General features: G+C 46.7%; 1 protein-coding gene across 2 annotated transcripts; it reads right to left on the bottom strand.

The window, feature by feature from the left end:
* Positions 1 to 4229: 4229 nt before the first annotated feature.
* MAP3K2 (mitogen-activated protein kinase kinase kinase 2) lies at positions 4230 to 50345 on the bottom strand. Of its 2 annotated transcripts, XR_013217875.1 has the most exons (18): positions 49974 to 50345; positions 39820 to 39889; positions 32508 to 32626; positions 32007 to 32047; positions 26428 to 26527; positions 25984 to 26097; positions 24613 to 24712; positions 24405 to 24535; positions 17594 to 17673; positions 17208 to 17275; positions 16105 to 16197; positions 15242 to 15448; positions 14925 to 15073; positions 13987 to 14118; positions 13784 to 13913; positions 13310 to 13487; positions 6133 to 11718; positions 4230 to 6051 (listed from the first exon to the last, which is right to left on the bottom strand). XR_013217875.1 is itself a non-coding variant. In XM_077273246.1 (17 exons), the coding sequence occupies exons 2-17, from the start codon at positions 39821 to 39823 to the stop codon at positions 11493 to 11495; spliced, it is 1872 nt and encodes a 623-aa protein (XP_077129361.1). In that variant the 5' UTR covers positions 39824 to 39889; positions 49974 to 50345; the 3' UTR covers positions 4230 to 11492. The 2 variants fall into 2 exon arrangements, 1 of the variants encoding a protein (XP_077129361.1); XM_077273246.1 differs by having other exon boundaries at positions 4230 to 11718.
* Positions 50346 to 53694: the final 3349 nt, after the last annotated feature.

The following is a 53694-nucleotide window of genomic DNA, read 5'->3' as shown; positions in this document are numbered from 1 at the left end:
ACATGGCCCCATTCATTCTTTCATGTACCCGGATCAGTCGTCCTGGCCCCTTTGCAGAGAAACAGCCCCAAAGCATGATGTTTCCACCACCATGCTTTACAGTAGGTATGGTGTTGGATGGATGCAACTCAGTATTCTTTTTCCTCCAAACACGACAAGTTGTGTTTCTACCAAACAGTTCCAGTTTGGTTTCATCAGACCATAGGACATTCTCCCAAAACTCCTCTGGATCATCCAAATGCTCTCTAGCAAACTTCAGACGGGCCCGGACATGTACTGGCTTAAGCAGTGGGACACGTCTGGCACTGCAGGATCTGAGTCCATGGTAGTGTAGTGTGTTACTTATGGTAGGCCTTGTTACATTGGTCCCAGCTCTCTGCAGTTCATTCACTAGGTCCCCCCACGTGGTTCTGGGATTTTTGCTCACCGTTCTTGTGATCATTCTGACCCCACGGGGTGGGATTTTGCGTGGAGCCCCAGATCGAGGGAGATTATCAGTGGTCTTGAATGTCTTCCATTTTCTAATTATTGCTCCCACTGTTGATTTCTTCACTCCAAGCTGGTTGGCTATTGCAGATTCAGTCTTCCCAGCCTGGTGCAGGGCTACAATTTTGTTTCTGGTGTCCTTTGACAGCTCTTTGGTCTTCACCATAGTGGAGTTTGGAGTCAGACTGTTTGAGGGTGTGCACAGGTGTCTTTTTATACTGATAACAAGTTTAAACAGGTGCCATTACTACAGGTAATGAGTGGAGGAAAGAGGAGACTCTTAAAGAAGAAGTTACAGGTCTGTGAGCCAGAAATCTTGATTGTTTGTTTCTGACCAAATACTTATTTTCCACCATAATATGCAAATAAAATGATAAAAAAACAGACAATGTGATTTTCTGGATTTTTTTTCTCAGTTTGTCTCCCATAGTTGAGTTCTACCTTGATGTAAATTACAGACGCCTCTCATCTTTTTAAGTGGTGGAACTTGCACTATTGCTGACTGACTAAATACTTTTTTGCCCCACTGTATATTGGCGTACACCATACCATTGTGTGCTAGTATTGGTGTATTTTCATTAATACCATGGTGACATCATGAATATACAGCTTCGTGCCTGTGATTAGGATGTTTTTTACTAGGGTCTCCTTGCTGCCTTTGTATTTATTACCAAATTATGGTTTTTAAATATTTTCTGTAATAAAATATATTTATATTATAACAATTTTGTATGGAACTCCAATTTTTTGTTGTTTTGATTATCCGGAGTATACTTTACTGTCCTTATACTTACATGGGTAGAGTTAGATATTTATTTAAATCTACATATGTTTTATATGGGATCCATGTTCTCTGTGAGTGTGTTTTCATTATCTTTTATTAGTAGTAGCATTTTATGAGTCCAGCTAGAAATATATTCCTAAAATGCACATTTTAATATCAGCGCATTACAGTGATTTCAGCATGGATTTTCATGGTAATTACACCAGCCTCATCAGGATCAAAATCTTATTTAATGGTGTAAGTTGAATTTGTGAAATGTGACAGATCGGCTTTAAGCGTTTTTCAGAAGTGGCACGGTGGTCAGATTACTATGCACAACCATCAGCATCGCCATATAACTGTAGTATATACATCTGCATGTTGGACTCAAGACTCTGCACTGTACAGAGCTGCTGATTGGTGGGGTCCGGTTCTGCCGCCATCTATGGAGCGAGGGTGAAATGTACGGACTCAAGTCTGGGGGCTAAATAGTTTTCTAACAGGACGGCGCCAAGATGCGATTGTCCTGGCTGAAAACCACTGGTGAATGAGCTGCAGAAAGCGCAGCATCGTTCACCAGCAGTGACATAATCACTGGCTTTTTCCCACGGTCCAGGTCACCTCAGTTCAGGCCAGCCGTGATGATGTCACCACTGGTGAATGTTATTAGCAACAGCAGGTGTCGGATGATGGGGGTAACAGTCCCAAAATCCACCACCTGCTGTCGTTCGGACTTTAATATAACGCTCATCATTCTCCTCTGCTTGCCGACAGAGCAGGGGAGAATGATGAGAGCCTGCTTCAGCACCAGCCGCCGGGGAACAGCGCTTACTGTAGCGCTTCTTCCCCAGAAGCCGTCCGTGTGATACTGATGCATGACAAGGATGGCATCTGTGTGCTGTACGTGTTTACACAAACCCATTGACTTGTATGGGTCCATGTGATCCGTGCAGCTGCACAAAAACTGACATGTCTACGTGTGGTACACACGGTCCATGAAAAAAAAAAAAACAGTTATGGGCATAGACACATTCATTTGAATGGGTCTGTGTGTGTCAGTGTCTCCAGTACGTGTGAAAACGGTCACCACATGTACCGGACACACGGATGTGTGAAACCGACCTTAGGCTGTGTTAACATTGCATTTTTCTGCTATTTAACCTACATGGCGACAGGTTCCACACAAGCAAAAACATTGCATGCAACTGGCTGATGCACGACAAAGCCGACATTGTAATGAGATTGATATATATATATATATTTTATCAAATCACTAACACCTCACATACAACTTGCATAGGTCTCTGCCGAGCCTCAAGTGCTTTGTGATCAGCGACAATATGAAACACAGAAGCCTCCGTGACTATGTGCTGTAACCCATGTAGGTGGCAATGTGTCAGGATGCGATTTTGCCATGTCCCCCCAGCCTTACTAGTTTCACACCATCCTGTAAAACCGGAGAGCAGCATTATTAGATGAAACCGATCCCAGGGCCGCACTAAAAATCGCAAGGTTACCACCACCGTGAGAGACGTGTGTGTCCGATAGGCCATACATGTCAGACGGCTGAGATCATCTCCCCTTGATAAAGCAACTTAACATCGTGGGCGAAACGCGCGTCGGGGACTGTGCCTAAGGATCTGTCCGGGTGTGCGCCACTGTGGTGTTCAGCAGCGGTAAGAGTTTCCTTTATTATCGGTCATTTTCACGCCAGTTTGGCTCATAGATTCACATGCTACTATAGCAATAGGTCTCTTACCAAGTATGGTTTGCATGCTGGCCCCATAGGTGGTGCACACCTGGTGATCCCCACTCATTTTTTCTACCATCCTGGTTGTGTATTTTATTAATTATCCTTTTTTGTATGGATTAATTACTATGTATTTGTATCAATAAAGTATTTATTACCTATATACTCCAAAGTCTCTCCTTTCCTCCTATGGCCTATATAGAGTTGGTTTTTTTTATGGTGAGGGGTAGTTTGGCACTATTTAGCGCTATCTCTCCTCTCCTAGTATCTAGTATGTTGCCTTGTTTTGGTATTAATGTCAGACGGCTGATAGGTCGGAGCATTAGAGAGGGAACCGACGCTCACCCAGTGTATGGGGGTCAGTTTCAATCCAAAAAAACGACACCTTGCGCATGTATATAGTGCAGCCCATTATGGCTACCCCATAATCTACAAGAAAGATAGCCAAACTCATACATGGCCACCTTCACACCTAATGTACTCCTTTCTTAAGTGCCAGGAGGCCCCCATTATACTAACTTATAGGGGTCCTAGAGATGCCAACATGATTCACCATTAGAAGACACAAAAGAGCACAGTGAGGTCAAAAATACTCTGTTGTAAAAAAAAAAAAAAATCACAGTAATCAGCAAGTGCTAGTCAAAAGATGTAAAGAAAACAGGGTATTTAGTTGATACGTTTTTTTTGCAAAAAAATGTATACTAAGCTGCTCCACCAAATCGTCAAGGTATACCCTTATAGAGCAGTCCTAACTAATGTATGCAATCCCTATCTGATGTATTCAAAACCTGATCATCTGTATAGTACCTGTATAAGCAGGGTTCAGAGAAGGACTATCCATGTGGACATGCAGGATGGAACAGCTTAAATGCAAATGACCCACAGAGGAGTGGTGGACTCCCCAGTCTTGTAGAAACAAGAGAACAATTAGTTTCTGGTTCTCTATGATTCACCATTAGTAGCTTCTCACCCGTGCTTCAGAGCTGCGCTCTCAATTTAGTATTGGAAATACGTGAACAGACACCAAATTACCATGTCCGTGTCTGGATGGTTGGGGGCCACACAGCTGCATCACAGGACATATGTTGGCCCCAAGCCACAAGTCAGTTGTGCAAGTGTGAGGGTCTGCACCACCCCTATGGGATGTGAAGAAGCCAGGAGGCCCCGAATATCCTTACGAGTCCCAGATGATCAGAATCCCACCATTATCACCGCTGTCCACACATTGAAGAGGGTAAAACCGAATTTATTTAATGCTATAAACACAATTGGACAGGAGGTGCCTGCATGTCAGATTTCTAATTCTTAAGATATCGATTCAGACAAGCCATTTAATCAAGTGCAACCATTCCATCGGGAGTATATAAAAAAAAAAAAAAAAAAAAAAAAAAAGTCATAAAAAAAATTCATCAAAACATAAACTAGTGTTGGATCCAGCCTCAAACACGCGATACAATATGTATTCAAGTCCATTGTGTTTCTTTACTATGACGGGTCACTTAGAACGTATTGCTGGCACAGCGGCGAGCAGAGAACCTGTCTGATGAGGACTTCTCTGCCCTGCCACACGGGGCGCTATTCACCCCAGAGTCTACAGGGGAGGACAGAGTGGTCGCTCAGGACATAAGGGGTCTCATTAATGCCAGCGGCCGCCCCTGTGCCAGCAATGCCATAATAAGCTTCAGTACATAATAAAAAGGTACAGTATAAGAACACCCAGAAGCGATTAAGTAGCTCGGTATATTAAAATCTCCATGTTTGACAAGCACAGACAGTAGTACATCGCACGGACGCGTTCACACACTCACCACACATCTGCAGCTGCTCGCAGTTTTACAATCAATGTATCAATTAAAACAAAATCTTAAAAAAATGTGCAAAAAACATTTACAGACTAATAAAAAAATGCTGTACAGTAAGATATATTTATATAGCTATATATACTATGTATAGTGCCCGACCGCAGGCGCAGTCATAACTGTATAACGGCAGACTGGACGCCGTGTGGATGTCTGACATTATTGGGATGGGTGCACCGGGGTCCTTTAGGTAAAGCTTAGTCATTGGTTATGAAACGTTCTGCAGCTTTCTAATGGCCACTGATTGCTGTCAATGAATGGACACACTGGGGCAGATTTTTTTTTTTTTTACTATGTTTAGTTCACTCAACCGTATTAGATACTTTGCATCACATTCATGATGTGTTTTATACTCGCTCAATAGAAGGGGCATCAGAAAGAGGCAAGGCCTGCCCGGAAAAGAAACATGGCTGAAACCGCGATACATCGAGCAAAAAAGTGGTGAACATTACCGGACACAAGAGACGACAAGAAGGTGATGTAAACTCAGAACAGACAATATAACAATGTGCCAAATGTATCAACCAGAACTAGACGATGATCAATATGGCCTCCCTTCCACGTGCGGCCCCCGCAGCTGCCGTAAAGCTACACCCCACCCACAGGCGGCTGCGGCAATCATTTGTAACGAGTATCTCTCAGTCTTCACTTTGATACGATTTCTGCTCTACATGGAGGCGGCCCTGTCTGGAGTGGGCTCCCGATATCTCCAGACTGCGTGCCGCTTCTATAGAAATGTGGTGACTGCGGGGTCGGAGGTGAACGTTACACCGAATGTAATTCTGCAAGATGGAAACTGATGAAATAATGCACGCAGGAGGGAAGACACTGACTAAACACTGGTGCAACTCCAGTCATAGGTTCTAAAGAGGGTGTCCTACGATTTAGAGGGGGTCCGTCACCCCAAAAAATGCAAATACATCAACTTAAACATTTATATAGAGACCGACCCTAGCCCTCATAAAAAAAAATCATACCAGGAATATACTGCTTAGTCTTGTAGTTGCAGTTAAATACATTTATCATCCATATGTAATTTCGCACAAACTAGAGCCCCCTTGTTGTGGTCCATGGCTCGGTGCACCCTCGTTATGATCCATCCCTTGGAGCCTCTTGCTATGGTTCATGGCTTGGAGCCTCCTTGTTGTAGTCCATTGCTTGGAGCCTCCTTGTTGTGTTCCATTGCTTGGAGCCTCCTTGTTGTAGTCCATGGCTCAGAGCCCCCTTGTTGTGGTCCATGGCTTGAAACACCCTTGTGGTCCATGGCTTGGAGCCTCCTTGTTGTAGTCCATGGCTCAGAGCCCCCTTGTTGTGGTCCATGGCTTGAAACACCCTTGTTGTGGTCCATCGCTTGGAGCCTCCTTGTTGTAGTCCATGGCCCAGAGCCTCCTTGTTGTGGTCCATTGCTTGGAGCCTCCTTGTTGTGGTCCATTGCTTGGAGCCTCCTTGTTGTAGTCCATGGCTCAGAGCCCCCTTGTTGTGGTCCATTGCTTGGAGCCTCCTTGTTGTGGTCCATTGCTTGGAGCCTCCTTGTTGTAGTCCATGGCTTAGAGCCTCCTTGTTGTGGTCCATTGCTTGGAGCCTCCTTGTTGTAGTCCATGGCTCAGAGCCCCCTTGTTGTGGTCCATCGCTTGGAGCCTCCTTGTTGTAGTCCATGGCTCAGAGCCCCCTTGTTGTGGTCCATGGCTTGAAACACCCTTGTTGTGGTACATCGCTTGGAGCCTCCTTGTTGTGGTCAATGTCTCGGTGCACCATGACGCCCTGTGATTTGCATTTCCAGCAGTGACTCTGATGCTGATTGACAGGTTTCACCTTCTCATAGCAGGTGCTTCCGAAACTCAAATCACTCTTTTGCGTGTGCACCGACACCGGAGGAGCCTAGCGGCGCAGTCACACTGTCAAGGGCAGGCAGTCACTCCATGTGGATGCGCTCTGATCACCAGCTCATCTCTGAAGACGCTCGCCACACTTCTGGGTGTAGTGAGGGTGAATTCCACAGACTGGCAGGAGCCAGAGATCACAGCGGGCTCGCACCTGCACCGACAATGTGAGCACGCCGCTGGGCTCCTCCAGTGTCAGTGCGCATGCAATCAGAGTCTAGGGAGCGCTTGATGTGAGAATTTATCTGCAACTACAAGTCTATAGAAAATGTTTAAGTATCACAATATGCATTTGGGGGGGGGGGGGGTGGAAGACTGTAAATAGGATATTCATTGCACAGGTAAGAAATAAGCAATAATCCCCACATACATACAGATCCGACATTACTACATACTATAGCAGCATAGTGGAGGACATGCATACTCAGCCACCCTCACCTCCGCCAGGTCTCTGCAGTGACAGATCGTCTTCTGCCTGCTTGTCAGGGAAGGAACAGAGCCCCTGCAGTAAACCTGAGAAGACTCCAGCTGCAGGCTGGTAACATGGGAGCAATCAGCTGCCAGAGGGGGAAGGAGACATCCTGTTCACACTACTGTCATAGATTAGTAGCAGTACCAAAAATGAATAAAAAAAAAAAAAGTATGCTAGAAACTCTAATGTGTGCATTAGACTTTGTGTGAACCTTATTAGCATTCTCAAATTAGTCAGGGCTCCATATTCTTACCCATAGGGGGCAGTATTGTAATAGTGCACAGGTGAAAGCTCGAGGACAACCACTACATACAGTGAGTACGAGGCTCTCACCATGAAATGCTAAGTTTCCATCGATTGTGACGAATTGCACCGAGCCCCGGATCCCCCAATATCCAGAGTCCCTCTACGGTCTATGTCTTAGTCTGAACTATATAAACTTTTTCATCAGTTTAGGTTCCTGTCCAGCTACTACCACTCCGCTCAGGCACTAATGGTGGGAACAGCTGATTGTAGAGGGGCCATTAACGTGTGGCCCCTAATTTCCTGCATGTACAATGGTTATCGTAGTTTATCAGCCGTCATCTCCCAGAATCCGCGCCGCATTCCCTCGATCATTGTGTGCAATCTCAAGTTTAGTATGGCGGTCACTGCACGGCGACCGATGAGAAAACGCACACATCTCCTGCATTGTACGGGGGAGTCCACGGCATGGCCCCTGGGAGGGGAAGCATAGCCTTAACCCATGTGATCTGGACATACCGTGTAATGCCTACGGAGCAGGCACTGGGAAACACGACCCTGTATAATCATTAAGAATGTGAAACACCCACTAACGGCCACCTGAAGCGACTGGGACCACCCTCACTGTATGCCCTCCATTATCTGAGGACCTATGGATCACACGCCGCCCGAGTCATGGCAGCTGTAGTGCGGGGAGTACCTGAGGGGCCGGTGGCGTTTAATAAGATATGGCTGCAAGTAATTCCTGTAATATCACATCCACTGGGAAATCAAGGCTTCTCAGGAGACCAGAACTCCACAGAAGGGGAGAGGCAGGGAAGAAAGTAATCCTGGTCCATACATGACACATCTTTGGCATTTAAGGGTTAAAAAACAAACCGGCAAATAAAGTAAAATCCAAGAGTTTGGTCAGAACCGACCGTACCGTAATTCTGCATCTGCTCCGAGAAAAAGCATAAGAAAAGATAATGGAAAAGTTCTGCAACTTTCCTCATCTCTGCTTGCTGTCAGAAAATGGGAAAATTCTAGAGTCGAGCAAAACTATTTGCAGGAGTCTGGTCCAGCGGACACATCGGCAATCCATTGTCGCCAAACTACAGCCTTGCAAACCTCCTACCGGCCAACGCTCCTGGCTCCACTACGCATTAGTAGAGCTGGTGTGACGCGGACATGACGTCGTACCAGGACCACGATGAGAACGTCGGCTATAGGAGCAGGTTCACAGGGTTATAGTCTGCCAGAAACACATGACCGATATCCGGTATTACAAAACTTTCTGCTCATACTTGCACCTTTACTTTCTACAGCTGTGGGTTTGCTGCTGTTGCATCCCATATTAGCAGAAGCATATATCTCGGTGCCGTGCAGCTGAAACGTGTCTGCCTGGGGTTCATAGCTTTACGCTGAAAAGCATAGGCTGCACCAGATGCAGGTGTAAGCAACCCACAGACAAATGGTGTCTGTACATGTCTAATGAGAATGTCTCCATTCCCTGACAGCAAGCACAGAACGTGTAAATGGTAAAGACGTGAAACAGTATATTATACAAATACAGAAGTTATCACACCATGATTAAACTTCATTTACGTAATACCCCCTTTTAATTGACAGCAGTGATCCTGCCCTGGAAACGGACTGCAATACTCCACCGCTGAGCATCCATGCACCCCGAGCACGGCAGGAGTGTACAGAGCGGAGCAAACATTTGGCACTTTCTGCATACACGCAGCCCAAGAGTCGCACACATACACACACACATGCACTTAACACACACAACCCCCGACAAGGATACAAAACACAACCACACAGACGTGAGATAAAGGCACTGCGCACGACCAAGACGGTCAGTAATGGCTTTTGAGACAAACCCGCAGCCTGCACCCACATGAAGCAGCCGCAGTAATGAACGTGATACCGACACCTGCGCTGATGTGCCACCATGACCAACAGAATTTCTAAGGGGCGATTAAAGAAAAAAAAAATGCTGGACTCTGTATAAATTGCAGTTATAGGGCAAGAGAAAAAATTGCACCCCGGAATTATGGCTTCTGAAGATCTGAAAATCAGTGCTGCTGATAACGGCAGGAGAGCTTATAAGGAGGATGAGGCCCCAATATACGAGACAGGAGAGAGCTGCTGCAAAGAGCAGAAGCTGCGCAGTCTGGGCACCGCACCGAGCAGGAGCTGCGCAGTCTGGGCACCGCACCGAGCAGGAGCTGCGCAGTCTGGGCACCGCACCGAGCAGGAGCTGCGCAGTCTGGGCACCGCACCGAGCAGGAGCTGCGCAGTCTGGGCACCGCACCGAGCAGGAGCTGCGCAGTCTGGGCACCGCACCGAGCAGGAGCTGCGCAGTCTGGGCACCGCACCGAGCAGGAGCTGCGCAGTCTGGGCACCGCACCGAGCAGGAGCTGAGCAGTCTGGGCACCGCACCGAGCAGGAACTGCGCAGTCTGTGCACTGAACCGAGGAGGAGCTGTAGAGTTTGGGCACCGCATGGAGCAGGAGCTGCGCAGTCTGGGCACCACACCGAGCAGGAGCTGCGCAGTCTGGGCACCGCACGGAGCAGGAACTGCAGAGTTTGGTCACTGCACGGAGCAGGAGCTGCAGAGTTTGGGCACTGCATGGGATACACAGAGGAACAGTATGCCTCTTTTTACCAAGGGATGCCCAAACTAGGCATACCCTTGAAAAGCCACTTCCAGCCACATCCTCCGAAAAACCATATGCAATGTAGATGACCTGTGCAGGTTCGGATGGCAATCAGGCCAGCACAGGCATCACGGCTCTAATTCCCATCTACACCAGTTGTGGGGCACGTTGGCGTCTGTTTCCCAACATGTGGAGAGCTGCAGAAGGCAGACCAGTGATAAAGGGATGGATCATAGGCACTTGAGTGGAGCGGTGCCGCATTTCCCTAGCGCCATTGTGCAGGACAAAAACATGAAAATGATGCAGAGCTAAAAACTTCCTTCTCAGGAGCTGAATTGTCCCCCTTTCCTTGTAATAATAGCCCAGCCACGTGCCATCAGCCACGTGCCATTACAGGGACATGCGTGACTCTCGCTGCGACCCGCCTTCTGCACATGCGACCGCAGTGACATCCACAGATTAATAATTCATTAAATAGAAGACAAAACAAGATTCAAAAAGTGAAGCCCCTTAATGTGTGGCCATGGGGCCATCTACCTGCCTGAGAAGAATACTGAACCCTGTGGCAGCCCGTCCCACGACCCATGGGGCATCTAGGATTGATTGGCAGCGCGTCGGGGTTGCTCAAAAGCACAACTAAAACACGTGATGAAAGACACATGGCAGCCATGACGGCGTCCTCAGGACAGAGAAGGAGCCCACAATCCAGCAAACAGTTATTCAAGTTTCATTCAGACTTGTACCTACCGCTCCCAACACCTCTAAATTCTAGCTTAAATGGAAACCATCAGCAAGAATTGTCCAAACACCTAATAACTGTTGGGCAGTGATCCCACTTACTACAGAGATGCCCCAAATTGATAATCAAGCACTGGAAAGAAGCAAGTCTCATGTACCAAGGGTAAACGCCGCACTTCTTGGCACTCATGCCTTAGGTGATTACACATCACCACCTTGCTGATGGGTTCCTACATGTATGTATGACAAGCCAGACAGACAACATAAAACACAACGAAAAATTGAAAAGCAGCCGTGATCCCCAGCAGTGAAGACCCACGGGGCACATTATAAAGCTGCCACATGTCGGACGTCCGATGTCCTTCACACACATTACACTTCTGCTTGGTACCAAAAGGTTTTAGTCTCTGCCGGACGGGGAAGGAAAATCTTATAAAGTGCTTCCACTGGAGTAATGTCGCTGTACCGTGTCAGGGAAAAAAAAAAAAAAAAAACAATCTCCGAGTGGGGAAATCAACATCCATCACTAGACCATAAACATCCGGCCTCGGAGGAATCGAGAGGAATCACAGGACCTCTCTTGTCGTTCTGCGGAGGCTTCTAAAGTGCCATCAGCTTTGGAAGGAAAGAAAAGGAAGAGCTGAACGGAGCCGCTAGTGACACTGGGAGAACGTGTGCCTAAGGAGGTCCTCAGCCGACGGCCGGAGCTTAGCCTCCACAAAAATCCTTTTCAAGAAGTCCCGTGTGTGGTCCGAAACATTTGCTGGCAACTGTGGATTCGTGGCTTGAGTGGCGATTTTAAAAATGGCAGCCATGGCCTCAAACTCTGCCCACGGGGGCTTCTCCGTCAGCATTTCCACAACTGTACAACCGACACTCCTGGGAGAGAAAAATAATGAAAAATAAAAGAACTGCGGTATTATAATACAAAGTATGAGAGCATAGTGACTGCATCAGCAGAATAGTGAGTGCAGCTCTGGAGTATAATACAGGATGTAACTCAGGACAGTAATGTAATGTATGTACACAGTGACTGCACCAGCAGAATAGTGAGTGCAGCTCTGGGGTATATCACTCTGGGGTACAATACAGGATGTAACTCAGGATCAGTAATGTAATGTATGTACACAGTGACTGCACCAGCAGAATAGTGAGTGCAGCTCTGGGGTATAATACATGATGTAACTCAGGATCAGTAATGTAATGTATGTACACAGTGACTGCACCAGCAGAATAGTGAGTGCAGCTCTGGGGTATATTACAGGAGGTAACTCAGGATCAGTAATGTAATGTATGTACACAGCGACTGCACCAGCAGAATAGTGAGTGCAGCTCTGGGGTAAAATACAGGATGTAACTCAGGATCAGTAATGTAATGTATATACACAGTGACTGCACCAGCAGAATAGTGAGTGCAGCTCTGGAGTATAATACAGGATGTAACTCAGGATCAGTAATGTAATGTATGTACACAGTGACTGCACCAGCAGAATAGTGAGTGCAGCTCTGGTGTATGATACAGGAGGTAACTCAGGATCAGTAATGCAATGTATGTACACAGTGACTGCACCAGCAGAATAGTGAGTGCAGCTCTGGGGTATAATACAGGAGGTAACTCAGGATCAGTAATGTAATGTATGTACACAGTGACTGCACCAGCAGAATAGTGAGTGCAGCTCTGGAGTATAATACAGGATGTAACTCAGGATCAGTAATGTAATGTATGTACACAATGACTGCACCAGCAGAATAGTGAGTGCAGCTCTGGGGTATAATACAGGAGGTAACTCAGGATCAGTAACGTAATGTATGTACACAGTGGCTGCACCAGCAGAATAGTGAGTGCAGCTCTGGGGTATAATACAGGATGTAACTCAGGATCAGTAACGTAATGTATGTACACAGTGACTGCACCAGCAGAATAGTGAGTGCAGCTCTGGGGTATAATACAGGAGGTAACTCAGGATCAGTAATGTAATGTATGTACACAGTGACTGCACCAGCAGAATAGTGAGTGCAGCTCTGGGGTATAATACAGGAGGTAACTCAGGATCAGTAATGTAATGTATGTACACAGTGACTGCACCAGCAGAATAGTGAGTGCAGCTCTGGGGTATAATACAGGATGTAACTCAGGATCAGTAATGTAATGTATGTACACAGTGACTGCACCAGCAGAATAGTGAGTGCAGCTCTGGGGTATAATACAGGAGGTAACTCAGGATCAGTAATGTAATGTATGTACACAGTGACTGCACCAGCAGAATAGTGAGTGCAGCTCAGGGGTATAATACAGGATGTTACTCAGGATCAGTAATGTATGTACACAGTGACTGCACCAGCAGAATAGTGAGTGCAGCTCTGGGGTATAATACAGGATGTTACTCAGGATCAGTAATGTATGTACACAGTGACTGCACCAGCAGAATAGTGAGTGCAGCTCAGGTCAGAATATTAATTTTTCACTCACCAAATGTCTGCTTTTCTGCCATATCCTTCTCCACTGATGACTTCTGGGCTCATCCAGTAGGGGGTGCCTGTGACAGACTTCATCCCAGTACCAGAGAGGCAGATGGTCTGAAGGCGTTTGCTGGCACCAAAGTCGCCCAGTTTGACATTGCCTGAAGAGTCTCTCAGTATATTGGCTCCTGAGGGATGAACACAAGCCCATATTATCACAGGAGTTGCTCAGGATCCCACAACTTTATGATATAAGAAAATTAAATATGCAGCTAAAAACAAAATGCAGCGTGATCTGATGGTCATCACCGGTGATCTGATGGTGATCAGACACACGATCCCTTCAGCTTCTGTCACCACCAGGATGTTGCCGTTCTCACAGATTATCGCTGGTAATGGCCCCGTATTGGTGATCACAGCTGCTTGGCTGATCAATGTTCGGATCAATATGTAATTGTGGCTACTCGCAGAGCACAGAACCTACCTTTAATATCTCTATGTACAATCATATTACTGTGCAAATAGTGGACTCCCTCCAGGATCTGGCGGGTGTATTTCCTGGTCACAAACTCAGTAAGCGCTCCGTACGCTTTAAGTTGGTCCTTTATTGATCCCTAAGAAGAAGAAATCTAGTTTTAGATTCTCTGACCTTGGTTCTCTTGTGGCCCGACGTTCACCGACACTCACCCCTGGCATGTACTCCATGAATATAGAGAGGGTCTTCTCCAGGGAATCTCTCAAGCAGCCGTAATACTGAACGATGCGCTCGTGAAGGAGGTTTTTCAGCAGCTGAATTTCACACTCCAGCGCATTCACTTCCTGGGAGACATACAAATAAACTATAAGGAATACATTGTGGATCTACTCTACAGACATTTTATGTGCAGGCGTTCTTCCCGTGGTCTTGTCTATTCGGCTTTTAATAGCCTCCGAGCGGCCATGGCCCATGCTGAAGAAGGCTTATAACCGGGCAGAAGGAGAGCGTCCTGCTTCGTGCCGAGCCCCAACCTCCAGTACAATACACTGTGGAACCGCATTACATCCTGCAGTGATGGCCGCAGTACTGAATACGGGGGCTAGGAGATCACAGGACACGGCCATCCTGCAGCACAGTCCGTGGACGCTCTGTACTGCTATTAACAAGCCGGCAATGTGCATCAATCAGAAAAAGATAAACTTTAGTAGGATTGACAGACACTCGGATATAAGGTTTATTGTTTTTATCTGCAGTTTGTTTTATTAAATCCTTAAATATCAAAAGTCTGAGACAAATTTGTCCCCAATCAGCCTATCATATATTGTGTATTCTGATCCTGCAGTCATGCGGTTTCCACCCCCATCAGCCCTCATGACTGCATGAGAACTGCCGTAGCCAATAACCACAGAGACACATCGCTCTGCATTGGAGCTGCAGACACAAAATACGGAATTTTACAAATATATATCTACATGCAGAGATATCGACTGACTTTAAAATTGTAGATCAATTCAAGCAATAAAAATGATTGCAAAAATGACTGCCATATAAATACACAAAGGCTAAGAGTTAGTTTTGTCAGCCCTCTGAAGTCCTAGCAGAAGCGAGTGTCCGTGTGGACCGCATGCGTGGGTCGTGCACTGGTTACCTTACTGGTCTCTGGGCTGTCGGGATCAAACTGGACTTGTTTCACAGCCAGTTCTCTTCCAGTATCAGCATCGTAGCACAGGTACACCCTGCCGAAAGCCCCTTGTCCTAAGAGTTTCCCAAGCCTCCAGTTAGACGGGGCACGTGGCGCTAAAACAACATACAAAGCAATTAATTCAGGACTGTGATAAAGAAGACGATGTGCTATGCTCATCCTGACCGGATAATATGCAAGAAGTGGCTTTACTGCTGTTACAAAACTACAACTCCCAGCATCCAGTTGCCATTTCTGATAGCTGGAGAGCCACCGGCACTTACATCGGCTGGGGGGACTGATGTCCATCACTGTGAGGGTGGGGTTGTCTATGTCGCTCCCTCTCCTCCGCAGTCGGCTGTCCTCGTACTCAGGGGTGAAGACGCTGCTACCGCTGCTGGTGCTCAGGGAGTGATCCGTGGGGCTGAAGCTGACAGGAGAGCGGAAGCTGTTCCCTTGGGTTCTTCGGGCTCTTGGAAAAGTTTTGCGACCTAGAATTAAGCAGAAAATTGCTGATTCCAAGTTTGTGTCTCCAAACTCTCGGGGGCTTTTCTACACGTTTCAGTGTCATTTAACCACAACTGCTGCGCTAAGGATTTCTGGTGACAGCAGCCGTTTTATCAGTCAGTGAAGTCTCAGCTTAAAGAGGACAAGTCACTTGGCCAAAAGAAAATATGCGTGAAATATGTTGCCGATTCTGCTGCGCTATTTCAGAGAAATTCACATTTGTTGCTTTGGAGAGCAGTATGTGAAATCTCTTCTTTTAGTGCAACTGGGTGTGTCCAGTGTTCTCTGGGGGTGTTGTGCTCCTTCAACCCTTCTTCCAAGAAGCAGCCAATCTCAGTCCGGCAGCTGACCTAGCACATCCAGAGGCTGCCGACCTGTGATTGACAGTATGTGGGAGGAAAGACAAAGTGCAGCCCCCCAGAGAAGATTCTAAAAAAAGCAAAGTTGGCCTGCAAGCAGAGATTTCACATACTGCGCTCCAAGGCAACAAATGTGAATATTTCTGCAATGGAGTGACAAAGAGTAAAAAGGAAAAGAGCGGCAGAATAAGGGGAGCTCAGGTATTTTACAAGGTATTTCACTCAATATTTTGGGGAGCAAGTGACATGTCAGGCATTACACTGGGGTTATTTCCACTCACCATCGCTGTAATCCTGATGTAGGTATGATATGTGGTATCTCCGGGGGTATGTGCCACCTTTTCCGAATTTTTCAAACACTGGAATGTCGTATTCTGAAACAGGCAACAGAACAGATGAACGATGGAAACAAATTATGGACAGAAGTATTAGAATGAGAGAATACCAGGACGTGTGCAGTATCCACAGTGGGATGTGAAGGTACTTGTATAAAAATGGGAATATTTGGCATGCTAAGGTGACTTTTTTATATTTGCCCCCATTCAAAATCCTTCAGAAAATCATTAATGTCATAGGAAAAATGATTCCGTTTATGCCACAGCAGGACGTCCTACGGCGAGACGAGCAAATAAAATGTAATACATTCATTCATACATTAGAAGTCCTGAGCAACTGAAACAGCGCTCACAAAAAGCTAAAAACGCCATTCACGTCTATGTAAGGACGGCTCGCTGCTCATGTTCAGAATTTTAGGAATCTTTCAAATTGCTTATGTTTTACTAAGACGCCACATAGTTAAGAGACCGTTCCGTTCTGGAGTCTTCCACTGTAAAGATTCTCCATACTTAACAATACAAGTCAAGAGGAAGCTCAATAAAACGCCCGACATCTTTCTGAGAATTTTGTCAGCACTTTTAAAACTGAGCGTTTTCTGAAGCGTCTTGCACTTGAAAACAATAAGTTATTGGTTGCCTGAAAATAAAACCTGTAGTGTGCACAGTTTCACGATATTATGGGTTGTTTGTTAAAAGTGTTTTCCAGTGGCAAACTCTTCCGGAAATGCTCCTACTTTGGGGACTTTTTTTGTTTCCTGGAATGGATTTAAAAGAGTTTTTCGAAGGTCATTGAGTTTTTTCCATAATAATGTTTTGCAGCCGTGTGATTGGACAGAGCAGTTTCCATCAGGAGCCGCTTTAATAAGTGGCGCCATGCACCCGTTTCTCCCACCAGGAGAAAAGAGACTCCATGTGCACAGATCCTTACAATGAATCCTGCAGATTTCCTCTCAGCAAAACATTAACCCGACCTTTTGTTTATGATCTTGTCAATCGGTGCAAAGTGTGGTTTATCTGGAGAACAGAGGTAACGGGCGGGCGAACCTCACCTGAAAACTCCTGGTAGTTATCCGGGTAGCTCTGAGCTCTCGGCATTCTGGACTTGTGAAAACTTTCTCTGAGGATAGAAGATAAAAGTGTCTCATCATCATCCAGGGAACGACACGGGGACAGGCAGTGCGGATTCTCCACCAATGACAGTACAAAGGAAGGAAATGGAGTTCAGCAAAACATCTGCAGATTATCTGGTATGCAGCGGATTTAAAAATAAATAACATGAAAAAAAAAATTGTAAAAAAAAAAAAAAAATTAATAGTTTGAGATTCAAAGTGTGAAACCTGTGACAATTCTACTCCTCTTCTGTAGATTCTCAGAAAGGTTTCTGTAGATTCTGCCATCTGGAATTTTTCCCCAAGATTCAAACAAGACTACTTACCCGTCTAAAGGACTATCAAGTGATGGACAGCTCCCGGAGCCAGAGTTTTCCGGACTGCTGAGAGACAGAGGGTCCAGCATCTACAGTGCGAGAACACGCAAGATTGGGCAATCAGCATAAATGCATCTGAAAGAAGCTTTAGCACTGAGATTTCTAAAAATGGCCTCCGACCAAAGTCTGAGACCTCGAGTTGGCCGCAGGACAGCCCTGTATGGCCTACAGCTCTGCAGGAGGGCAACGAGGGTCCTACGAGCACAGCTGTACAGACACAGGTATCCTCCCTAAAACCAGCGCTTCCTTACAACCCTGCTAACAGAAAACCTCCATATCATCCAAAAAATAAAAAGGAGCACCTATATGGCAACCTTCTAAAAGAGGAAAGATGCAACCACATGCTGGGTCCATTTTGATTACCCCTCCCACCAATTGATTAGCAAGGAAGTCTTTGAGCTGTTAATGGATTACTGTATTACGGCAACAGGGTCCTGATGAAGACCACCATCGCTGCCGTGTTTGTAATCCAATTAAGGTTCAAAACAACATTATTAACATCTCTACATCTGAATACTGAGGTATCGCAGAATATTAGCACAGAGCCATCAAACGCAAGCTCACAAAGCCTAGGGGGAAAAAAAGTATTGAAATTGCTTTATTAAAAAAACAAAAAAAAAGCAAAAAGCAGCCGCTTCCCTGTAAGAAAAAAAAAAAAGGAGATTTTTGTGTACTCACCGTAAAATCTTTTTGTCCGAGCCACTCATTGGGGGACACAGGACCATGGGTGTTATGCTGCTGCCACTAGGAGGACACTAAGTAAACAGAAAGATTAACTCCTCCTCTGCAGTATACACCCCTTCACTGGATACAATTTCAACCAGTTCGGTAGTAAAGCAGTAGGAGCATGAACAAAGACAAACTATGTCAAAACCAAAGAAGTAACAACAAGCCAAAACAGGCTAACAGGGTGGGTGCTGTGTCCCCCAATGAGTGGCTCGGAGAAAAAGATTTTACGGTGAGTACACAAAAATCTCCTTTTCTCCTACGCCTCATTGGGGGACACAGGACCATGGGACGTACAAAAGCAGTCCCTGGGTGGGGAGCAATATGCTAATACCCCATGTACCACCAGCTTACTGAGGTACCGTTGTGTGCAGAATGCGCCTGCCGAGGGCAGCGTCTGCCGAAGCCTGAGTATGGATGAGGTAGTGCTTCGTGAAAGTATGCAGACTGGACCAAGTCGTAGCTTTACAAGCTGATGTGCGGACGCCTGGTGCCGAATGGCCCAAGAAGCACCGACCGACCGGGTGGAATGTGCCTTAATCCCAGCTGGGACAGGAGTGTTCCTGACACGATAGGATTCCTGAATAGCGGAACAAATCTACTTGGCTAGAGTGGCCTTTGAGGCAGGTAGACCCTTCCTATGTCCCTCCGGAAGCACGAAGAGGACATCCGACTTACGGAAGGGAGCCGTGCGAGATATGCACCTCCGAAGAGCTCTAACCAGATCCAGAGTATGGAGAGCTTTCTCGATACAATGAGTAGGTGCAGGACAGAAAGACGGCAAGACAATGTCCTCGGGAGAGGTTCTCAAAACCACCTTGTCTGGGTGAAAATTTACAAAAGGGGGGGGGGGGGGGGTCGGCAAGAGAGCCGCCAACTCAGAAACTCTCCTAATTGACGTAATCTAGAAAGACCACCTTCGATGAGAGGAGCGTGAGAGAGATGTCCTGCAATGGTTCGAAAGAGGCCTCCTGAAGAACTCCGAGAACCAAGTTAAGATCCCATGACGCCAAAGGCATTCTATAAGGTGGGACCACCCGGGAGACTCCTTGGATGAACGTCTTCACCGGCAGTCTGGAAGCGATCCTTCGTTGGAATAGAACAGACAAGGCGGACACTTGTCCCTTGAGCGAGCTTAGGGCAAGGCCTGACTCTAAACTTGATTGGAGAAACTCCAGAATGGACGGAATGGAAAAGACTAAGGGCAAACGTCCATGGGTATTGCACTATGAAAAGAAGATATGCCAGGTGCGATGATAAATGCGCATGGATACAGGTTTCCTAGCGCGAGTCATGGTGGAAGAAACCCCCGGAGAGAATCCGGCTTGGGCTAAAATCCAGGATTCAACGGCCACACCATCAAAGACAGGGCCCCAGAGTTCTGGTGGCAAATCGGGCCCTGGAAGAGAAGGTCCGTGCGATCTGGAAGGCACCAGGGGGTGTCGGCGACCATTTGGACGAGTTCCGCGTACCATGCTCGGCGCAGCCAGTCGGGCGCGACGAGAATCACCGGTCTCCCCTCTGCTCTGATCTTTTTGATGACTCTCGGAAGCAGAGGAAGGGGCGGAAAAATGTATGGCAGCTGGAACGGATGCCACGACAGAAACAGGGCATCTGCCCCGATGGCGCGAGGATCGTGGGAACGGGCAATGAACTGGGGAACCTGGTTGTTGAACCTCAAGGTCATGAGATCCACATCCGGCGTCAGCCAGCGAAGGCAAATCTGCTGGAAGACTTCCGGATGGAGGAACCACTCGCCCGAAGCAAGACTTTGGCGACTGAGGAAGTCCGCTTCCCAATTCTCCACGCCCGGTATGTGGATCGCCGATATGAGCGAGTGATTGGTCTCTGCCAAGCGCAGGATGTGGGAGACTTCGCGCATGGCTGCTCTGCTGCGGGTTCCCCCTTGTGGGTTGATGTACGCCACGGCTGTGGCGTTGTCGGATTGAATTCTGATGGGATGACCTGCGAGAAGGTGGTGAAAGTTGTGTAAAGCGAGAATGATCACTCAAATTTCCAGGATATTGATTGGGAGACGTGACTCTCTCGTGGACCAATGACCCTGTGCCGTGTGGTGAATAAAAACTGAACCCCAGCCAAAAAGGCTGGCATTGGTAGTCACCACTAACCAGCGCACAGGAAGAAAGGATTTCCCTTGGTTCAAGGAAGACTGTAGTGTCCACCACCTGAGGGTCTGCCTGACCTGTGGGGGTAGATGAAAGCGACGATCGAGAGAAACCGGGCTTCTGTCCCAGGCTAAAAGGAGCGCCTGTTGCAAGGGACGGGGATGGCACTGCGCAAACAGAATGGCTTCCATCGCCGCAACCATTTTCCCGAGGATGCGCATCGCAAAGCGAATGGAGTGAGGGACTGGGCGGAAGAGCCTGCGCGCTCCCTGTTGTAAGGATAGAACCTTCTCTGGAGGGAGAATGACCAGCCCGCGGGAAGAGTTCAAAATCATGCCCAGGAAGCAGATTTGCTGGGCCGACACTGGAGATGATTTCTCGAAGTTGATCTTACAACCCAGGCGAGAAAGAGAATCCACGGTGATGCTCACCGACTCCTCGCAGGCAGACTGGGACGGACCTTTGATTAATAGGTCGTCCAGATATGGCAGGACTACCACTCCCCGAGCGTGAACAATGGCCATGACAGCCGCCATGACCTTTGTGAAGACTCTGGGGGCGGTGGCAAGTCCGAAGGGCAAGGCCACAAACTGGAAGTGTTCTTCTTGGGCTGCGAAGAGCAGGAACTGCTGATGAGAGGGAAAAATTGGGATGTGTAGATAGGCATCTTTGATGTCTATGGATGCAAGGAACTCTCCTTTTTCCAGGGACGCGACAACGGAACAGAGGGAGTCCATCCTGAAGTGTCGGACCCGTACGAATTTGTTTTAGCAGTTTGAGATCCAGTATGGGCCGTAGAGTCCCGTCCTTCTTTGGGACCACTAAAAGGTTGGAGTAAAACCCTGTGAACCTTTGGTCTCGAGGGACTGGAATGATGACACCATCCTTTTGAAGCGCCTGTATGGCGTGAAGAAAAAACTCGATTTTGTATCCGGAAGACACGAGCTCTCTGACCCACTCGTCGTGAACGACCGAGAGCCACTGTTGACGGAACAAAAGAAGGCGTCAGCCTACTTTGTCGGTGTCCGCCGGACACGCCAACGAGTCATTGAGAAGGTTTAAGGGATGCGGACGGCTCAGGGGCAGACGGCCTGGGTCCGGGTTTCCAGGAACGGTTTGGTCCGTATGAGACCTGGGAAGTTCTGTTGTCCCGACGTCCCGAACCAGGGGAAGAGGACGACAAACTGGAGTTGTTATGAAATGACCGGAATCGAAACTGCTGCTGATTCCGAAAGGGCCGGGCCGGTTTTTGCTGGGGAAGAAATTCACTTTTTTTTTTTTTTTTTCCCGGTAGCGTCAGAAATGATTTGGTCTAGGTTTTCCCCCAAATAAACGACCCGCTTGGTAAGGAAGAGAGGTCAGCGACTTTTTGGAAGCAGAGTCTGCTCACCAATCGCGGAGCCATAGGGCCCCCCCGATGGAAATTGCGTTAGCAGCCGCTTGCGCTGCGCAATTAGCCGCATCTATGGAGGCGCTAACAACAAAATCTCCGGCCTGAGCTAACTGGTTAGCTAGTCTGGCCGTCTCTGGGGGAAGATTACTCAACACCTCAGCCCAGGTCACCATTGCCTTAGCTACCCAGGTAGCTGCAAAGGATGGAAGGAGGGCTGCTCCTGAGACTTCAAAGACTGAGCGAGCCAAATAATCAGTCTGGCGGTCAGAAGGGTTTTTGACTGATGAATCGTCTGACAGAGTGAAGATTGTTTTGGATGCAAGCCGCGACACGGCAGGATCCAGAAGGAGAAAGAAGTAAGCCCTTCACCAGATCCCTTGAGAAAGGATATTTAGCTTCCGTGGCTTTTTGAGCCGTAAAGCGCTTTTCTGGGTGCTCCCTGTGTTTTGGATAATATCCTGAAACTCAGGGTGATTAGCAAATATCTTTTGGACGCGTTTTCCTGAGAGGAAGCAGATTCATCGTCCACCATTAATGCCTGACCAATAGAGGAGTCTTGGTTAAAGATTCCTCCGACTCATATACTAAGCCCTGTACGCTGCGACCCTCAGGGGAGGGGGAGCGAGAAAATGAGCTTGCAGAAGCTGAAGCTCGAGCGTGTACGGGAGATGGGGAAAGGGTCCTTTTCCTGGAACCCCGGGAGTCCCGTACAACGGTGCGCCCCCTGTGGTCAGCCCCGCGCCGTTACCAGATTCCGTTGCAGCCAACGGAGGTGAATTCTGGTTTAAGGAGGACCCACGGAAAGAGTCCAATGCCTTGACCAAGGATTCCACTGAACGTGCGCGGCCCACTCAGGAGACGACATAGGAAGTGGCGGCAGAAGGCGGCTGCGCACTGGCCAGGTCACAGTTCTGGCACAAGGGGGTACTGTGGGCATTTGGCAAAGCAGACTTGCAAGTGGCACAAATGGTAAAAAATACAGTGTGCTTTTTGTCCCCTTTTTTGCGTCCATAGATTGAGACATAGTGAATGTCTATCTCCGATAAACCGCAGTAGCAGTTATGTGAGCAGGGAAGGGGTTAAGCTTTTCCCTATGCAGCGGAGCAGCTTACCCACGGTCCTGAACTGAACAGGGAGGAAGAGAGGGAGGTAGCGTTTTCGGCTGTATTTCCCTGTATCAGTGGAGTCCCAAGATGGCGCCCGAGATTTGCAGGGCTCTTCTCATTCAAAACGAGAAGCGCCTGAACAGTGGGCGGGGCTCTGGCGTGGGCGGGGTTTTTGAACTGCGGCCTAGTCCGGCTGGAGAAGCCGGGGACTAAATTAGTGGAGCCGGCCGGCGAAGCGCTCTGGCGGCCGCGACGCCACGCCTAACGATCGTCGCTGGCATCTAGCCAGCGGTACCTCTCCCCAGGGACCCGGACCGCTGCTTCCCACGCCGGCAGCGTGAGGAAGATAGTACTCACCGAAGGAGGGACCACCTCCAGCTCAATCGATCCTCCCTGTGTCGGGGGACGGAGAGCCTCCTGAAGCATGCTTGCCTTCTCAGGGGACTTACAGCTGTGCCTGCCGCATGGAGATCTTGCAGGGTTCTTCTGCGCCTGCCACAGGGGGCTTACGGCTACTGTGGGGACTACGAGACGCCAAGATGAGGGCTTGAGTGCGGTGGAGCCCGGGAGATGCACATAAGAGGTATACTCCATGTGCTCGCCATCTTACAGGGGGGAGAGCGGGACCGTATAGGAACCGTCGCCCTAGCGTAGATTAGGCATGCCCCATACGTCACAGGAGAGGGACGGGGAGGTATACTCGCCGTGCTCGCCTGTTGATGGTTCGGGGGAGAGCGGACCCTATTAAAAAAGGACCCGTCGCCCCCTTCACTCCGTTAAGTAAAAAATTAAAAATTTACAGAAAACTAAAAACTTTAAAATAAAAATTAAAATAAGAAAGTTGGGGCCTGAAAACAGACCCAAGTGCCTCCTACAGACACTAAGCAAGAACTGGTTGAAATTGTATCCAGTGAAGGGGTGTATACTGCAGAGGAGGAGTTAATCTTTCTGTTTACTTAGTGTCCTCCTAGTGGCAGCAGCATAACACCCATGGTCCTGTGTCCCCCAATGAGGCGTAGGAGAAATAGAGAAAGTTCTGGTTCACAGAAAATAGCGCCATAAATTATGATACCAGGTCATTTTTACTGCAAGTGAAAAGCTCGTAAAAAATGTCCCCAAAAAATAATGCTGGAATTGTGGGTTTTTGTTTTCTTTTAAGTTTTGTTATTTTTCACCATTTCACCCTGTTTACAATGTGTCAGTTATTTGTCAGTTATTATATGGTAAAGCTTCCATAAAGCTATGGAGAGACTAAAATCATAAAGGCATTTGGAAAAAAAGGAAAGTTGGTTGGTGACCAGGCCTAAGAGCCAAGCACATGGCGGTAGATGTTAGGCGGTTGCCTTGGGGTGCGGCTTCATCGCTCCATGCAGAGGACACCGACATCACAGGACTGTGAAGAGTCTTACCTGGTCCATAGTCTCAGGAATGAACTCGCCCTCGCTGTTGATGCTCGTGAAGGATCCGTTTCGGACGCCTTGGTGCAGCTCGTCTGGAATGTAACCCGGAGGAGGAGAGCTCCTGTCTCTGGTGTGATTTCCTAGGAATAGTAATAATGGTCAGTACCAGTGATCGCTGCAGCCATCAGGACAAGCGGCTCCGGTCATCTCCACCTACCGATGATGGGCAACCTGTCTTTTGTCTTGGTCCCCTTAAACACAGAGTTATCCAGATCTTCCAGGGACGGCATGTGCTCCGTATCACACACGTGGGTGGCCTGAAAAGCCAAAAACATCAGTCAGAAAGAGCCATAATATCCTCAGCTCCTGTCGTATTGCAAACTCTGAGACTAGAGGGGATCCCTGGGGGCCCCAGGAAAGGGTCCCATCATAAAACATGGTGTATTAAGTTTATCACAAGAGTTAGTACACCCCTGACAGTTTGGTTAATATTTTATTATATCTTTTCATGGGACAACACTGAAGATCTGACACTGATACAATGTACAGTAGTCGGTGTACAACTTGTATATCAGTGTAAATATTGTGCGTCCTCTAATTAAACCAACACAGCCAGTAATGTCTAAGCCTCTGGCAACAAAAGTGAGTATACCCCAAAGTGAAAATGGACAAATCTCACCCAAAGGGTCAATATTTTGTGTGGCCACCATTATTTTCTGCCTTAATTCTCCTGGCCATGGAGGTTACTAGAGGGTCACCGGTGGCCACTGGAGTCCTTTTCCTCTTCCGTGACGACATCACGGGGCTGGTGGATGTTGGATACCTCGCGCTCCTCCATTTTCCATTTGAGGATGCCCCACAGATGATCACTAGGGTTTAGGCCTGGAGACATGCTTGGCCAGTCCAGCACCTTTACCCTCAGTTTCTTTACAAGGCAGTGGTGGTCTTGAACGTGTTTGGGGTCATCATGTTACAATACTGCCCTGCGGCCCAGTTTCTGGAGGGAGGGGGATCATGCTCTGCTTCAGTCTGTCACAGTACATGTTGGCATTCATGATTCCCTCAATGACCTGTAGCCCCTCACAGCAGGCAGCACTCATGCAGCCCCAAACCATGACACTTCCACCACCATGCTCGACTGTAGGCAGAACACATTTGTCTTTGTACTCCTCACGTGATTGCCGCCACACACGCTTTACACCATCTGAACCAGATAAGTTTATCTTCGTCTCATCAGACCACATGACATGGTGGCAGTAATCCACCTCCTTAGTTTGCTTGTCTTAGCACAGTGTTTACAGCTTTCCTGCGCATTATCTTTAGAAGAGGACGGAAAAACGCTAATTGGGCACAGTTTGGCAATTTTCACTTAGGGGTGTATTCACTTTTGTTGCCAGAGGCGGTGTTGAGTTAGAGGACACCAAATTTACATAGTTAGACAAGCTTTACACTGACTGCTGTACATTGTGTCAAAGTGTCAGATTTTTAGTGTTGTCCCATGAGAAGATAGAATACAATATGTTAAAAAAATGCTAAAGGTGTACTCGCTTTTGTGAGAGCATAGATATGGGTGCGTGCGGGCTCTCACCTGGCTGTGAACATGTAGGACCAGCAGGATCTTCAGGCTCTTCATGTGAGCGCTCCTGTCCAGCAGTTCCACTGCTTTGTCCAAATCGTCCTGGGTTTTCAATGGGATCACCAGCTACAGAGAAGGACACCGGGTTAGTCCTGCATAAGGCTAGATCCATGCTATTGCCATCTTCTCTGCAAACCCCTGTACTATCTAGGTGTTAAAGAATGGGGTCTCCCAGTGCACCCCTTATGTGAGCCTTAGTGAAAACAGCTCCCGTTTCCAGGTAAAACTTACCTGCACTGATACACTGTAACAAACTATCAGGACGAGAGAGATTTGAGCTCGGAGGATAGCCTGGGCCGGGGATAACTTACCAAGCCCTCAGCGGGGAGGAATATTGGGCCAGGAGTACACGCTCTCATCCTCCAGCATTTCATGAGTTAATCAGAAGCCTCTCACCTCATTATTGCTGTAGTGCAGATCCATGCACTGCCCGAAGGCCACTTTAGCTTTAGCGCACAGATCCTCCAATAGGACCGGCCGGGGGAACTGCAGGATCCTGTAAACAAGAGATTATTGCATTAGCCCGGCTGCCTGGTTCGGCCTTCTCACGGAGTCAGCCAGGTCAGAGGAAAACACAATTACCAAGTCCCAGAACAAGTCACACATCCACACCACCAGAGCGACGGTCCGCACCCGGGAAACTGCAGGCAGCAGAGCTCAAAATGTGCATGTAGCTAAGTGGGAGAAAACTTGTGTACATGAACATCCAATCTCCCAAATCAGAGCTCTAAATCCCCGGCTTTCCTTTAAAGCACCACTTTATGTCAGCGTTGGAAAGGTGCAACCAATCTAAGATCCCTGACCCCAGTATTATACTCAACACCCGCCGTCTTCTGCTTCTCCCGGCACCGCTCTGGTTCTGTGCCGCCATTCTGCGACCACAAATTCTGACTGACCAGAAGTCCCAAGCTCTCAATGTAAGTCTATGAGCCTCATTCAGGCCTCAGGCTATGGAGCTGTGACTAGTGGATCACTCCAGAAAACACTGCAACGATCCAGAAGTCACAAAGTGCAGAAGACAGGAGCGTTGTCGATAAAAGATGAAGACGGCGGCTGGAAAGGGTAAGACTAGGAGCACTTAGATTAGTTCCACAACTGTAATAAAAAAACAAAAATAAGAACGCCGGAGTGGCACTTTAATGACAAATCATGCCTTTCTGAAGGCTCCACTAGGTGGGATAGATCAATGTATTTAGATTTAATATGGAGATCTATATAGGCTTGCTCTGGTGTAAATCTGTATGTAGTGAGCTCCTCCTAGTGGTGGGTGTATAAATCTGTATGTAGAGAGCTCCCGCTAGTGGTGACTGTATAATTCTGTATGTTGTGAGCTCCCTCTAGTGGTGACTGTATAAATCTGTATGTAGTGAGCTCCTCCTAGTGGCGACTGTCTAATTCTGTATGTAGTGAGCTACTCCTAGTAGTGACTGTATAAATCTGTATGTAGTGAGCTCCCCCTAGTGGTGACTGTATAAATCTGTATGTAGTGAGCTCCTCCTAGTGGCGACTGTCTAAATCTGTATGTAGTGAGCTACTCCTAGTAGTGACTGTATAAATCTGTATGTAGTGAGCTCCCCCTAGTGGTGACTGTATAAATCTGTATGTAGTGAGCTCCTCCTAGTGGCGACTGTCTAAATCTGTATGTAGTGAGCTACTCCTAGTAGTGACTGTATAAATCTGTATGTAGTGAGCTCCTCCTAGTGGTGGCTGTCTAAATCTGTATGTAGTGAGCTCCCCCTAGTGGTGACTGTATAAATCTGTATGTAGTGAGCTCCCCCTAGTGGTGACTGTATAAATCTGTATGTAGTGAGCTCCTCCTAGTGGCGACTGTCTAAATCTGTATGTAGTGAGCTACTCCTAGTGGTGACTGTATAAATCTGTATGTAGTGAGCTCCCTCTAGTGGTGACTGTATAAATCTGTATGTAGTGAGCTCCCCCTAGTGGTGACTGTATAAATCTGTATGTAGTGAGCTCCCCCTAGTGGTGACTGTATAAATCTGTATGTAGTGAGCTCCTCCTAGTGGTGGGTGTATAAATCTGTATGTAGTGAGCTCCCCCTAGTGGTGACGGTCTAAGGCTACGTTCACATTTGCGTTGTGTGGTGCGTCGGCGACGCAACGCACAGCGCATGCAAAACGCATGCACAACGCAGCGTTTTGTGACGCATGCGTTCATTTTTTGCATGATTTTTTGCGCAGAAAAAACTGCATCATGCAGCGTCCTCTGCGCCCTGACAGTTGCGCCAAAATGACGCATGCGTCACAAAACGCAAGACAACGCATGTCCATGCACCCCCCATGTTAAATATAGGGGCGCATGACGCATGCGTCGCCGACGTTGCGCCGCACAACGCTAATGTGAACGTAGCCTAAATCTGTATGTAGTGAGCTCCCCCTAGTGGTGGGCGTATAAATCTGTATGTAGTGAGCTCCTCCTAGTGGCGACTGTCTAAATCTGTATGTAGTGAGCTCCTCCTAGTGGCAACTGTCTAAATCTGTATGTAGTGAGCTCCCCCTAGTGGTGGCTGTATAAATCTGTATGTCGTAAGCTCCCTCTAGTGGTGGCTGTATAAATCTGAATTTAGTGTGCTCTCCCTAGTGGTGGCTGTATAAATCTGAATTTAGTGTGCTCTCCCTAGTGGTGGCTGTATAATTCTGTATATAGTGAGTTCCTCCTAGTGGTAGCTTTATCTAAATCTGTATGTAGTGAGCTCCTACTAGCACCGGCTGTATAAATCTGTATGTCGTAAGCTCGCTCTCCTGGTGGCTGTATAGATCTCTATGTAGCGACCTCCCCTAGTGGTGGCTGTATAAATCTGTATGTAGTGAGCTCCCCCTAGTGGTGACTGTATAAATCTGTATGTAGTGAGCTCCCCCTAGTGGTGACTGTATAAATCTGTATGTAGTGAGTTCTTCCTAGTGGTGGCTGTATAAATCTGTATGTAGTGAGCTCCTACTAGCACCGGCTGTATAAATCTGTATGTCGTAAGCTCGCTCTCCTGTTGGCTGTATAGATCTGTATATTGCGACCTCCCCCTAGTGGTGGCTGTATAAATCTGTATGTAGCGACCTCTCCCTAGTGGTGGCTGTATAAAGCTGTGTATTGAGATTCCATAATTCCTGACAGTACCAAGCTGAGACTCGGATTTTATGCCATAGATTTGCAATTTGAAATTCTGTAGATGTACATGCACGGCTACTAATGCACTTTCTGCATGAAGATGTAGCAGCATGTCTTTATCTCACAATGAAGAATTCAAATCAGCACGCTTAGGCATCTGCACTAGATTTTAGCAAGTAGTATGGGACAAAATCCCCAGGAAATTCCACCACGTATGGATAAGGATGAATGGGATACCAGTTGAATTTGGTCCAGAGATATGTACCTTGGGCATTGTGGATGAAGACTTGTGGTCGCCCTATGATAGGATATTTCTCAGGGAGAATATATTTATTACTAGGAAAACAAAAGCATTAGATGGATGGTGGAGAAACATCCCACTATTAAGCAGAGGGTAAAAAAAAAAATAAAAAATAAAAAATAGTGAATGATATAATACCATATGAGAATATATTGTATAGAAATAGAGGATGTCCCCTGAAGTTCCATAGGATATGGGAGAGATGGTGTGACTCACCTTACACACTTTATCCCCTAATGCCCTGACTTGGTCAGTCTCACGTTACGAGCCCTGGTGTGTGCGCCTTTAGACACATGGATTGTGACATATGATATACACAGACTAAAGGTGTGTACTTCGGATATGGCCTGAATTGGTACGTGTTCTGAATTCTGATAAGGAACCAGCTAATTTAGTCGAGAGTGCAATGCTTCATAACGGAACCTGTCCTAATACACTATGCTCCAATCTGTTTGTTCGCATTTCTCTATTTGTTTATTATTGAGAGTGTAATGTTACATCCATGTTATTGTATTGAATGGATAAAGGTAAATGTTTGAATCATTCTGACCTTATACTATATTATATGTTTGTAACTTTTTATCCTGTGGAATCTTTCAATAAAAAGTTTAAAAAAGAAATTCCGCCACATTAATTTTCCGATAGTACTAGTCAAGTGGATGCGATTCTGCAGTTGGTAAACATTTTTGTGCGGATTTTCAGATCTGCAGTAAGTCAATGTCTGTTGCAGATTTTACCCCTTAAAGTATCAGGGGTGAAATGTCTGATACATGGCATCTACATCTAACACAAGCAGATATTTATGCAGATTTTCTCCTGGCACATGTGGCCTTCTCCTTAAGACGAGCCCCCACGGATGACGAGATGCCGCAGGGCTGGTTTTGTCCAGGACGTCGCTGTTACGGGCTTACATGATTTGTGGTTTTGTTGCATTTTTCTTGCAGACGCGATGAGATGGCGAAGGTGTTTTTTTTATGAAATGTCATTCACATGCCAAGTATTTGTCACTCACTGATGACTTCAATAAGAAATGTTAACCACATTGTAACCACAAGTAGAACTTCACGTCCGGCCTTACAGTTCTAGGAACACTTTTTTCTAGAACCAGTTTATTTTCCAAAAAACGCTATAAAAGCTTCAAGTTCTTCCGCTGCGCCAGCACGGCCCATGTGATTGGATCCTCAGGAGGATTTACAGTCGCAGTCACGTCCTAGCAAATTATTACTGGAAACTGGAGTTTCACTTGAAGATAAGGACATAATCCTATTGTTCAATGGGTCCTGGTTCAATAGCACTGAAGGACACTTGGTAGTACATGGTGTGCGGCTGCGGCCGGTGTCGGTAACCTTTGCTCACTGTCATGTGGTGGCATTGATAAGTGCGGTACATACCAACACCAGAGGAATGTGAGGGATCAGCTGCAGTAAAGTGACAGCGCCGGGGGAGAATCAGCACACAGCTTCATGTAATAACCCCTCATATAATGGATAAGAAATATCTGGCGTCTTTTCAGCAGACATGATAAATTATTGCACTGTTACCAACCATATGTGACCCCACAATCGTCACACCAGAATGGCACAACACCCTTACCAAATCACGGAGCTGGGGCAGCTTTGCTTTTATTACTGCCCTTTAAGAGGTTTGCACCAACTGGATAAGTTCCGTCTCATCTGTCTTATTGGAATAATTTCCTAATCTTTAGGGGTCTGATCACTGTAGAGTCCTGTCTGAATGGATTGGAGATCTGGTTTATGCACCACTGCTCCATTTAGACTGTGGGAGCCACGCCACTAGTTGGAGGGACCAGGCTGCAAGAAACGTGTGCATTCAGCCATCGGAGCAGCACAGGTTGGACAATAACGGACCATACAGTCTGAGCTCCACGTTTATCCCAGAGGTGTTGGATCGGGCCCAAGTTGGGCTCTTGCACTCTCTGAGCCTCAATTTGTGCCTGGGTTCATGGATGTACTTACATGGAAAGAGTTTTCCCATAATATGGCTGGAAAGAGGAAAACTCACAACTCTAGCCGTCACTGCAGCTATAGGATTATGATTTAGTTTACCCTAAAGGCACTGAATCATCCTGGCTTCTCCTCCAGACTGTGGACATCACAGAATAAGTTCTCCTGGTATCTGCCTCCATTAGACACGATAGCGTGGATGCTCGAGGGTCCAGTGCTAGTGGCTTTACATCTGTACAACCTGGGCTTGGCATTATACATGGTGATCTCAGTGTATGGCTGCTTGATCACAGAAAGCCCAGACTATGAATCTGCTGCCTTCCCCCCTTCATAGTGACCGCACATGCAGATGACCTGGGGATCACCAGCAATGAAGTAACACCACAAGAGCACAAGAATAAAGGCGGCAGCCACTACCAGGGAACACAGGATAAGGGCTGACTATGGAGACTGCGGTTCTCAACTTTGCACCAATGGGTGATGCTGTAATGACCAGACCCGTTGTCAGGGGTGGAGGTGCATATACTTTATGTATGTATGTACCATGGTGAAGGCCAATAGTTAGAGACAGATCGTTATTTTCAGCTCACCTTTTCTCTCCACGATGTTCAAACTTTACACGGACATCATTCTGCAAAAGAGTAAGAAATAAATCAGATAGGTGGAACAGACCTGTACCGGAGCTACAGGATTGTGCTCGCAGCTCTGGGTGTGACTGGAGGGTAAGAAAGGACAAAAGATCAGAAAAGCACAATCCCAGTAGCTCCAGTGTAGAGTACATATACCTTTATGGGTGCATTTACAGATCTTCAGCTGAAGATTCTGCAAGAAAATTGTATGTTGATTTGTGGTGGATTCTGATGCAGATTTAACCCCATGTATTGCAAATAGTGAAACCTGCAGTAAAAATCAGCAGCAAAACTATCACAGCTGTGAAATGTAAGGGTTTTTTTATTTTATTAAAAAAAAAAAAAAACTACAGCCAGGGTACAGGCATTTTACAAAACCTGAAAACCCCTTTAAAGAGGTGAACAGACCTAAGTTACAGCATGTCGGGTGTCATGGTCTGTCTCCTGCATGCAGACGCCTACCTGCTTCTTGGGAGAGCTGGATTTGGTTGCGCTGGATTCATGCAGAGACAGGGACGGTCTGCTGGCCTTGTGGAGGACAACCAGATCTTGCATGATGGAGTCCAGGGCCTGCTGCTCATCTGCAGGGGGAGAGGATAACCATGGATCACATACAGACAAATGGTTAGAAAAACATTTAGCTACATGTCATCAACTGTATAGAAAAATACACAACGCAGTCACACGTTATTCCTACAAACACCGCTGTGATAATCCCCATCCCAGGCAGACACCCCCTACTAATCCACATATATGCTGCCTATAAGCAGCGACTAACAGTGAAGCTGCTAAAGTTGCCAATACACACAAAAACATATTAAAAAGTCTTCCCCTGACGAAGCTGCGTTCAGATGCGATACGCGTGGGGCTCCCCCCACACCTCTTGGATCCCGGGATCGCCCTTTCTTACCCTTACATCTTGACAGCTGACGGCCCACATTACAGACTGGACTACTGGGTTGGGTAATTTATTTCTTACCCTTGTGCTCCTCTCATCTTTATGGCACTTCACCTTATTTTCATGAGTACCGTCTCATAATTAGGGTTACAGGATTTTTCTATTAGGCTACCCCTTATATATATTTTCTATTGCTTTTCATATATATTTTCTCTGCGCTATGCCTTACCGGTGTTGTTGTGCCATTTGATTGATTGGGGCCCCCTATAGGCTTGTCTGGGGATGCCCAGACCTCATGTATCTTGGCATTTTATATAATATTGTCATACCTGGGCCTTCAACTCTCTGAGCGATATTATATCATGCTTATATAGGGCTTAAGGTTACCGTATTTTTTGGCATATAAGACGCACTTTTTCCCCAAAAAAATTGTGAGGAAAATGGGGGGTGCGTCTTATATTCGGAACGCAGGCTTACCGGCATTGTGGCGGCGACAGAGGTGCGGGGATGATGTGGCACGGTGAGCTGTATGGCGTGAGCAGGTTCCATCCATATTTGAGGTGAATCCGCGGCCCGGTATTGATGGAGAGCAGCAGCGCTGGTGAGTTACGGTATTTTCCGGTGGCGGCGGCCATCTTGCTGAGGCCGCGCGTGCGCAGATTCACTACTCTGCGTCCCAGGGCTTCAGGAAAATGGCCGCGGGAGGCCGCGCGTGCGCAGATGGAGATCGCGGCGGCCATTTTCCTGAAGCCCTGGGACGCAGAGTAGTGAATCTGCGCACGCGCGGCATCAGCAAGATGGCCGCCTCCACCGGAAAATACCGTACCACCAGCGCTGCTGCTCTCCATCAATACCGGGCCGCGGATTCACCTCAAATATGGATTGGACCTGCTCACGCCATACAGCTCACCGTGCCACATCATGCCCGCACCTCTGTTGCCGCCACAATGCCGGTAAGCCCGCCGCCACCAGGAAAACCACCCAGCTCTGCTGCTCTCCTTCACTACTGCTGTGGCGTCACCTCAAATGTGGAAGGGACCCTGGCCGCTGCCACCTGAGGAAGTGACCGCACGTCTGCCACCGCCACAGCAACCTCCCCATGGACACCAGGCCATGGCGTCGCCCACCTAAGCAGGATGGGACCCTGCTCAGGTGCACGCCGTTCCGCCCACCGCACCTCAGCATCACCTCACCTCTGCCACCACCATGCCTCCTGTGACCCTGCTCTGCCACTGCCTGCCCTCAGGTAAGAGATCTTAAATTCGGACAATAAGACGGACCCCCATCTTATAAAAAATCTTTTTTTTCTGCATTTTTCACCCCAAATTTGAGGTGCGTCTTATAGTACGGTGCGTCTTATATGCCAAAAAATACGGTATATAGCGCTGTACCATAATTATTGTTGTGTGGTATATTACTGATTACCCTCTTGTGCGTTATAACATCGTCAGCATAATTGTACTGTCTGTTGTTCAATATCTATCCTGGGACCAGGGGTGTGGTTATCAGATTTTAATATGTTTTTATTGTGTGTATTGGCCTCTGTTCTCAATGAACTTTTGCATTTTTTGACCATTTAGTCTATACCCTTTTGGGTGTGCATTCTTTCTACGTCGCCATCTTTTTTCTTTTTTTCTCTATTATGCCCTTTGGCCGCGTTTTGAATTGCACCCCTATTATTATTGTATATATATGGTATTGATTCTTTTCCCCAATTGTGGTGCTCCCCTGCCTATTTATATTCTCTAACAGTGAAGCTGCAACACAAGGCAGATTAAGTTAAAACCCAACCAAAATGTAAAGTCCATCATTTCATGCACAGGGTCTGACTATAGGATACTCATCAATCCTAAAAATGACCGGGACACAACGCTGATTTTACCCTACATTTTGTTCACTTTTTACACCCCAAATGAATAAGGCCAAAAACAATTCCCTGCAAATCTTGATGACGGGTAGCACCAAGTGCATGGAAAATCTTTTATACTAAAGTTTTCGGATACTGGCAGTCAAAGCGGCGGCATTTCCTACTAATATTCGATGGCTATGCCACTACACATTGTAAAACCAGTATATACTCATGGCCTGCAAACTTTGGCCTCCACAGATCATTGCTGCCATCATTAACGCCGTAGCCTCTAAGATTACCGGTATACTTCGGCACTGTTTAATATTGCGTCTGCCTTTTTTTTTTTGCTTAGTTTTGGCGTTTTTCATTTTCACCTTATTCTTTTCAAATTTCTTTTACAGGCGTTCATTTATTTTGAGTCAAAAATTGTGAAAAGAAAAAAAAATAAAGAGCATAATTTTATATTGTGCAAAGTCAAGAATTTGGCAAGTAAGAAAAAAATAAATCAACGAATCGCAAAAGAGTAAAGGGGCTTAAAAAAGGCAAATGATGACTTGGTCCTGTAATGCTTTCATTCCTAAAGATGCACTTCCGTCATTTTTAGGTTTGTGTAGAGGAGACCTCACCGATCGCAGTCTTCCCGGGTTTCTAGCGCTCTTCCAGTCCTCTGAGGCACGTGACGGCTCTTACAACTTGCCATCTCACACTGGGCTCTGTATAGTGTATATACTATGGAGCGTGAGAGAAGCCGCACACTTGCATTGTAAAAGTCACTGTCACATGACGAAGAAGAGGAGCAGACAGGGAAGACGGCGATCAGCGAGTGGATTAATACACACATTACACAGGGTTAGAGAAAAATAATAAACAAGTTCTTTAAACACTTTCAAGATCACTGTTTGCTGTAATTACACAAACAAGGTGTAGAAAGTGAATACTCCTCAGAGCTGAAGATTTGCAACAATTTTACCATTGTAAAAAATTCTGTGTGAAGAACATTGTGTAGTCCGGACCGAAACATTGTAACAGACTCAGATCAGGAGAGATCAGTGCTGATATCTATAGCTCTACAGGATGCAGAGACGGCTCCAGTGACAGCAGAGATCAGCGAGAAAACCTAACGGTACATAAGAATCGTCTCTGCTCATCTCTGCTCCTACATTACTAGACCTCCACATATTTATTTGAAGGTGACGAGCCCAGGTGCCACCATAACGCGCCAGTGATGAAGTGAACGCTGCAATTACCAACACTAGGAATTCCCATCTGATCACGAGTACAATGCGAGACATGACATCATGTATTTGTACACCGCAATCCTCCCCAAGGCGCATTTATTCTGCACAGACAATGGCACCCCTCAGCCATGTCTGATGGGGAAAAGGTAGCGGAAACCACTAAAAGCAAGAGGTTCTACAGCAGCAGCTGCGATGGTGAAGAAAACATCAGCACAGCAAGATCCAGCACCCACAATGCAGGCACTGTGCACCAGTCTGAAGAACAGAGAACACCATTCACTGCAAAACTGCACAATCCAACATACAGCATTGAGCAAGTGTTTTAGGAAGGTGTGAAAAAATGCTGCGCAGTAAGGAAGTTATAAAAACAAGAAGGGTTAATAGTTTATTTGTATCAATTAAAAAAGAAAAAAGAAACAAGAAAAGAGAAATGTAAATCCCATCAATATCTGGTGACCACCTGTCATCTGCATCAGTGTCTGGTGACGGCCCGTCGCCACCATCATCAGGGTCTGGTGATGGCCTGTGCACGGTGATTTCGCATGTGTTCATTGAACAATGCGGAATCACTGCATCCTATACGTAGGACGGTGATATTTATCTTGCGGAGACTGTGCGTCTCCACAAGATAAATTGACTAGAAAGATGAGCCGCATGTGCGACTACACAGGGAAGCCGCGGGTGTCCCTGCACGCATTGTGGAGACGGGATTTCATAAAATCCCATCAACTATGCTGCAACATCTGGACGCTGCAGATTGGATGCTGCAGCTGTACGCCGTGTCCAATCCGCAGCAAATACGGAACGTGGACACATACCCTAAGGCAGGCGGTAACTCAGGATCAGCACTGTAATGTATGTACACAGTGACTGCACCAGCAGAATATTGAGTGCAGCTCTGGAGTATAATACAGGATGTAACTCAGGATCAGTAATGTAATGTATGTACACAGTGACTGCACCAGCAGAATAGTGAGTGCAGCTCTGGGGTATAATACAGGATGTAACTCAGGATCAGTAATGTAATGTATGTACACAGTGACTGCACCAGCAGAATAGTGAGTGCAGCTCTGGAGTATAATACAGGATGTAACTCAGGATCAGTAATGTAATGTATGTACACAGTGACTGCACCAGCAGAATAGTGAGTGCAGCTCTGGGGTATAATACAGGATGTAACTCAGGATCAGTAATGTAATGTATGTACACAGTGACTGCACCAGCAGAATAGTGAGTGCAGCTCTGGAGTATAACACAGGATGTAACTCAGGATCAGTAATGTATGTACCCAGTGACTGCACCAGCAGAATAGTGAGTGCAGCTCTGGAGTATAATACAGGATGTAACTCAGGATCAGTAATGTAATGTATGTACACAGTGACTGCACCAGCGGCGGGTGAGTGCAGCTCTGGAGTATAATGCAGGAGGTAACTTAGGATCAGTAATGTATGTACACAGTGACTGCACCAGCAGAATAGTGAGTGCAGCTCTGGAATATAATACAGGATGTGACTCAGGATCAGTAATGTAATGTATGTACACAGTGACTGCACCAGCAGAATAGTGAGTGCAGCTCTGGAGTATAATACAGGATGTAACTCAGGATCAGTAATGAATGTACAAAGGGACTGCACAAGCAGAATAGCGAGTGCTGCTCTGGATGGGGTCCGGCCCCTTCACGACATGCGCCGTACTAGTACTGCACATGTTGTGTCTCCCCCTTTGATGTGGGCTCTGGCGGTGAGCCCACATAAAAGTCGCGACATGTCAGCTGACATGTGCGTGCAATAGCGGCGGGTGAAATCGCGATTCACATGCCACTATTAACCTGTTAAATGCCGCTGTCAAATGCTGACAGCGGCATTTAAATACCGCTTCCAGCCGCGCGGCCGGAAATGAGCGCATCGCCGACCCCCGTCACATGATCGGGGGTCGGTGATGCATCAGGATGGTAACCATAGAGGTCCTTGAGACCTCTATGGTTACTGATGTAGGCCTGCTGTGAGCGCCACCCTGTGGTCGGCGCTCATAGCAAGCCTGCATTTCAGCTACATAGCAGCGCTCTGATGATTGCTGCTATGCAGCAGAGTTGATCGAGTTGTGCCAGCTTCTAGCCTCCCATGGAGACTATTGAAGCATGGCAAAAGTAAGAAAAAAAGTTTTAAAAAATATGAAAAAAATAAAAAAAAAATATAAAAGTTTAAATCACCACCCCTTTCGCCCCATCCAAAATAAAAAAAAAAAAAAAAATCAAACCTACACATATTTGGTATCGCCACGTTCAGAATCACCCGATCAATAAAAAAAGCATTAACCTGATCGCTAAACGGCGTAGCGAGAAAAAAAATTCGAAACGCCAGAATTAGGGTTTTTTTGGGTTGCCGCGACCTTGCATTAAAATGCAATAACGGGTGATCAAAGGAACGTATCTGCACAAAAGTGGTATCATTAAAAACGTGATCTCGGCATGCAAAAAAAAAGCCCTCACCCGACCCCAGATCACGAAAAATGGAGATGCTACGGGTATCGGAAAATGGCGCATTTTTTTTTGCAAAGTTTTGAATTTTTTTTTTCACCACTTAGATAAAAAATAACCTAGACAAGTTAGGTGTCTATGAACTCGCAATGACCTGGAGAATCAGAATATCAGCTCAGTTTTAGTATTTAGTGACCCTAGCAAAAAAGCCAAACAAAAAACAAGTGTGGGATTGCACTTTTTTGCAATTTCACCGCACTTGGATTTTTTTTCCCGTTTTCTAGTACAAGACATGGTAAAATCAATGGTGTCGTTCAAAAGTACAACTCGTCCCGCAAAAAATAAGCCCTAACATGGCCAAATTGACTGAAAAATAAAAAAGTTATGGCTCTGGGAAGGAGGGGAGCGAAAAACGAAAACACAAACGAAAAAGGGCCGCGGCGAGAAGGGGTTAAAGAACTTTCACTTTTTTTTTTTTACCATTCTAGCTGTATATTTCTCACAGCTATATGCTTTGAATATTCATAATCAGTTTAGACAATGTTCTGTGAATGAATCCAGACCAGAGAGTTTAATGCATGCTTCCTGTACAGATATAATGTAACCATTTCACATTCAGGTTGTTTAGACTGAATACAATTGAATCCAATCATCAGATGGAAGAATTATTAGTTCTGTACATGGTTCTCAGTCTGAATGTAATCAGGAACATAATTCACAGACAGTCAGCTCAAAGATATTGGGTAAAAGAAACACAAAGTCCAGTAATAAGTTGCAGAACATTTCATTCTGTAACAATAAAGCATTAATATGTTTCAAAACCTGACAAAGGGCAAGAAATGCTATAAAAATAAATGATTTCTCAAGTATTTAATTCCGTCAGCCCACTCCAGTAATCCTGCAGTGATGGCAGCACAGCCATTAATTGTGTGACCACTGCAGCCAATCACCGACCTCAGCAGAAATACCTGGATGTACAGTATGTTATTGGCTGTAATCAAGAGAGAACACAGACAGAAGAGGCTCCCTGTTCAACAACAATACATTGGCCCTTTAAAGTTCAAAAGCTTCTCATAATGCACAATTCCACCTGCTTGGAGGCGATAGTGGCCCCTTGATGTCCTGAGCCCCTGTGTGGCAGCACAGGATGCACCAATGGTATGTCCGCCGATAGCAGTTGTGATCATGTGAGGATTATGGATGAGACAAAATACTAGTAATGATGGTTTTTTACCGAGTGCAGACAACCCCGTTTTACATATAATATATTGAGTGATTGCTGCAGCAAACACAGCTCCACTGATGTAACTTACCCATGATGGCAGCCTGGTACAAGCAGTCGCCTCAGGGAGATAAGCGTCCCATGTGCAGCGCCCGCCTCTCCTGCAACAAGAGGAAAACGTGTTATATCTAGATGCTTTCTTCAAAATATACATAAAAGTAAAATAAATCCGGGATCTCCCCAAGGCCAAGACCGATCCTTTATGAGGTGCAGTCCCAGCAGACAGGTCGGGCACAGTTCATTTTTAGTAAAGCAGCATTGCAATTTGGCAGGTCCAAGTCTTCCCATACATTCCTAGATAACCCACCCCCATCCCCCAGGACCACAAGGGGGTACACGGCCATGGAAACACAACCAGAACAAGTCTGAAACCTGCAAACCAGTCCAGCTGGAAATTCAAGAGCAGCAGCAGGACTTCGGATTCTACCCAAAAATCATACAGCTCATTTTCCCAGGCAGAAGACAGATCGTGTTTCTAGCTCTAATATGGTTGTGCGTGGTTCCTGAAGTAGCAAAATAAGATGCAGCAGAACATTACGTGCAGACGGCGGAGCGCTCCGCAGACTAAACACCAAACAAACACTGAAAGTATCGATGCCCCCTGGGACCAGGCCTTGCAGAAAAGTTACTGAGCGCAGAGCACAAGGCTGAATCTACAAGGTGGGCACCTAGCGTAATGACACAGGAGGGTCACCCCCACACAAAACATAGGACAGGTGGAAAGAGACCACTAACGTACCAAATAAACCATGTCACATCCAAGCAGACCGAGCTGTGTGAAGTCATGTCTCGACGACTGAGCTCAGAAGCCTCATCCAGGACTACAGTCAGACATTGAGCACATTTTCCACTGCTGATTTTACAGCAGTTTTGCAGTAATTCTGCATCACAATAAACATGTGCAACAAGAGGACTAGCCAAGGATTTGGTGAAATGCTGGTGCGTGCAGCTACCCCACTGCAGTTTTGCAAAATTCCTAATATTAATCTATCTTTACATGGGTTGTGCCAAGGTCTCCTGCAGCAGTGTATCACTCCCAGCCGCGTATTTTTGGGGACAGTGAGCCTCTGCTTGACAGACCCTGCAGCATTTAGTCCATGAGCCGGGCCAGATATCGGTACCACCCGGAGTGACTAATTTTCTTTGGTATTTTTAGGTAGATGCATGTCTGTAGTTTATTTTTTGATATGATAGCCCTTACATATACGTAGCTTATTAACCCCTTCAGCCCTAGGCCTATTTGTACCCAAGTGCCTAAGCCAATCTGACCTGTGCCACTTCATGGGCTAATAACTTTGGAACGCTTTCACCTATCCAAGCCATTCTGAGATTGTTTTCTCGTGACATATTGTACTTCACGTCAGTGCTAAATGGGAGTCAATATATTTTACCTTTCTATATAAAAAAATGCTAAATATTCGGAAATTTTGGAAAAATCGGCAATTTTTTAACTTTGAAATTCTCTGCTTTTTACAAAAATACTGATACCCCCCATAATAGTTATTAATTTACACTCCCCACATGTTTACTTCATATTGGCATCATTTTGAAAATGAAACCTTATTGTTTTACGACGTAATAGGGCTTATAGTTTTATGCGCAATTTTTCACATTTACAGCAAAACCCACTTTTCAAAGGACCAAGTCACTTCTGAAGTCACTTTAAGGGGCTTACATAACAGAAACCACCCATAAATTACCCCATTTTGCAAACTACACCCCTCAAGCTGTTCAAAACTCATTTTTAAAAACTGTTAACCCTTTAGGTGTTCCACAGGAATTTTAGCATGAGCCAAGAACCAAATATGACGATATCGGTACCACCCGGAGTGACTAGATGTAGTATTTGTAACAAAATTTAATCCAAGTTATGTAAATACACACTGAACATGTCATGTGCATATATATATATATATATATATATATATATATATATATATATATATATATATATATATATATATATATATATATATATATATATATATATATATATATATATATATATATATATATATATATATATATATATATGTTACTCCATAATATCTTCAACATCGGACTCTGAATCTGACTGTTGTTCTACTGGCTCGTCTTCAGTACCCTTGTTCTGGCATGTCTGTAATCTGCACATGTCTGTGCACTTCAGGCCATTGCTGAGGCAAGTACACTGAGGAAGTTCACATGACCGCACACACTTGCAGGACAGTAGCTGTATAATAGCTTCTGGTGCTGGTGCCCCTTGCATCCACTTGACAACAAGCTTTCCGTCGTTATCTATCATCCAACCGCAGTCTGTTGGGTTTGCAACCCATGGCTGGCTCTGCAGACTTCTCCTCCAGATCGCAGCCTGGTAGTTTGCACGCAGTGCATGCATGAAAAGGCAGTCCTGGCAAGGAGGGAGTTGACTTGACTCTACCACTCCACGTCTGGCACAGAACAGCTGATAACGGAGCCTGTTTACCTCAGTTGTTTGGGTAGTTGGCAGGTACATGTGGCAGGTGATTTCCTGTAACTTCTCAAAAAGTTCGGTAGACACTTCCCATGAACGACCAACTTCCTGAAAGGCATCCTGGTATGTCTTGTTCATCTTCAACTGCTTGAGTGTCGTCATCTTCCCACGGCCAGCGAATGCACTGACGGTGTCACAGCCTGTAAATGCATGCATACCAATCAATGAATCACATACGCTGCCTCCCAATGTTCGGCTCAGAGTGGTGATATCCAGGAATCTTGTCCGGTTCTGTGTACCGCATTTCTGGAACAGGTGGGATGGGATTTTGTGGCACATGCCCAGACACAGGACCATGACATCAGTATCCTCCGAAGTGATGATGACCGACTTGTAACCAGATTCTGCTGCATGAAGAGCATGGAGAAGGAGGCGTGTGTCTGCTTCTTCTTGATTTGACTTAAGGTCAGCAGCCTCTTCCCACTGTTCTTTGGTGATCTTAAAGCAGAGCTGCTCACATGTGACATACAGCTCCTTCTCCTCAAGCTTCTCCCTGTGGTGTTTCGCCTTCCATTCTTCTACCAGAAACTTTATGAGACTTGCCTTGTTGGAGGAACTACTTAGAAGCTTTTTCCACTGCTGGATGTTGTGCCCATGTTGAATGTTCTTGAAATGGATCCCTGTGCCTTCATATCTGTTGACTCTTTCTGTATCTTTGATGGATGTCTCCTTGTAGACGTCAAAGACAATATCAATGCGCTTGCTCTTAGCACCCTCATGGATAGCGCGACTCATTGCTGTGCCTGCTAGCTGGCCAAATGTTGCATTGTTTCCCTTCAGTTTCTGAACCAGGCTCATCCCATCAATGATGGTTGCAGAGGGCTCGGGGATCACTTCTGCAGGACGAGCATTCCTCTCCAACTCCCTTGCGAGGGCAGCCTTGTTGGTCTTGCGGATAGACCCATCACCATTGGCAAGTGCCCATGGCAATGGACCCAGGGGATGAGTCAAGACATCACTCATTTGTAGCTTTCTGTTCTCAGCTACAAGTATCATCTGGCCAAATAGGTTTCTGTCAGCCTTCAAAATTACCTCCTTGCCAAGACCTTGTCTGCGTGTCTTCATTTGGATGTTAGAGAACGTTTTAAGTTTGTTCTTCGTCATCTTGTCATGAAACAATGTAGTTGGCTTATCGGTACCCAAACGCTCATCCTTGAATGTTTGATATGCATCCTCTCCTATACTGTATGCCCCTTGAAGGTCTTTGGCTACATCTGGTGGTGCTACAGTCGCTGTTGACAAACTGATAAGTTCACCATTATGCTCTTTGTTGAAGGGGTTCACCCAACCTGTCTCCAGCAGTTGAACGAAAGATTGGACATCGGCTTCATCTCTTCTAATCCTAGACACCTGTAGGTCTGAATGGCTGAAGTCAGTATATTGTTGGCCTACCAGGGCCCTCAGCTGCCTCAAGTACATACTGCGGTACTCTGATGTCAGGTAGAACCTGGAAACAGCTCCAACTTTGAGGCTGAAGCCTTTTGTGCCCCCTGGTGTCTGGGTGTCTTTGTTGATTGTCTCTTCAATGGTCTGGTCCACAGGAATTCGTCCAAAAGGATTCTTGCTACCGATCTGGACCGAAAAGCCACCTTGCATGAAGTATTCATGGACCTCTGGGTGTTCTAACAATTTAGGACAATTTAGTCCTTATATACAAGAAGAGTTCTTCAAGGGCCTCTTTCTCTGCCTCTTCGTAGCGTACTTCCTCGCTTTCGACCTGATTTTCAGCTGCACTAGACCTACAGGCCACTTGGGAATCATCTTTTGTGAATAGTTTGTAGCACGACTTGTGGTAGTGCCCCTCTGCAGCAACAAGGTCTCTGCTAAGTAAACCAAGTATTCTCTGTGTGCCTTTCCTTATCGCTGCTCTGCGGATCGTCTCATCTGCTCGTAGCTCAACACACTGGACAATTGGCTCCCTTGTTTGTTTTCCTTTTAGGTACTTGCTTGACTTCTCACAGAAGATACATACTTTGGCATACACCCTGCTATCACTGGGGGCACCCCTCGGTAGCTTCCTCATGGAGATTTTGCTTGCTGTTTCGACATTGACACCCTTGCCAAGGATAGAATCCAGTGACTTCTTCATTGTAAAGATACTACGACATTTACGGTGATATTGTATGTGTGGTATTTCTCCTTCTTCAAGGCCCTTAGCTGCTACCAGGACTGATTCATGCTGCCTGATCTCTGCAGCCCTAAGCAATGTTTTCCAGGAGTCCAAATCCTTAAGGGACGCCAGATCATCGCTGTCATCATTAGAGCAGTGTATGATACAGTCGATCCGTGATTTCTTCCTTGCTGGTACTTCCATCATGCCGTTAGATAGTCAGTAAACACCTGCAAACACAAAGAAAAACATTAAAATTTTATTTACCGTATTTCCTGGCGTATAAGACGACTTTTTAGCCATGAAAAACATGGCTCCAAGAGGGCGGTTGTCTTATACGCCGAATACAGCCGCCGGGGGGAAAGGCCGCCGCGCAGGGAAGGAGGAGGCAGGGGCCCACCTTCATGAGGCGCTCGTTCTTAGAGCTGGGAGCGCTGGTGCTAGGTGACTGTTCCCCCTCTCTCCACAAGTTCCTTACCAGCAGCAGCACACAGTACAGGACTACAGGACCTGTGGTGATGTCACGGCCATGTGATCAGTCACAAGCCTGGGAGGTGTCAGCCTCTACAGAGGGAGATAGGAGCTCTGCAGAGAAGACCGGAGAGTCCTGTTCAGCACAGAACGTGTATGTGTCAGTGTGTGTGCGTGTGTTGGGGCACCTCAGGGTGTCTTCAAATGTGACATAGCCCCCTAGATTTCTTCCAGTAAAATTTGCACTCCAAAAGTCATTTGGCGCTCCTTCCCTTCCGAGGCCTGCCGTTCCCCAATACTGCAGTGTACGACAACATATCGGGTGTTGTTGTGTTCGGGAGAGATTGGTGAACAAATAGTGGGGTGCATTTTTTGCTGGTACACCTCTTAAAAATAAAAAAATGAGCCTAAAATGACACCTTCATGTAAAAAATGCACTTTTTCCATTTTCTCAACCAAGTGTTTCCAACTACTGTGAAACACTGGTTGGGTCAAAGTGGTCACTATACCCCCTAAAAGATTCCTTGGGGGTGTAGTTTCCAAAATAGGGTCACTTTTTGGGGTTTCCACTGTGGGGGTACCTCAGGCAGCCTTCAAATGTGACATGGCCCCCTAGATTTCTTCCAGTGAATCCGCCACCCAAAAACCACATAGCGCTCCTTCCGTGTTGAGCTGTGCTGTGTGCCCATACTTTAGTTTACGAGTACATGTGGGGTGTTTCTATAAACTGCAGAATTAGGGTAACCAAGTTTGGGTTTGCCGTTAACCCTTGCTAGGTTGCAGGTAAAATTGGATTACAATGTAATATCTGGAAAAAAAATGAAATTTTGAAATTTCGCCTTCATTCTGCTAAAATTCCTGTGGAACACCTAAAGGGTTAACAGTTTTTAAAAATGAGTTTTGAACAGCTTGAGGGGTGTAGTTTGCAAAATGGGGTAATTTATGGGTGGTTTCTGTTATGTAAGCCCCTTAAAGTGACTTCAGAAGTGACTTGGTCCTTTGAAAAGTGGGTTTTGCTGTAAATGTGAAAAATTGCGCATAAAACTATAAGCCCTATTACGTCGTAAAACAATAAGGTTTCATTTTCAAAATGATGCCAATATGAAGTAAACATGTGGGGAGTGTAAATTAATAACTATTATGGGGGGTATCAGTATTTTTGTAAAAAGCAGAGAATTTCAAAGTTAAAAAATTGCCGATTTTTCCAAAATTTCCGAATATTTAGCATTTTTTTATATAGAAAGGTAAAATATATTGACTCCCATTTAGCACTGACGTGAAGTACAATATGTCACGAGAAAACAATCTCAGAATGGCTTGGATAGGTGAAAGCGTTCCAAAGTTATTAGCCCATGAAGTGGCACAGGTCAGATTGGCTTAGGCACTTGGGTACAAATAGGCCTAGGGCTGAAGGGGTTAATAAGCTACGTATATGTAAGGGCTATCATATCAAAAAATAAACTACAGACATGCATCTACCTAAAAATACCAAAGAGAATTAGTCACTCCGCTTGGTACCGATATCGTCAAATTTGGTTCTTGGCTCATGGACTAATTGTTGTGCCACTGGCCTGAACTGTGTACTCTACTTCACAGCACTGGATGGGGGGCAGGGGCATCGAGGCTGGATTGGGAGATCACAACGTGCCCCCGCAATCCTGCCTGCTTCAGAGCACTATTGGAAAGAGCTTGTAAACTCTGCATATGTATGGCCACAGCTGCTAAACTGCAGAAGAAAACTGCCAATCAGTTGGTTTAACCCCTTACTGTTGTCGGACGGAATAGTACGTCCGACGTCAATACCCCCACTCTGAGGTGGGCTCCAATGGTGAGCCCACCTCAAAGCCACGACATGTCAGCTGTTTTGAACAGCAGACATGTGCCCGCAATAGGCGCAGGCGGAATCACGATCGTCCCACACCTATTAACCAGTTAATTGCCGCTGTCAAACTGACAGCGGCATTTAACAAGTGCTTCCGGCCAATGGGCCGGAAATACGCGCACCGCTGACCCCCGTCATGTGATTGGGGGTCAGCAGTGCGTCGGCATGACAACCAGACGTCTCCTGAAGACCTCTATGGTTGTTGATGCCAGTTTGCTGTGAGAGCCAAACAAAGTGTGGGATTGAACTTTTTTTGCAATTTCACCGCACTTGGATTTTCTTTCCTGTTTTCTAGTGCACGACATGGTAAAAGCGATGGTGTCATTCGAACGCACAACTCGTCCCGCAAAAAATAAGCCCTCACATGGCCATAATGACAGAAAAATAAAAAAAGATATGGCTCTGGGAAGGAGTGGAGCTAAAAACAAAAATGCAAAACCGAAAAAAGCTCTGGGGGTTAACAAGCACTTTGCCAATATCTGAACATAGGTTCACTGTAAAGGGATCTGTGGACAGCACATAGGCACTGGCTGTAGGTCAGCCAGGTAGGTATATCTGACTGAAACACTGCATACAAAATCCCAGAGGACCGAACCGCTCAGGAGACAGACAGGCAGGTCCCTGGCGGCTTCTCCCCACCTCCTGCCCTGGATTGACAGGTCTCTGCCTACCTGGGCATATAAGCAGAGACTGACCCTCTAGGCCAGCGGGTCGGGAGAAGCCACCGGGGACCTGACAATCTGACTAGTGCCCAGCCCGGTTCAGTCTGTGGCAGTCTGTCTTTGAATGAAACCGCAGCGATTCAGAGTCAAACATACCTGGTGAGTTCATGCAGCCAAAGACTGATGTGGCCCAGGGATTGGGCAGTACGTATAAGCCGACAGGTTCCCTTTACAGTAAGTTCACACCAGGCGCTTTTATTGCGTTTTTATGCAAATTTTTAGCTGTGTTTTACAGTACCAGCTACGCAAATGAGATTTCTAAAATCTCACACATCGTGGGTTTTTTTGTCATCGGTATTTTGTGCTTTGCATGTTTTTTGCACAATAGAGCATGTGACTTGTTTTTTTTCCAATGTTTTTCACCCATTGACATAAGTGGTGAAAAAACGCTGAAAATCAGCAAAAATGCAGGTATCAGGCTTTTCTGTTTTTTTTTTTTTGTGCCAAAACCCAATTCTACAGAATATGACTTTTTTTGCACTAAACTATCGGCATGCACAAGAGAACTCTAGCATGCCATCAATATAGCAAAAAAAAAACAAGGAAAACACTTTCTGCAGCTTCTTTCCTGCCAAGAGATCAGGTGTTGCTTCAGAGAAAAAAAACACCTAGTGTGAACTTACTCTTATTGCAAGTTCCCTTTATTTATAAACAAATGTGTGTTGTATCAGTCTCATGACAACTTACCCAGGGGCTGCTCCCATCTGAAACATTTAATATAGAGAGGTGCCAAAAATGTGGAAGTGGCCGTGTAGAGGCAGCACTCTTGCTGTTTGGGACATGTTAAGAGCCCGGGTAATGCAGATTCCTCTTTTGACATTTTCCATCCATATTACACTGGGTGCAAGTCCATAAATCTCAGTGTCGCCCCACACAAGGAAGCATCGCTCCTGTGGAATCAGCCTGAAGTCCTTGGTAGAAATGATGCAGCCCCCGCCATGGGAAACACAATGAGGTACAGCACATGCTCTTGTGGTGATGAGGCCCAGAAACAAGCCAGACAACCTGTTACTGGCCAAGAGACACTGCCAGAAGACGACAATCCAATAAATATCTCTAATAAGAGTTTACAAGATCTCTGCTTGCTATAAATGAATTAACACATTTACATTCAGATGCTGAAAACCCTTCTAAACAGTCACAGCTGAGAGTTTGTAACAATTGCATCCAGCCCAGATATTGCTCTGTGATATAAACAGCCTGAACTCCAGACATATACATTGTATCCGCACTCGCATAACAGAAATCAACAAGAAAAGATGTTATGAAATATTATTGCTATAAACGAGCAGCAGACCGGTCCGGAGCTCGGCTGCTCCCCAAGACTCGACCCTGTCCATGTGCAGGACTCAAAGTGAAGAAGATCAGCAGCTGCGTAAACGCTGCCGTCAGTGGGGAGTAACGGGACCTGGTAATGGGGTCAGCTTTGTCACTTATTTTGTGTTTATTTGATCCACTGTGTGATTCACCTTCATATAACAAAGATGATCAGTTCCCTGGGATCCTGTATCGGATCCATCAATTCTCCCCAATGATCTTTGTTGCTGATTTTCTAAATGATGCCATTGACTATAATCGGGCAAGTGCTGCTTATAAGGACTGGGAACAGATGAGCTGTGTGAATAAGCCCCGAGGCAGGAGGTCTCCAGGCTGCAGATATGTCCTCACCCCGCACAATGTAGCAGAACATGTACGAGGTGCAGAGAAAAGGGAAGTGAGGAGCTCACAGGACACGTTTCATCATCACACCCGGTGCACAGGACACATCTACTGTACGACAAGCAGAAACCAGCAGCAGTGGGGCGACAAGACGGGGGGGGCAGGGGGTCTCCTGCGGGGTGAGAGAAGGCTGGGGTGTGGGGTCCACAGTGGGGCAACAAGACAGGGGGGGCAGGGGGTCTCCTGCGGGGTGAGAGAAGGCTGGGGTGTGGGGTCCACAGTGGGGCAACAAGACAGGGGGGGCAGGGGGTCTCCTGCGGGGTGAGAGAAGGCTGGGGTGTGGGGTCCACAGTGGGGCAACAAGACAGGGGGGGCAGGGGGTCTCCTGCGGGGTGAGAGAAGGCTGGGGTGTGGGGTCCACAGTGGGGCGACAAGATAGAGGAGGGGTAGTGGGAGATCCCTATGGGGTGACAAGTCAGTGGGGGGCGCAGGGGGTCCCCAGTAGGGTGACAACGTTAGGATGGGGAGCCCCTAGCCGCTGGGCGACAGGGCAGTGCCAGTAATGGAGGGACAGGATCACTGCAGGGGATCCAGTAATCTGCTCCCCACCACTTGCTCTTTCAGGGTCACAGATTTTATTAACTTCTTACATTAGAGGCAGAACCTGACGCTATTGGGGGCCGGATGTGGAGTCCGTGCGGGGTCTACAGGGCCGGGACCATTAGTGGTGGGGGGACTACTACAGAACCAGCACAGAAATGTCGGCGGTGTCGGACATATCGGCGGTTTCCTCAGTGTCGGCGGTATCGGACATATCGGGGTCACTCACTTGTGCTCGCTCCGTCCGGTCTTCCCCGGTCTCACCTCCCCCGCCCCCCAGCCCGCTCCTCCCGGGGTCCGGGGGGGACACAGGCCCGGGGGCAGCTCTTCTCTCCGCCCGAGGACCAGTCACATGAGTCCGCGGCTCCGCAGCTCTCCAGCGGCCCTGTCACAAGATGGCGACCATTCGGACTCGGCGGCGACTGCAGTCAGAGAGGAGCACGCGCTCCGGAGCCGGTGTCGGGGCTGCACGAGGCGGCGGGTCCGGCGGATCCTGCGGTAATCCGGGCGCCGAGGAGAGCGCGCAACAAGCAGCGACCAGAACCGAGCGGCGGCCACACACGTGACGTCACGGGGGGGCGGGCGCTGCCTCCTTCGTGGCGTTGATAAGCTGAGGGGCGTTCTCTGGCTGACGTCTCACCAGGGGCGTGGTTAAGGGGGGCGGGTCTCACGGCATTTGATTGACAGGTGGCTGCACATTTGCTGAGGTGAGCGGTGAACTTGTAAATGGCGCAGGCGCGGTACATTCTCTGCATTCTTGAAGCTTCGGTGCAGATTTCTAAGGCCGGCGTCACACTCGGCGTAAGACAATACGGTCCGTATTATACGTCTGTACTACGGCCATAATACGGAGAAATGTTCCCAAAATAGTGATCCGTAGTCAGGGTGTGTCAGCGTATTTTGCGCATGGCATCCTCCGTATGTAATCCGTATGGCATCCGTACTGCGAGATTTTGGCGCAGGCTTGCAAAACCGACATCTAATGGATTTATGTGCTCAAATGTTCGGGAAAACATATATACAGTATATATATATATGTCATTGAGACACATATATATATATTCTGTATTTATATTTCATTCAGCGCGATATCTGTGAACAGCCGGTAATTCAATTGCCGGCTTTTCATTTCTCCTGCACAAACCCGACAGGATATGAGACATGATTACATACAGTAAACCATCTCATATCCCTTTTTTTTGCATATTCCACACTACTAATGTTAGTAGTGTGTATGTGCAAAATGTGGGCGCTGTAGCTGCTAAAATAAAGGGTTAAATCGTGGAAAAAATTGGCGTGGGCCCCGCGCAATTTTCTCCGCCAGAGTGGTAAAGCCAGTGACTGAGGGCAGATATTAATAGCCTAGAGAGGGTCCATGGTTATTGGCCCCCCCCTGGCTACAAACATCTGCCCCCAGCCACCCCAGAAAAGGCACATCTGGAAGATGCGCCTATTCTGGCACTTGGCCACTCTCTTCCCACTCCCGTGTAGCGGTGGGATATGGGGTAATGAAGGGTTAATGCCACCTTGCTATTGTAAGGTGACATTAAGCCAGATTAATAATGGAGAGGCGTCAATTATGACACCTATCCATTATTAATCCAATTGTATGAAAGGGTTAAAAAACACGCACACACATGATTAAAAAGTATTTTAATGAAATAAACACACAGGTTGTTTTAATAATTTATTGCTCTCTCAATCCATCAGGAACACCCTCGCTTGGCAAAATAATAAACGCACAAGATACATACCTTCAGCTGACCCGTCACGTCCCACGAAGTAATCCATCTGAAGGGGTTAAAATAATTTACAAGCAGGAGCCCTGCTAATGCAGCTGTGCTCGTGCTTGTAATTCCCTGGCGAATGAATGAAATGTAGGTCATTGACCTACATTTCCTTCAGTCGCGGTGATGCGCCCCCTGGTGGATGTCCTCATATGACCTGGAGCGTGGGAAAAAGTTCCCAGGCTGCAGTTCATGAGAACATCCAGCAGGGGCGCATCACCGCGACTGAAGGAAATGTAGGTCAATGACCTACATTTCATTCATTCGCCAGGGAATTACAAGCACGAGCACAGCTGCATTAGCAGGGCTCCTGCTTGTAAATTATTTTAACCCCTTCAGATGGATTACTTCGTGGGACGTGACGGGTCAGCTGAAGGTATGTATCTTGTGCGTTTATTATTTTGCCAAGCGAGGGCCTGCAAATGGATTGAGAGAGCAATAAATTATTAAAACAACCGCTGTGTTTATTTCATTAAAATACTTTTTAATAATGTGTGTGTGTGTTTTTTAACCCTTTCATACAATTGGATTAATAATGGATAGGTGACATAATTGACGCCTCTCCATTATTAATCTGGCTTAATGTCACCTTCCAATAGCAAGGTGGCATTAACCCTTCATTACCCCATATCCCACCGCTACACGGGAGTGGGAAGAGAGTGGCCAAGTGCCAGAATAGGCGCATCTTCCAGATGTGCCTTTTCTGGGGTGGCTGGGGGCAGATGTTTGTAGCCACGGGGGGGCCAATAACCATGGACCCTCTCCTGGCTATTAATATCTGCCCTCAGTCACTGGCTTTACCATTCTGGCGGAGAAAATTGCGCGGGAGCCCACGCCAATTTTTTCCGCAATTTAACCCTTTATTTTAGCAGCTACAGCGCTGAAATTTGGCACATACACACTACTAACATTAGTAGTGTGGAATATGCAAAAAAAAAGGGATATGAGATGGTTTACTGTATGTAATCATGTCTCATATCCTGTCGGGTTTGTGCAGGAGAAATGAAAAGCCGGCAATTGAATTACCGGCTTTTCACTAACACCGCTGCGTATTTCTCGCAAGTCACACTGCTGGTCCGTGTGGAATCCGTATTTTTCTCGCCCCCATAGACTTTCATTGGCGATTTTTTTGCGCAATACGCTGACAAACGCAGCATGCTGCGATTTTGTACGGCCGTAGAAAGCCGTATATTACGGATCCGTAATATACGGCTGATAGGAGCAGCCCCATTGAGAATAATTGTGCCGTATGTTATGCGAGTTTTACGGACGTAGTTTCTGCGCTCTTACGTCCGTGAAACTCGCATGTGTGACGCCGGCCTTACTGTGAGCTCATGATAAAGTGTGAGGCGTCAGGACACAGAGCGACCAAAGAAGAACGTGTGCTGTCCGTAATACAGGAGGACCCACATTTAACCCCATGGCGGTACCACATTTGGAGGACCCCCATGGCAGTACCACATTTGGAGGACCCCATGGCGGTACCACGTGTAGAGATAGAACTCAGCTCCAAAGAGGATGACATTTTGATGCAGAATGATGGTAACAAAATGAATGCGGAGTCCTGAGACAGATGAGCGCTGCGGAGAGACCCCTAATAGCCTGTAACCCTGTGATACGTGCACTGGAGGTCTACAGACCACGGACATCTATGTTGATCTGCAGAGACGAGCGGTGTACTGTGTGGAGGATTGCCGGGTTTCATCACAGATCATTTTAATGCTATAATGTTGCTTTACTCCTGATACATTTCTGTAGCATTTAGATTTGTCCCGTTTTCCTCCACTGCAGCGACCACCTGATAAACACCTGGGATGGGTGGACACACTCTAATATGGTGGCGCCATGTCCTGACGCTTCACACGTCCTCACGTTTACTGTGCCGACTTCACAATAACAATCTGCACTGAAGCTTCGAGAGCGACGTGAATATTTCTTCTATGAAAATTTACTGACGCAGCAAAATTAAGTCAAAATCAAAAACATTGAAGCCGGTCTCCGAGACATCGAGAGCCCGGGGCGGTAAAATCTGTTTATATGCAAAATCGAAGCGTTACCTGTCACCACCAATCAGGTCGCTGCTTTCATTTTCTAACCTCCCTAAGAGCTGGAAGCTGATTGGTTGCTGTGAGTGACAGCAGTATTTTCATTACAGAGCTATAC

Source organism: Ranitomeya variabilis, chromosome 7 (genome assembly GCF_051348905.1).
Source record: "Ranitomeya variabilis isolate aRanVar5 chromosome 7, aRanVar5.hap1, whole genome shotgun sequence".
In the NCBI taxonomy this organism is placed as follows: domain Eukaryota; kingdom Metazoa; phylum Chordata; class Amphibia; order Anura; family Dendrobatidae; genus Ranitomeya; species Ranitomeya variabilis.
The sequence above is the reverse complement of the archived record's forward strand: the minus strand, read 5'-3'. Positions and strand labels throughout refer to the sequence as shown.

Excerpts from the sequence above, each read along its gene's own strand:
- MAP3K2 (XM_077273246.1), bottom strand. Across the intron at positions 24,536-24,612 it reads AGACAGGTTGCCCATCATCG|GAAATCACACCAGAGACAGG; the intron begins GTAGGTGGAGAT and ends TACTATTCCTAG. Across the intron at positions 15,449-16,104 it reads ACATCAGGATTACAGCGATG|GTCGCAAAACTTTTCCAAGA; the intron begins GTGAGTGGAAAT and ends GCTTAATTCTAG.